Source organism: Pongo abelii, chromosome 16, assembly GCF_028885655.2.
Source record: "Pongo abelii isolate AG06213 chromosome 16, NHGRI_mPonAbe1-v2.0_pri, whole genome shotgun sequence".
Taxonomy (NCBI): Eukaryota; Metazoa; Chordata; class Mammalia; order Primates; family Hominidae; genus Pongo; species Pongo abelii.
Genome location: NC_072001.2, coordinates 100,853,262 through 100,925,350, shown reverse-complemented (window position 1 = coordinate 100,925,350; position 72,089 = coordinate 100,853,262). Strand labels below are relative to the sequence as shown.

General features: G+C 38.3%; 1 long non-coding RNA gene across 1 annotated transcript; it reads left to right on the top strand.

The window, feature by feature from the left end:
• The first annotated feature begins 21,610 nt into the window (after window positions 1-21,610).
• Window positions 21,611-60,942, top strand: LOC129050217 (uncharacterized). The gene is made up of 3 exons (XR_008513815.2): window positions 21,611-22,306; window positions 60,170-60,236; window positions 60,656-60,942. It is a non-coding gene; the product is annotated as an uncharacterized LOC129050217 (long non-coding RNA).
• The last annotated feature ends 11,147 nt before the right edge of the window (window positions 60,943-72,089 follow it).

The following is a 72,089-nucleotide window of genomic DNA, read 5'->3' as shown; positions in this document are numbered from 1 at the left end:
TCAAAGGACTTGAGATGGCTGGGGTATTGGAGAAATTCAAGGCAAGGGTAGCTTATAGAAGCTCAGTGGATGCTAAACTAGTGCTGGTGTTGGAGCAAATGCAGGAGGCCTTTTTTCACTGCTTGGTTGCAACATTGCAGGGCCTGGCACATTCTAGAGACCTATGTCTATTGAATGAGCAAATAAATGAATAATAACAGATATCACTGGCAGCCAGTGGGGCTCCCTGCTGCCTTGGCTACCAAGTTCCTGGTCCTGAAGCTGGCACTGAGGAAAGGGGTGATATTGGTTCATGAATTTATTTCCCGTGGTGCTGTTTCAACCAGGCACCCTGGGCTCCTTCCAACCTTCCAAACTCTCCTCGTGCCAGGAATATCCGATGCTCACTATACTTCCCATCTCTTTTGTGCTCAACCAATTCCTCTTCACCCTTAAGGCTTTGTCATCGTTCTTAAAATGTCTTCAACCACTTAGAGTCCTTCTGTGTGCTCTCTTTTATTCCTAATTATTTTGTGTGAGACTCTTGCGTGCTTATTTAGGCATGAGCTGATAGAAGACAGATGCCTAGTCGTTGGTTTTCTTATATTTTCTCATCACTATTACTACCACCACTCCTTCTCTTCCTCCTCCTCCTCCTTCTATTACTGCTGCTACCACCATCGCCAGTACCGTCAATGGCAAGAATAGCAATGACTCATATTTGTTGCATATTTTCAGGACACCAGACACCAGGCCAGATTATCTTTAACCCTGACAAAACTCTTCATGATTGACAAAAGGACATTAGTGAAATGGAAGTATTTACATATAACTCCCAAGTAAGAATTGAGCTCAAATCTGTCTGATTCCAAAGTCCATGTGGTTAACCTTCATACATGCTCTCTGGCCGCTAGTGACATCAATTGGTACAGCTGTTCTTATAATTCTTACTATTACTTTTACCTCCCTGCAGGTCTCCGAGTTTACTGTGATATATTTCTTGTGACTTATTACTTTAATTTCACAATGATTTCAGGAATAATTATCCCTCATGAGGGAGTGAAAACCAGAGGCCATACCTTTGACGGTTCTCTAGAACAAATTATGGCTAATGATGGGAAGAGTCTAGTCTGTGGACAATTCAGATGTTTCAACTCTAGGATATATGATTTGGGATAAGAAACTGCTGGATAACTGCTGGCATTTTCATTTTGAAAAGTGGCGAAATAAACTTCAATATTTTAGTGTCTATTAGACCCTCAGGAACAAGACCCATCACAAGGCAAGTACAGGACAGTCTCTAATTCAGGTGGGGCCTTAACTTTAGACTTGTGGGGTCATTTCCATATAAGATCATACCTACAGTCACAGATATATTGATAAGGTTCATGAGAAATGTTATCATTTTACTTAATTTTTAAATGTAAACTATTAATATTTGTTATAATTTTTATAAATCTATTTTGGCATTTCTCAATTAAAAAAATTAAAAAGAATTAAAGTGTCCTAGGTCTTACTTGACCACTAAGAAGCCCTGAGGAGGGAGTCTAGGGAAATCTTGCTCTTGGCCTGACCCCTGCAGAAAGGTCACTGGGCAAAGATGTTCGGTTTTGGGTTTTGGGTTATTTCTGCTGGAATGTAAGTTGATCTTTCCAGTTCTCTAGGGAGAGGAAAAGTCATGGGTTTTCTGGCAGAAAGAGACTTTGAGAGCATAGAGTCCGACTACCTCATTCTCAGACATGCCATCTGCGGCTGCACAGCATTTGGGCCTTGTCCGCTCCCACACACCCTTGGTTGTAGGTGAGCCCTAGTCAGTCCTGGGCTGCTGTCCTGCTGTCACTCTGCCTTCTTGAGTTTCAGGGTTCAGAACTCAGACTAACCCTGCACCCAATTTATGGACTTCTTTGTGGGCTGAGGTGGAGTGGGGTGCAGTAAACACATGGACCAAGGGAGCCGGAGAGGAGTTTCAGGCAGTAGCGCTTCTGAGGGCCAGTCCTCCCAGGACAGCTGATGGAGATGTACAGGTGGAGTCTTTCCCGCTGGTCAAAGACAATGGTGCTCAGACTGTGGCCATCTGTTCTTGTGGCAGATAATGGCAACACTGGTGGATAGAGCCCTCAGAGGATCACTCTGACCTCGAATCTAGCCAGGTAAGCTACTCCAGCCTCAGTTTCTGTATCCATCCATTGGGAATAATGGACTCAACCAGTTATTGTGAGGATAAACAGAGATAAAGCATACACTACATGGGGCCAAATAATATTTGGTTCCTTTCTCCTCAACTTCCTGGGTGTACGTTATAGTGGGAACCCTCTCTGAAGTAAAATGAAATCCATTCTAGCAACAAATGCTTACAATAAATAGCAAAGACCTCAGTCTTACCAATTTGAGAAGCACGCGGGCCATTTTTTCTTTTATATGTTATCATGCCACCATTTTTTTCTTTTGCATGTTACCTATGTCGTCCAAATCCAGGAAATGTCAAGAAATCATGGCTACTCTAGTTAAAACCTTAAATTAAAAATAATGACAAAATATAATCCTCAAATAATCATAGTTTTCTTATGATGCACCCGAACCTTAAAAAATAAATGTAGTCTTGACCTTCAACAAGCAGGGCCCATGGGTGCTGTATTTTTGTCTCCCATTTACTTTTAAATCCACTCTGCATAGTTCATCTGTGGTTCATCCATGATTTTGCTTATCACTGTTAGTTTCTGCAACCACTAGAGTCACAAAAGCACTACCTCAATTTAATTATTTAAATGTCCAGTCCTGTTAATCATGAGAAAATATTCTTTCTTCAGAATTCCTCTCCTCTTCTATCTCTGTCTCACTTCATGCTGACCACTGACCAGATGGCCGGGAGGTCGGGCCGACTTCCTTCTCATCCCATGAGATTCTCCACGCTTCCTCCTCCCTCTAGCTCAGAATGGTTATGAGGCTGACAGGATTGGAGTCACAGCAAGGAAAATAATTAAGACCAACAGAAAAACAGGTGGGTTTTTTTAAGAGCTGGGGTCTCATTCTGTCACCCAGGCTAGTGTGCACTGGTGCAGTTGTGAATCACTGCAGCCTCTACCTCCTGGGATCAAGGGATACTCTTCAGCTTCCTGAGTAGTTGGGAATACAGGTGCACACCATCACACCTGGCTAGTTTTACAGGTGACTTCTTACCTGACTGTTACTGACCTGGTCACCCAGCTCTGTACTCTCTGATCTTGGCATATATTTAAAATATTCTATTCTGAGATTATCCTCTATCTATCTATCTATCTATCTATCTATCTATCTATCTATCTCACACACACAGTGACGCACACGCACACACACACACATCTCTGAGCCCCCTCACCAATTGTTCTCTCTTGGTGGGTTTAATAACCCCCTGCTTCAACTGGTCACTTGTGACTTCCTCGCTGCTTCCAACCACTTTCTACTGAAGCTCTCTTCTTTCCTGGTGATCCTCTGTCATGTATCTAAGGCAAGCCTAGACCTTTATCCTGTGTGGATCACATACCTAGAGTCAGAGGATATTTCCTGACAACAGGAAATGTCAAGCATTCATTCTCATAACAAACTCTGGGGTGCAAGTCTGTGCCCACATAGCATCAGCCACTCCCGTGTTCCGCCATCAGAGAAACCAGCCTAGGCACTGTGGCCCCAAACAACAGAGACACATATTTAAGCTATCCAGACTCACATTTCAGCTATATGCGTTGGGCTATTCAAGCCTCTTTCTCCAGGAGGTAGTGATAAAGAGTTGCCAGGATTGGAGTTGGGGAAACATGCCCATTATTTTTCAATTTCAGATAAACAAGAGAAAAATTAGTATAAATGTGTCCCATGCAATATTTGGGACATACTGATACTAAAAACAAAATCATTCTTTATCTGAAATTCGAAGTGAATTGGACGTTCTGTATCTTATCTGCCAAATCTATAGTGGTCAGGTTCAGAAATACTCCAGGTCCTTTTATGTCCACAATCTAGGTGAAGTATTAAATATCTTGCGACCAATTTTTAGCAAACTTTCTGAAAATGTTCCATTCATTCTGAGATATCACGTTGGAAGCTGGTATTTATGGTGTCAGGCTATGGCTGAAATTTCTGTTGAAATATCCCACTGCGTTTTTAAGAAAATGCTCTTTGCTCACCATTCTCAGCACCCAAACCTCCCCAGGCCTCAGGAAACCTGCATATTTAGGACATGTTGGTTCAAGTTTAACTTAGCCGTTATACCAAAGACGTCTTTACCTTCATAATTTGGAGACAGATTTCACAGGCAATGCTTATGCTGAAATAGCAACTCATTTGGAGGTGTCGGGATTCCTAATGTGTTAGAAATCACTGCGCTTGATTCCACTTCTGTAGCACAACTGGCTCCTGCCCAGTATTGGAGAACAGGGCGTCTAATTCACAGGGAACTAAGGCCAAGATTTCTACATACGACTGTCTTATGGGGCCAGATCTTTTGTTTTTTTTCTCCTTTAAGTGGATGATATATGATACCAATATTGTTCTTAATCAAAAGTATATTAGCAATCTACCACAAATGCAGAGTTACAAGGAAACAGTACAGCATGTTTGGAGAGGATTATTTTCACAAGAAACACGTATTCATTTCTCTGTCTGCCTTTATCAACATGTATTTATCAAAATATGGAAGCTTGTCCATGGGCCACATTTTAATTACTCATAGGTTGCCTGAAGACAGCTGCAGTCTAGGAAGGAAGAGAAATTGAAAAGAATAAGGTGCTCTTAAAATTTGGCCATAATTGTAACTAGAGGACTCTGTTGGCTTTATTCCAAAACTCTAAGGAGCAGTCTTCCCCTAGTTGTTTTTCCCATCACTGACGTTTCCCCATGCAGCACTTACACCGGCTCTCATTGACTTCATCAGCTGTTATCATGTATATTTTTATTTTTTCTTTAGTAATATTTTCATAATAAAATTGTATAAATTCGTCAGAGGAGATTTGGAACATATACCTATACAAAGAGAGAAAGAAGAATGTCTTGAATCCTACTATAAAGGCATTACCTTTTGGAAGTTCTAGAAATACTATGCATGTTATTTTTAACAAAACAGAAATCATGTGAAATATGCATTTTGTAAATGACCTTCTTTGCTGAACTATATAACGTAACATTCTTTTTATTAAATAAAATATCCATAATGCCATCTTTGGCTGTGGAGTATGTCATCATAAAGATGCACCACAAATCCAACAATGATTATACATACATATTTTTTCTCATTCTTTTATTAAAAAGAAAAAAATGAAGGGAATTAAGAGTCCTGGGGGAAAAACTGGGGTGCAGTGAGGCATGAAGCTCAGGTCTTTATTATACATTCCTTGTCCTATTTGCATATGTATATAGTTTTTCTTATTTTTGAAATCACTGTGAATAATTCCGTAGCAAACATTTTTGAATACAAATCTTTGTATAGAGCTGATTGGCGTGTTTTAGTATACATTTTGAACAATGGAATTTTATAGATCAAGGAGAAGCACATTTTGGGTGCCTTTGAAGCGTTATCACCAAACTGCTTTTTGGAAAAGCCGTAGCATTGCCCTTCCACTGATGTTCTATGAGACTGAATAATTTTCTAGAAAATTTCCTGAGCCCTCATGAACATTGAGTGTTACTGCTTTGGAAATAAAAAATAAAATCAAATTTTTATTTAGCACATAAAATTTTTCCAACGTTCAACAGATAAGCAAAATGGATGGATTTTTTTTAGCTTTGTTTCATTTATTTGTTGTTGAGAGTTAGGAGGTTCTCAACTTTAGCTTGTTACGCTAAAATTTTGGGCGGCCTCTTATAGACAACCTCTTATTCAAAATATGAGGGATTCTTGTTTGCATGAGTTAAAGAAACTAGGCTTCTTAGAAAGAGTGATATGGAGAGAAACTGTACGTAGGATGCCAATCATTTGTCAAACACTCTGCTAGGCATCTTCCCAAGGAAAATAACCCCATTCCAATTCAACTGCTTCCTTTTTTTTCAAATATGTCTCACAGATTGTGGTTTCCTCCATTAAAGCTACAATTGCTGCTGAGTCACAGTGTATACATAGATGTGTGTGTGTGCATGTTTGCTTGCATTTGTGCATATGTGTGAGCCCATTTGTGTGTGTGTGTGCTTGTTTATCGGCTTTTTGGTTCTCTTCATTCTCACTAAAACAAAACAAGACAAATTTGATTTTCTAATGGAAGCCGTGTGGTGTACTTGTACACATTTTGGGCGCCCTGTGTATCTGGGAATGTGTGTGGGGTGTGGAAGAGTGGTTTTCTTTTTCTTTTTCTTTCTTTCTTTTTTTTTTTTTTTTGAGACGGAGTCTCGCTCTGTCCCCCAGGCTGGAGTGCAGTTGGCGCGATCTCGGCTCACTGCAAGCTCCGCCTCCCGGGTTCACGCCATTCTCCTGCCTCAGCCTCCTGAGTAGCTGGGACTACAGACGCCCGCCACCAGGCCCGGCTAATTTTTTGTATTTTTTAGTAGAGACGGGGTTTCACCGCGTTAGCCAGGATGGTCTGGATCTCCTGACCTCCTGATCCGCCCGCCTTGGCCTCCCAAAGTGCTGGGATTACAGGCTTGAGCCACTGCGCCTGGCCGGAAGAGTGGTTTTCATGCCATGTGGTGCCTGTCTTGGAGGAAGGAAGATTTGGGAGACGTGAAAGAACGAGTAGCCCTTTGTCTGCTTTTCTGAGTGTTTTGTCTCTGGGCTGTGTCCCCACAAGTCAGGCATAAACAGCAGGCCCCAAAGTGAGTGGTGACTCCTCAGTAACAAAATTCCACAATGATGCACAGTTAATCAGGATCCCCTTTTGATTTCAAGCACTATTGTTAAAAATTGTTCTCTGTGCTACTTGAATTCCTATTAATCTAAGTTAATTCTTTTGAAACCTTAAATATTGTGGCATCTTAGTGTCATGGTAATCTATTTTTTTCTCTTACAGATGAGGACATAGAAAGATGAACTTAAAGCTGAAAAATGAACTTAAAGCTGGAAAAAATGAAGTAATCTCAGCTATGATAGCTGTAATAGAAAAATGGAATTTTCCTCAGTTTTTCCTCCTCAGAATAAATGGGATGATCCTGATGGCTGTTTAAGTGGAGAGGATTAGTTTGGTAAGCACTTCGGGAAGAAGATGCATACTTTAATAGATTCCCAGATGAGGAAGCACCTATATCGATGCTTTCCATCTGCTACTTCTTTGGGAAAAAATGGAAGACAGAAACAACAAAACTTATAGTCGCTCCGAATACATCCTCAGATAGAGCACAAAATATAATCGACAAAAGCCCTACTAAACCAAGTTTATGTTTAATGAAAGCAAGGGCATAAAAGAAATACATAATGTCTAAAGTAGATATATCAAGAAATAGCAGTACCTGTGCAAACAACATTTTTAGAGATTATAGAAGTAACTGCTGAAAAGGAAAAAAAATGGAGTTAAGAGTTAGTTCTAGGGAAAAAACTGGGGTGTGGTGAGGCAGGAAGCTCAGGTCTTGCTTTCTTAAAATGTATTTTCATTTATAATTCTATAATATGGAACATTGATTTCAAAACAAAACTTCAATGAAAGAGAATGAGAGATAGAGCAAGAGTGAGAGAGAGAAATAGAGAGGCTCGAAAAGGTGAATGAATGACCCTAGGAGTTTGGAGGAACTTGGATAAAGGGGGAAGAAGTAGTGCGGTATAAGGAGAACAATGACCTATTGCTTTGTTTAATTAGTGCAGGCTCATGATAGGAGACTGAAGCAGGAGAGAGGGGCATACAGCAGAAAACATGGAACCTTCCACCTGCTGTTTCCATTGCATTTTTGCAAGTCTTCCTGTGTGTCAGGTATGGCTGCTGGCGCTGGCCTTGGAGGATCTGCATTGGCTGCAGTCTGCAGTTAGGTCCAGACTCCCAGTCCCAGTGCCTTAGAGACCTCTGGAAATCAGGCGAGGAGACCAGCTGTCTGAGAGAGCTCCACTCTCTGGCTGCCCCTGCCAGAGTGCCCAAAGAAGGTATTTTTTGAAATCAGCCTTTATTAGTGCCTGTTTCTCTTATTTCTGGTTCCCATATATTTTATAACTTTGTTATAAAAATGTGCTATTCCAGGCCCTAACATTTAGCCAGATGTTGAAAGTCTTAGCCGGTTCTTATGACATTTATCAGAAGAGGATTGTTTTACTTGTTAGGTGATTTTTTGGGTTTTCCTACATCAATGGACTTTTTAAACCATTTAATTTTGTTTTTAGTATTTAAAAACTAATTTATTTTAATGAAATATTGAAATTTTGGTGAATGTTCAATTTGTCTTTTTTTCCTAGTGGGAGAGATATTGACCCCTTTCTCAATGAGCTGTTCTGGATTAAGCAAAAGCTGTCAATATTGGTCCAATTTTCAGGAGTTAAAAATGAGTTATTAGATCCCAGTACATACAGGGTTTTATTAAAACTAAATAACTCCGACCTAAACATCTTCATTCTGGGTTGTGTCAAGGAACAGAAAACGTGGACTGTATACCGGAGCTGTGTCAGTCTGTGCCAGTCCCAGGATGCGCTGAGACAGGCTCAGGGACATGGTGTCACCTGCTGATGCCTTCACAGCAAGGGGTGGAGCCAGCAGCAGACAGAGGTCCTGGCTCAGCTCAGTGGCTCCAAAAGTTGCTGCAGAGCAACGGCGGAAGGTGCAGGCTCTTTCTCTTCTCTCCTGCTTCCACCTTCTCTTTGATTCAGAATGTGGCTTCCTCCTCGATAGGAAGAATGTCTCTTAGAAGATCTGAAGCCAAGGTGGGGGCAGTGGGAAAGGGCATTTTGCAAGAGGATTCCTAATTGTCCAAAAGCACCAAGACTCCTAAGATGATGTCCTCTGGGAGCTGAGGGTCCTGCTGGAGGAGAGGATCTCCTTTGCCTGCGTGAAGAGCAGAAAGGGCAGAAGATGAGCTTCAGTTGCGAATGACGATTGAATGATTGTATCATTAGAACTGATACTTGTTTCATGGTTATGTCATAGATTTAATTTGTATCATATATTTGTACTAATTATTTTTATTGATGATAATCATAGGAAGAGCTGTCACATCAAGGTTTTGTCATGTGCTAGGCACTGCACAAAGCACTTGAATGACATCCTTGAAACTTTTCCCGTACTGAGCATACTGGAGGATGTCCAGAGAAATACAGAAAAGTGTTTTGGAGGGGAGTAGCTGATGGTAAGTTAAATAAATAATAATAAAATTAGCCAGACATGGTGGTGCATGCCTGTGGTCTCAGCCACTTCGGAGGCTGAGGTGGGAAGATTGCTTGGACCTGAGAGGTCAAGGCTTCAGTGAGCTGTGATCCTGCCACTGCACTCTGCCCTGAGCAACAGAGTGAGACTCTGTCTGAAAAATAAGTAACTACACAAATAATATTGATCAATAACAAATACAAGACCACTATGAAATTGGAAAAGATAGCAGAATTAGGATACAAATGTATTGACGGGCTGGAACCATGGACCATCACCAATAAGAATATATCTTAGATCACTGAATGAATGTATGGATATTTTCTTAGTTTCAAAAATACAACTGCTTATGTCTATTAGGGGAGCATAGCTTAGCAGCCAGTAGCACAGATAGAAAGATCTAGGAGATTTCCTGAGTGCAAGTTGTTACATGGTGTGTATAGCTGCCAAAATATTGACTGTAACCTTTGGTTGCATTGACAAAGGTAGAGCATGCAAAGGGAGGTGCTCTATCTATTCTGCGAAGTGTTTTCTTTCAGATGCAGCATTTAACGAGAAAAGTACGTGAAAGAGTTTGTTCAGAGGACAGCTATCTGGCTTTTGACAGGACTTCAAACCATGTCAGATGTGGAGCTAATAAAGAAAGGTAGGCTGCTTAGCTTGGAGAAGGGACTGAGCGAATGAGAGGGAGAGAGAAACAGAAACAGAGAGAGAGAGAGAGAGAGAGTGTGTGTGTGTTGGGTGGGTGGGTGGGAAGAGATAGGAAGGGCTTGAGCATTGCTCTCCGAATTCTGAAGAGTTTAAGAGAAAATCAGCATCCTCTTTATACCAGTGGAGGGCAAGGCAAAGCCCAGGAGGTGGTATTTACAGGTAGATCGAGTTCTGTTCAGATTAGGGAAGTATTTTCAAACATTTGGAACAACTGTCAGAGTAATGAGTTGTTCCAGTAGAGCTTTCAAAGTGTTTTCTTTCGAAAATTCCTTAATTTTATAAATTTAAACCTGTACCTTTAAATCATAATATTTGAACAATGGTCAGCAGATGGCGGTAGGATACCACAGATTTTACCAGTAGCAGCTGGAATTTCACCCTTCAATATGCTGGAAGTAGATGATTTCTTTCTAATTATTATTGGAAGGTGTATCCTAATCTATTGTTCAGAGAGAAATTGCTGATTTGAAAAACAGGAAATAATACTTCCTAATTAAATAGACGATAATGAGTAACAAATACTTTTATGTTGCCTGAATGCTACCATGCTGTTTCTTTATTGGCCTCTAAAAATTTGTGGTAGGAAGTGTCTGTGTGTGTGTGTGTATGTGTGTGTGTGTGTAAATGAAAGGTCTGGTTTGTTTTAAATAATTCCAAAATGTAATATACTAATTTTGTGTAAAATTTTAAAAATACATGACTGAATTGAATAGAAAATATTTCTATGAAGCATTGCATTGAAAAATCTTATTTTCTTCTTTATACTAGCACCTTTTTGTACTTAGACATTATGAATTTTAAAATAAAAGTGTGTATTTTTCATAAATGCGCTGAATTAATTATTTTTTCCTAGTATTTTGTAAAATAAAGTTTGTTCAGGAATGGTCAGCTTGGGAGATTTTTATCTATATGAGATTTTTCTCTCCCTTTGAATTTTTTGGGGAGTTTTGTAATACAGGAAGGGCCTGTATTTTTAGACACACAAGCCTTAATAAATATTCTTTAAAAGTGGATGTATGTCCAAAATATGTGGAAAATAAAACATGTTGATGTTTAATTTGGAAAGAGGAAGATAATGCTGATGCCACCCCTTCCCTACTTTTTTTTTGTTTTTCAGAAAGTGTAGCATGATATTCTTGTCTGTTAGGTTCTTAAGGTTATCTAGCATAGCAACACCTTTTTCCCATCTAACTCTGAGCAGTGTATTTAGGCTGGCTGCCTGTCTAAAAGGTTGTTTGTGGAGAGCTGTTAGTCACAAAAGCACATGTGGGTCCCTTATTCCTCTGCAATTCTAAGCAGTGAATATACCCCGGGCTTCCAGGGAGACAAATTGTTTTAATTTGCTAACATTTTGGGACTCTCCAGGACTGTGAGAAGCTAATTTCCAAGTTTTGGGAGACCCCTGATAGAATCTTAGGCAGACATTTTCTAAGATTATCTCTGAGACAAAAAAACAGGCAAAATATCAATTTCTGCACATGAGTCTCATGCAAACCATACAGTCCATTCAAGCACGTTCTTTTTCCGATTCATTTTCTCTCCCTCTTTCTCTCTCTCTTTCTTGCTCTTGTTTTTATTTCAATTGATGGAACACATGAACAGAGTTGTACTCCCCTATGGAGTGAATGGAAGCTGGGAGATCAACACCCTATCACAGAAAGGCCGTGTGACTTTTGCCAGGTCCCTGGGCTTTCTGAATCTCTTCTTAGTCATCAACAAATTTGCTCTTCTGCTGATGGAAATTTGGCCAAGAATTATGAAACGAATGTCTGAAAATTTTTCTTGTTACTCCCGTAACAAAAAGCTCTATGTAACAAGAAAGTAACGTGCTTGTATCTAGAACTATCAAAGAATTTCTTCTTTGGCTAGTAAAATAATCATAATTAATGGTCATCTATGCATTTTCCCTACAAAATCTTTATATCACCCTTTAAAGGAAAAACTCAGACAGGACTAAATGTTCTTTTTTATTTCAGCAAATAATGCTAATGTTCTTTTTCTATTTTATATACATATGTACACACACACACACAGGCCACACGCACATGCAGACACATATATTATTCTTCCTGTATGTGTAGAAACAACGTATAAAAATACGTTGTACATTTTTTTCTTGCTTCACTGTTTCTGCATGGGTTAAAAATGTAACAAAGTAAAATTTAAGCTCTTTCATGCAAGCATTAGTTCTTTAATATATAAATTTTTATCAGTTAAGTACTGCTTTAAGGTAATACTTTTCCTTGCTTTCTTTTTTTTAAATTGAATATTATTTAATGAGAGGCTGGGATCGTATGTACTTCTTTTATGAACATGTAATGTAAAACTTTTAGAGACTTGCTTTAAATAAGAAACTTGCTAAGATATCTGAACAGTTGTATACTGATTTCTAGATTATCAAGTTGAAACTCAAAGGTACGTCGCGTTTTTTTTTTTTTTAAATCTCTTGATGTAACAGAATTTGTCAGTAAGCAAATATTATGCTCATAAAACAATTTTTTGGAGAGTATCATTATAGAAGTATTTCACAGCACACAAGTTGTTCAACTTGAACTCATAAAACATCATATTATTTACTTGTCTTTTCCTTTGAAAAATAGTTAATTATTGAAGCACTGAGAACATTTTATATTCCTGGCTTGTGGTTGTGTCTTGCAAACGTGAGACTAATGAGAGCAAGTTCTCACCCCAACTCTGAACTTGCTGACTTATCTGATTTAAAATCCAAGCATTTGAACACTGGTGAGTTATTTTAAATAATGATTCTATTTTGTTGTTGCTGCTGTTTCATGAAGAGTGATTTTTTTTTTAATTCAACAAAGACAATGCCTTGGATCTGATGTAGGAGAAAAAGGAGTGATGGGTCTGGCAGACATCTATGGCATGTATATTTATTTAACGGTTTGCTATAATGCATATTATTAATGATGACAATCATGAACTTGCATGCATTGTTTATTTTGTAAATACACATGATGGAGCTTTCAAAAAAGGAGATCAGCTGCCCCTTGCAACGATGGCCGTCTGCTGTGGAAGTAACTACTCAGAGACCCTTTGTGACTTGGGTTCCTGACCCAGTCCATTTCACTATTTATGCGCTTGGAACATTTTGTGAAGTCCATTTATAATTTCCCTGCTCCGAGCATCTAAAATGAACTGCAGGTCTACGTTACATCTACATGGTAGATTAGATTTGGGAATCTATAAATGGATTTGAACACCAACAGTACCTGCAAAACTAAATATGCATTAAATGCCATTAAGTTGCAGTCATAAAATGCAAAAAGGATTTCTGAGTTCTTGGGGGATTGGGGACACTCTTCAGATGGGACATAGGTAATTTGATTAACATGCACCTTGAATCTACTTTGTTTTGATTCTGAAGAGCAGAAATAAAATGGGCAAAAACTCTACATGAAACCGGAGGCATCTCAGTTTATTTCAGTACTTTTAATTTTTATTTTATATCTTTATGCCAACTTATAAAACTTCTGCTGGACATTTGGGCTTCATTTTGACCTTTCCATGCTCTTTACCTAGATCTGAATTATTTGGTTTTAGTGAAAATGGAAGGAGTACAATAAAAAGAAGCTCAATCCAAGGGGCACGTCTATTCCTGCATTAATTCCGAATTTAATCTTGTGCTACCTGAACTCTGGGACAGCCAGCTTGGTGTTTATATCTCCCTCTCATTGAAAGTCCAAAAATCCCAGGGAAACATTTGAAGGAAAGGAGAAAATGTTTGTTTTCATAAATTTTACAAACCCTGGCTCTAACAGATCTTAAAAGGGCGTCTTACATAGTGCAGAGACGCTAAATACTACATCTGCTTTAAATATTGTTGGGTGTCTCAGGCCTTTGTGGAGAGGGTTTGATGCCGTCTTTTGTTGTAGGACAACTAGTGTACTCTGTGATGCAGGGGAGTTGCTAGTTCAAAGGATACAGCCTTACTTCGGGTTTCTTTTCTCTCTTTCTTCCTTTCTTTCTCTTCTTCTCCCCTCCCCATCCTCTACATTGTGGTTTTTGCTTGGGGGGGCTTTAGTTTTAAACATTCACATGGAACTCCCAGTCTTTCTTCTTTCAAGAAAAGACAAGCCCTTTATAATAATAATTACAAAATCTGTAGTAAGGTTTGTAAATTGAACATACATGAAGCTATATTGGCTACTTTCACAACCTTTTGTCTTAAATTGGGTAAATAACTCTCAACTTTGTGCTTGTGGAATGGAAGGTATTTATAGATATTAATTACAGTCAAGCTAATTTAAAGTATCCTTTCTTAACTTTCTTTCGGTTTTACGATTTTCAGGAATAATTGCCGCCACCTACATGCACAGTCTTCACATAATATTCTTAATTGTATTAAATATCTACCCCACTCAGTTTACATAGCATTTTAATATACATCTTTTATTCAGCAGAAGTCTAGAGGCTTCTCTTTATTCAAACTGAACATTAGATCAGAAAGTGAAGAAGTCAGAGACCCAGGAATGAAAGCAGGCCTTCCCTGTTTCTCCGACAATGATTTCGGGTAGGTGACTGTGTGTTTGTTGAGAAATGGACTGGATGGGATATTGACAGTTTCCTATCAATAGCTAGACCCTAGAGGCCTGGCTGTTTGGGCCCACACTGATTGACTACTCTTTAATAGACATATAATTGTTGACAAATACCTTCCAATAGACTGTGGCAGCACCCAGGCAGACAAAGGAGATTTCAGAATGATAGAGACCAGAGCTGAGCCATTTGGTAGAGGCAGTGCCTTACAGAGGAAAGGACTTTGCACATAGTGAACCTACTAAGAGAAACCAGGTCAGGGCATCTCTGTGGCCCGTCCTGGGCAATCCTGCCAAAATCGAGAAATTTTAAAAGACTCATTGTTTCCATGTATCATAGAGTTTGCTGGAGAGGGATGAACACAGACTGGTTTGTGCAGTTTTGTATCCAATCTATTACTTTGTCCATGTTTAAAAAATTATTGATAGGGAGAGAGGTGTGTGTGTGTGTGTGTGTGTGTGTGTGTGAGATTTGATACCTAGAATATTGTTTAGCTTGTTTATGGATTGTAAAACCTATCAATCTGATCCTTGCAGTAACACAATAGGCTATTCAGATAATTTCAAAGAGTCTTGGACAGTAATAAGAATTATGGAAAAAATTGATTTTAGACATCAGCCCCATTTACAACTGAAGTATCAGAGGAGTCTGGAGATGTCCCTATAAGGCTGATGCATCCAAGAGTATTCGGGAACCTCCATCTCAGCCTCCGTGGCTTGTCTGGCCAAGCCTGCCTTCGCAGATCAATGCCTGGCTGAGAAATATCTCTTGAAAGTTTGCCTCACAGGATGCATTCTCTCGGCCCGTTCAGTTTCAGTAAATCTCCCTCCTTGGGGGCTTACTCTCAACCACAGGAGGCCACAATTGCTTTCAGTATGTGACAGGAGCCTGCTGACAGTGGGACTAGGTGATCTCATTTAGATCTGCAAGCTGGTATAAGCTTAATAAGAAAATAAAATATAAACAGTTAAAATGCAACGTCAGCCTCATTGTCAGCATCATCCACCAGACAGAATAGCAGATCGAGCCAGGCCTAATGTCATCTGCGAGGCAGATTCCCTCGCAGGGACAATACTGTCTCAATACAGGCCTAATGTCATCTGCGAGGCAGATTCCCTCACAGGACAATACTTTCCTGTGAGCGTATTGGGTTGACACGGCAGGCCGCCTCCTGACATCGTGCATGAAACTGAACCAGCTCGTGCCCAAAAGACCTTGAGTCCTGCCTTTGATTCTTATTGATCAAATACACAGATTAAATCCCACATCACAAAGCAAGGCAAAACCCAAGCTTTCTCTGTCAACTTCTAGGAATCCCGGTGAAGCCCTTTCTGAATTATCTTCTTATGCATGAAGGAGAGCTGGAGCGCACATGTATTTCAGGAAGATATACATGGTGGGCAAGCAGATACGTAGGTCTGATAGCTCCCAGGCTTTGTGGCAGGAGGATGAGACAGATAAGAATGTTGTGCTTGTTACCTGTTGTCAAATTCAAACCCATAGTTAGGATTCATTTGGAGAGAAGAAAAGATTATTTTTGAAGTTGCTTCTTTGCAATCTGTAAGCATTCCTAAACACGCAGGCTTCTGCAAACAGCTGCCTCAAAATGTTGTGTGTGTGTGTGTGTGTATGTGTGTGTGTCCATTAATTCAGAATTACTCCAATTACAAGCTTTTGATGCTCTGAAACCCTCTCTCTAACCCAAAAGAGATGGAGAGCCCTCGGACCATCCAATCAGATCATTTTCCCTGCCGCCTGCAGCAGATGTAAGCAATTTACTTTTTTATTTCTGCATATTCAGTGTGAGCGGAGCTGTTGGAGACCTTTCACCCCAGAGCCTGCAGGATTCTAACCCTATCAAATTAAAGCATTTTGCTCACTTATTCCCAAACGCTTTGCTGGTGCTAAGCAGACATCCCGCTGCATAGCAATGGCGGGTGTTCGTGTCCACTCATAGCCCCAGCCTAATCAGAGGTTATTAAGGAAAATATACAGTGCTTTAATTTGATGAGATTGGTTATAGGTAGTGCAATTAAAGGTCACACTCCTGCGTGTATCTCCCTCCGTTTCTGTAATATTTTCTTCTCGCTTGACAATCCTGAGCTGCAAACAATAGGCCAAGGCGACACATTTATTTTTGACATGCTGTGATGGGCTCAATAGGGATAAAGATGAATTATTTAAGGATTGCATAAACAAACATCCTGGGCCAGGTTTTGGTTACATCTTCCACTTTGTGCTCTGTGTATGCTGTTGCCTTAAAAGAACATGTTCAAGAAATGAGCCTCCTTTGGGCAGGAATGCATTTAGATGGAGGGCCCAGATAGGCAGCTGCTAGATGGCTGGGTCGCCTGCCTAACTCCTGTTGCTGGCTGTGCAGGGAGGGGTGGTGGCTCCCAGCTCCCAGGGAAAGGTGCCTCTGAAGGACTGATTTGCTCTTCTGACCCTGGAAACTTCTCCACCTGCTGTGAGCTAATTGAGCTGGCCTGTCTGCATCCATAGGAGTGGTGGGGCCACTGGGGGCCCATAGTGGCTGTTTATTTGTGTCTATCGCCTCATCGAGAAGAAGCCAGGTAATGGAAGGTGGCCCAGTCTTTCCCGGGCAGAGAGAGAGAATTACCCAGCTCTCCCTGCTCTTCTGAGGGCTGATTTTCATACCAAGTTTTCTCTCTTTCCCGGAGAAGCCCTTTCTGATTTCAGCACATCCCAGCCTTGGGGAGGCACAGTCCCAAGATAAGAGTCCTGCTTCTTTGGGGTGCTTAGGCATTCTCATTTTCCCATTTCAGACACATCGTTGAAGGCACAGAGAAAGGCGTAGGAAGAAACAAGGGCAACTTCTAATCTTCTGTCAAACTTAATGGTTTTTGTGTATGTGTCCCTGTAATGGACCAACTACAGGCTGATTTACCTAGAAATTTACATGAAAATTGCTTTATGCAGCTGTATGTAAAAATTCAAGCCGCACAGTGTCACTGTACCAGCAGGTCAAGGCACAGCCCGGGGTATTTTAGCCCAAAACAATTTGTTTTCAGTCATGGGAGGAGGGGCAGAGATGCAGCAGGATGGGGGCCGAAGAAGGACACCGTGGGGGCTCTTCAGGACAGCACTGTGTTTAAGGGAGCAGCGAAGGCAGAGGGACATCCTGCCTCCTCCCTCTCGTCCCTGAATGTGCTCCCTGACTGGCATCTGTCTTTAATGTCTTTTTTTTTCCTTGAACCTTTAATACTTTAAAGGAATATTATACCCGATTTATCATCTTAGTCCTCAAATGTATTACCTAATGCAATACTAAATTATTTGAAAGTCTTCCCACTTGAACTGAGAAATACCAGGGATAAGAGTGCTTAAGAAATGGTTGCTGTGTGCTCCTGGAGACCGGTTGACAATTCCACAAAAATCTTCTCTCCATATGTTGTTTTGTTTTCAATTTTCATATGCTTGAAATGTGGTAAGTTGGAGATATTAGAGAGCCAATAATAAAATAATAATAATAATATTAAAGTAGAGGACTTTGGAGCAATTTCTCATTGGGAGCTTGGGGGAAGGCGGGGTCAGCTGTGGGCAGTCTCCTGGGTCTGGCTCAGGTCTAGAGGATGTTCCTTTCCTGCCTTCCCATTGCAACAGCCACGGGACGCCAGGAAGTTGTGTGTGATTCTTCAGGAGCCCTCGTTGCATCTGCAGCTCGGCATGCAATGTGTTTCCCACTGTATGCAGGTGACCCCGAAAAGGTGGCTCTGCAGCCTGCAGATCAGAGACCCTGTCAAAAATCTCTGCAAAGATGCAGGGATGCCTCCATGCGCAAGAAAATCCAGCCTTTTCTCGGATCGCAGCGCCTATGGGCCTGGCAGTGAACTTCCCAGATTTCTAAGGAAAAATGCCATAAGCTAAAAATGCCAGCAGCAACTTTTGAGTTCCACTTAATGCTTTATAAATTTGGGTATGTGTGCATATATCTGCATTCATCAAAATTCTTTATCATTGCTTTATGTTATTAAATGTTTTCATGAAGACAGTTAATATGATGACTGCCGTTCTTTATGGTTACATGGCTGAGTGAATATCTTTATTTGGAACAATTCGTCACAACTGGGATCTGGGTGGTTCTGAGAATGCCTTAGAACTGGGTGGGATGGGGTGGCTGAGTGAGAGTGAGGGCAGCCTCTTCAATGGACGGATTTTGTCTCTTCATCTTTCTGATGACCCTGTCTCAGGACTTTCCCCCCCTTATTTCTGTTGATTCTCATTTAAAACTGTTCCCTCTGGTATGTGTCACAATTTTGCTTTGCTTAGCTCCAGATTACATTTCCCCTGATACAAAGCACACCTAAAATAATCAAAGGACAAATGAAAGGCCCACTACCCATTCGTACATAACATGCAAACCAATTTTTAAAATTATTTGAGTTTCAGCCTTTTAATTTTAGGACCATAACTTTGCCATGAGCGGTACTCTAAATTCTTGCCCTTATTTAGGAATTTATGGAACAATTAAGATAGGTTATTACCCTTCCTTGAAGGACAGAAGGCAAGCTATAGGTCTGCTGAGAATATGCTTTTTTGGCAAATATCTAAAGTGTTATTTTGACAGAATATTTTCTAATGTTGTAGGACCTTAAAATACAAACCTGGTTATTTGGGAATCTGTAGAGTTTAAAGTATGAAAATATTTGATGATTTTCTTCTTATAAGTATTATAGTACAAGGAAAAATGGTTTTAGTATATGCTAAATAATGCTGTTATTGGTAGACAGATCTTACAGGGCTAGGTAAAGAATTAAACTGACTTTGCAAGTTGTCAAGCTGATTACACAAATTAACTAGGGACAAATACTTAAAGTACTTCTTCTATTGGCTTATCTCTTCAGTTGTATTCCGGAATATTTTTTGAAAATGGAATATTCCTTTAAATTGTCCTCAGATTGATGTCATTATAGTATCATCACCAGTCTCATAAAGTGGCTTGATTATTGTGCTTTAGTAGACAGTCAGTGCAGGGTTATAAAAGCTGCATCTCCCGTCATGATTTCTCACATGAGTTTCACATCACTGAGCCCCTTCAGCTGTCACATGCATCAGTGACTGCGTCATGTTATTGAACATAACCTGGTAATCAGGAGAAACTGATTAGAGAAGTTTATCGAAATTTAGATGAATAACAATAATAAATTCCAAAAAGGTTATTTCTAAATATTTCTAATAAAATATTTGAGTTACTCTTGGATATTTTATTGTCTATGTAGAAAACATGCTACATCTAGTTTCAAATAGATAATTTTACCTCCCTCAACCCTGCAAAGAAAAAAAATCCAAACAAACTGTGTTGGAATTTAAATGTCAGAAGGTGCTTCAGTTTGATAAATATTTCCTAATGTGTTAATTGTGATTCTTTCCTTGTGTGAACAGGTTACTTTTGAAGATGATGACTTTCAGCATCATGAGCGTCATGCTGAGACGCTCTCTATGTAATTCTGAAAAGAGCCGCTAGGTGGGAGTGGTGCCAACAAGGGTAGTTCAGATCTCTTAAATGAACTAGGTGGGATCCAGAGATTGTGTGATGTCCATTTATGAATATGGCTTCCCACAAAATAGAGCTATTTGTTAAAGCAATAAATAAAATATTCCATTAATTAAAATTTTCCAGTGTTTTATCTGAATCTAAAAAGAAGTACAATCTGAGAAGGAGAAAAAAAGCCATCTAGGTATGTACAAACAAAGTGCCCATCCAAGACAAACTTTGGTTGTCTTAGTTGCTAATTATTTAGTCCTGCTAGGCTTATGTTACCATCAGGGATAACAATGAAAAGTTACTAAAGCACACATTTTTTACTCTTCTAATAAAAAATAATTCCTTTTGTAGGCATCTATTGAGAAATTAAAAGAAAAAAATCAGAAAAAATGATATTCTAAGCCATGAAAAAGACCTCCCCCATATTCCAGAATTTAACATGGGCTAAAAAATTTTTAAATTAACCTATTCAGCAATTTAAATATACTATTGCAAATATCTGGCAGGTCTAGAAAGAAATTATGAATACAATTATTTTAAAAAGAAAAAAACGGAATACAACACATAAAGACATTGGATGCTTCCAAAACAGTAGTAAAAAGCACATTCATAGCATTATTAAAGAAAAATAAAATGAAATGAGTTAATCATTATACTCAAGAAATTAGGAAAAAAGAACTCTGTAAATATAAAGAAGCAATATTGGTAAGGAATATAATTGACAAGTAAATGGAGAGGTACATCTAAGACACTATTTTTATAAGGAAAACAATTTCAAGACCTATGTCTGGAATTCTCCTTAAGATAATAAAATGGCTAGCTCAAATAAACAAAATTAGAAGTTAGAAATGATGAAACAACAAATACAAAGGAGACAGAAATGATAAATCCTCTAAATCTATGCCAGAATATTGAAGCACTCAGTAAAATAAATGATTTTCTTTTTTGGAAAATATAGAATACTGATACTAATTCCAGGTGAAAAAATATTCTGAGTGCGCTAATACCATTTTTAAAAGCATAAATGAATATTTATAAATTTTAAAAGGCTAGAATACAAATAAATTTAATCAGTATTTAAAATAATGCAACATAGAGCTTATTCCAGGAATGCAAAAGGAATAAATTCAATCTCACATGCAATTATTTTATAAAGCAGGGAATATACATCTTGAGTGACTAATACACTTATCAACAATACATCCCCTGTATTCACATAAGAATCAGAAACAAGACATGAATATTAATGATGTCCTTGTTATTATGGAGAATGTGATAAAAATTAAACAATCAAAAGATAAAATAACTCTGAACATTAATAAGATATTAAGGTGGCTGAATACAACAGAAATAAAGATGAAACTCTCATATGTTTCCTATATACTGTATAAGCAGTAAACATTTAGAAGTATAATAGAAACAACTAATTCAGAGGAGAGAATTAATTGAGGGACACATGAAATCCTATGTTAATTAGGAAATATTTTCAAAAGACAGTATGGCTATTGCAGTTCCATGCTGATTTATTTACAGTTTTAACAAAGTCATCGAAATCCTAGTGTCATTGTTTTGGCAATTTTTTTTTGTTATTAGAAAGTTCAGTGGCTGAATGGAGGGTTGGAATAACCCCAACCCCTGAACAAAGACTAAGTAAGGAAGACTTGCCCTAGTAAATAGAAATTTTGTTAAAAGAAAACGACATAATTTAGGAAGGCACATTGGTATGAGCATTAGTAGAAGAGATCAATGAAAAAGAATAGAGCACCTTGAGATAGACCCTCCAATGCAGATGTATTTCAGCAAATGTTTAATGTGGCATCACAAATTAGTAATTTTTTTCCAAACAAATGGGGTTGAGACAATCGGTATTGACAAAAATGAAGATCACATCAAAATATCATTTCAACAGCCCTGGAGGAGTGAGGAGTCCTCCTGAAGTGGCATCAAGGTAGGAACACAGAACCACTATGCTTGAATTTATGGCAGAACACTTCACATCTGTACTTGCTGCAGATGTTGCAGGGGTCCAGGCTTCCCTGGCTACTGTGCACCCTGAATTCTCATCATCCGCAGTCTGTTTTGTGTGTACCCTAAAAGGACCTAGTCTACCACTCTTATTCTTTCCTTCAACCTTTGCTAATTTTTCTAATCTTGTTTTCTTGATTTCAGCAAGAACTCCTCTACATCTTCAACATTTTGTAGAGCATTCCCTGCGATGTGGAAAATTCTGCTGTGCTATTCCCTGAGGACACCTCTACCTTTTGTGTCCGGAATTGGGTTCTCGGTCTCACTGACTTCAAGAATGAAGCCGCGGACCCTCGCGGTGAGTGTCACAGTTCTTAAAGGCGGTGTGTCCAGAGTTTGTTCCTTCTGATGTTTGGATGTGTTTGGAGTTTCTTCCTTCTGGTGGGTTCGTGGTCTCGCTGGCTCAGGAGTGAAGCTGCAGACCTTCGCGTTGAGTATTACAGCTCTTAAGGTGGCACGTCTGGAGTTGTTCCTTCCTCTCCATGGGTTCGTGGTCTCACTGGCTTCAGGAGTGAAGCTGCAGACCTCCGTGGTGAGTGTTACGGCTCATAAAGGCAGTGTGGACCCAAAGAGTGAGCAGCAGCAAGATCTATTGCAAAGAGCAAAAGAACAAAGCTTCCACAGTGGGGAAGGAGACCCTAGCGGGTTGCCACTGCTGGCTCAGGCAGCCTGCTTTTATTCCCTTATCTGGCCACACCCACATCTTGCTGATTGGTCCATTTTACAGAGAGCCAATTGGTCTGTTTTACAGAGAGCTGATTGGTCCATTTTGACAGGGTGCTGACTACCTCTTGAGAGTTTTCCAGGCTTCGTAAAGCTTTGGAGCTTTCCTGAGTCAGGGCCTTTGCACGTGCTATGCCTTTTGCCAGAGAGGCTGATTGCTCAGCATTATGCATGCCTGGTTCCTTCCCATCATGTAGGTCTCCTGGTCAAGTACCCCCTCTTCGGAGAACGTTTTTTCCCCACCCTTCCCCTCCAGTGCACACTGCCAAACCCCGCTCCCAACCACCCTGTTCTCTGTCCTATGGTCACTCAGTTGACATCACAGTCCGAAATACTATTCATTTCCCTTTCTGGGAATAAACATTACAGGAATAATCAGAGTTGTAAAATGAGATTTGTATACAAGGCTGCCTATGTCTGTGTTTTTATAATGGCAAAATATTAGAATCAGCTTATACATTGACAAATATGTGTAAGGCTCAATAAATTACAGTATATCTTGAGGGCAGAGCATTAGTGCAAAGACATTAAAATTTTGTTGTTCAAGAATGACTGTTGGGTGCAGTGGCTCATGCCTATAATCCCAGTACTTTGGGAGGCCAAGGTGGGTGGATCACTTGAAGCCAGGAGTTCAAGACCAGCCTGGCCAACATGGCGAAACTCCATCTCTAGTGAAAATACAAAAAAAAAAAAAAAAAAAAATTAGCCAGCTGTGGTGGTGCATGCCTGTGTTCCCAGCTACTTGGGAGGCTGAAGTCACAAGAATCGCCTGAACCTGGGAGGTGGAGGTTGCAGTGAGCTGAGATAGCACCACTGCACACCAGCCTGGGAGATGGAGCGAGACTCTGCCTCAAAAAACTAAACAAAACAAGACAAAACAAACTATTGACTTATGAATGATTATTTGGATTTTTATTTTCAGTTTTCTGCACTACAAACAATCCCATATTGAACATCAATAGGTATCTATTTATATCTATTTATCTAGTTACCTATCTATACATATATGGATGTAATGGGATATAATGACTAGTGTTTTCATTTTTGGTAGGATAATTCACAAAAGTGGAATTGTTATATCAAATAATTAGGATCTTTAACATTTTAACACTTCACACTGCCTATTTCACTATAGTGTTGTCAACATTGATTGTTTTCAATCTTTTATTTATTTACCAATCTCTTACAACTTGAAATGGAATTTTACTGTTTAATTTGCAGTTCTATGACTATTAGTAAATGTCAGTAACTTAAAAAATTTCCATCTCCTAAAATTCCTTTCTTCTGTGTTTTTCTTTCTTCTCCATCCAAGGGTAGGACTGAGGAAACAGGAGAGAGAGGCTTCCAAATTGGTCCAATGACAGCCTCACTAACTGAAGTTATTTACTCATCATTGTTTTCATAATAGCTAAAATCTGCATAACAATTTTCTGTTTATAAAATACTTTCATATCCATCATCAAATTTAATATGAGGTACAAACCATGCACAAGACAGTCTGTAAAGCACAAAAGTAGCTCATTATGCATAAATATAAAGTGCTTTTTACTACTCTGAACATTCCCAAGAGAGAATGTGTTCTTATTCCCCATTGCTTCTTCTAATACTGAGTTGGGAGGAGCCATGAGTTGGATATGTTAATTTTTATGTTTGTGGTCCTGCTACATCCTCAATCTTCCATTGTATAGTACCTTAAAGGTGCCCATTCTTGATATCAAGTACTATTTGGGGATGCATTTAAATTTTCTGTGTGTGCCCTAAAGCTTGGAAAAAGCATAACAGCTAAACGTGGCAATTTCCTCCTTACTTTAAAACTCTGCCTTAAAATGTTGCCAGTCTGGGGCTGTGCAGAGAGAGAAGGGGCAGCAGCCTAAACACAAGAGAAAGGCAAGCTCTGTTTAACTCGATCTTTGCTCACTATGGCATGGCTGATGCTGCCTGGAAAAAATACTGTGAGCCCATCATTTCCACCAAGGGACCAGGGCATGGTTTGGCATACCTATGCCACTATGCATCCACAAGGTCAAATTAAGAAAGGATGGCTCTCTGGGTCTAGTTTAACGAGAAAAGAGCCCTCTGCAAACAAAACCTACCTCTGAAAAGGCTCCACGGGACACAACATCTAAAGGTATTTGCCACAGTCTGTATATTGAAAGTCAAATAGCTCTCATTCAGGAGCAAAGCCCATCTTCCCTTTTTATGTCTTCAGCACTTATTGACAAAAGCAAAGTTGAGAATGGCAAAGAGGGATTGTTCTGCTGTGGCTTTCATACAGAGGAGGCACTGGCTGTAAAGACAGGGCGTAATGATCCACCCCTCTTGGGAGGGATTGTGGATGGATCAATAAAATGCAGACATTGATACAGAACAGGCACATGTTATTCCTCACTCCTATATCCTCTTTCCTGTGGGCACTCAAAGGCTATTGACTTTGGGGATGTTGTCATGAGCTGGGGCCAAGGCAACATATGGTGGTTTCTCTTCCTTCTGCCTGCTCTGCCATCTTGGTCATAAATGGAGGATAATAGTACTAGAGAATAGGGAAGACAAGGGGTCTATAGGGCCACCATGTCTATCAAGTCCAGGAGGTGCTGTTTACAGGGGCTGCAATGTGAACGACACCCTCAGGGGCTGGGTAACACCCTATGGCTTGGACTCTTGAGTGACCTTTTCTTGTAGCAGTGTCAGTCAGAATGCTATTGATCATCCTCTTCAACTCCCAAAGCATCCATCTTCTTTGGTGAGGATATAGAGCATTGCCCCATGGCTGCTCTGGTCACACTGTTCTTTCCCATCGATCCACATTGAAGGACACACTCCTCAATTCAAACCATTTCACATTCTCTTCAGGCTTCATCAGCAATGAGAACTTAATTGAGGGAAATTAGATCTCCACAATCCTACATTGGAATAAAGAAAAGTACGAGGACATGCACGGCACTTTGAAGGCTTTTAAAACACGCAATGCCAGACTTCGGTGTGCCACATGGAAATGCTTCACATTTGCATGCCTACACATTTTATCCTGTGAACTTTATCTTATCTGCTAAATAAGTTGTTCAGTGACTTTAAATAACTACTGAATTAAAAAATCTATAAGGTTACCCTGGGTTCAGGTAGTCATTTGCATTGAGGCAGTAGAGAGAGGCCAGGCTGGGATGAGCTGGTTAGGAACTAAACTCACAGGGGCTCCACTCCTAAGAGGATGAGCTAGACCTATGTGACTTCTTCCTTGCAAAGGGGAGGTGACTCTGGCTGGCCTGATCTTTCAAAGGATGCTTTTATAGCCTTCGTTCCGATCATCCAAATGGATTAAAAAATTACAGTCATTTTAACTAGGTGGGTCTTTCTCATTTATTTCATGTTCCGAGATCGATTTCTGATGCTTGAGAATAATGCAACCCTAGTCAGAGGCAGCAGACCTGACACGGGATCCTGGGTCTAACATGACTAGGATGTGGAACCTAGGCAACTTATTTAGTATCTTTGAGCCACATTTCCCACCCCAGTAATGAGGGATTAATTGGATGTAAGGGATTGTTTTGTGATATTAGGGAAAGTATGCCATACAAGAATACCTACATAATTCCTGGTTCACTTTAGGTGCTCAGTGGAGATCAATTAAAGCTGAATCTGGTTGTGACTAAGAATGCAGGAGGAAGTCGGTATCTGGTGAGTGCAAAGGGCCTAGGGTCGTGTACAATTAATTACTCCATTATTCCTCAGTTGTCCCCAATGCTGTCCAACTGATGCTCCCACCCTCACTCTTCCTGCTCAAATGGTATCAACCCACTTTAGATGTTTATTTTATTCTTCAAGATCATCTTTCCACAAATATTAGATGCCTACTAAGTTCTATGTGTTCAAAGTAGTTGAAAGTGATACAGAAGATTTAGAGATGAATTAGAAATTGATTGAAGACATGCCCATGTATGTTCATTGCAGCAATATTCACAATAGCAAAGATGTGGAATCAATGTAAATGCCCACTAATGGTAGACTGGATAAAGAAAATGTGGTACATATACACCATGCAGCCATAAAAAAGAACAAGATCATGTCCTTTGCAGCAACATGGATGGAGTTGGAGGCCATTATTTTAAGTGAACTAACACAGTAACAGAAAGCCAAATATCACATAGTCTCACTTCTAAGGGGGAGCTAAACATTGAGTACATATGGACATGAATAAGGGAAAACAGACACCAGGGCTTACTTGAGGGTGGAGGGTGGGAGGAGGGAGAAGATCAAAATCCACCTATGGAATACTGTACTTATTACCTGGGTGATTAAATAATTTGTACACCAAATCCTCATGACACAAGTTTACTTATATAACAGATCTACACGTGTACCCCAGAACCCAAAATAAAAGTAAAACAAAGGACAACAACAACAAAACAAACAAAGAAATTGACTGAAGAATTTATATTAAATGGGTTACCCGTGAATAAAAATGTGTTATGCTATTGAGGTTGCTCATGCTGCTGATGGTGATGACAGTGAGGGAGAAGGGAATTTTAGTTTCCTTGGGCCACATCTTTCTAGGGATGCAGTCAGTTGTTCTCATTCATCTTTAGATTGCCAGCCTCTATTATAGAGGTCTAGGAATCCAAGTCAAATGACTGAGTGTATAAATGAATAACCTCTGCCCAGCAACTGCTGAGTTTACCACAGTGCCTGCACTCACACACACTTGAACATTTCTCATTTGAAACCTTTTGAAGAACTGCTTGTTTCCATTCTCTTCTTTAAAGAGGTTCTTTTACAAATGAAAGACAGTACAAAGCTAAAATTACAGTACAGCACATGCTGAAACTTTCCTAAAATGGCAAAGATCACAAATCCAACAACTGCAATAGAAAAGCAAAAGAGGAGGTGAAGGCAGCAGCTAATCAGGAGGCAGAGATTGGAGATCTGTTGGAGTTTCTACAAAGCTTTCTGTGCCAGAGACTCCTTCCAAGAGCAACCTCAGGCCTGCCTTCCTACTATGAAGGAAGCATTCAGAGCTACATGCACCTCAGAGCATGAGATGGATGTTTTAACATTGTGATGTGAAATTCTCTTTCTCTCTGTTTCAGTTTTTGATACCATGGGAAAAAGCCCTCTGGTCCTTGCTCTTATCCAGAGATGCTTTCAAGAAACAATAGAAGTTTATTTCCTATCATGGGGGCATTGGCATCACTTTGTCTCGTCTGTTGAGTAAGGCCTGAGCATGCTAACACCTGGGAAGCCTCAGGAAGGCCTCTGTGGGCTTTGTGTCCCTTAACCCTGAGGATTCTTTGCTTCTGAGATATGAGCAAGAAGGAATTGCTGCTTAGTAACTTCAGTGTTATCATTATACCTCGATCACTGAGTTCTCCATCTCCTGATGGGAAACTGTTGTCTTACTTATTAACCTGTCTCCACAGTATCAGGAACCAGAAAGGGATCATTATTCGAGCTCTTCTAATTTAGAAATGCCTCATGTTTTTGATCATCTGAAATTTCTTTTTTTTTAAAAGACAATTGGTGAATGATGTTAGCCCAAGCTCCGTGGCCCAAGTACCAAGTACTCAGTACCCTTTGTGAGTGTTTGCTACTTACAATATGCTTTTATATGCATAATCTTACTTGAGATTTAACACTCTTTCGAGGCAGGTGGAGAGGGACTGTTATCCTTATTTTATTGCCAAAGAGGGAATTGCCTAAAGAAGTCCTTTGATCCACCAACAAGAATCCCCAGTCTCATAGAAATAGAGTTGGGGCATAAATCCAGGTTATCTATGATTTCTAGTCCAATGATCTCTATTACATGTAAGATTAGTTCTTTTCCTCTAGGGATTCTGAGTAGAAAGAACTAACCAATACTGAAAATATGTCTCCACTAGGACATTTTCCAGTCCTCACTTGTACTGTTGAATATTGATTTGTTTCTCTATCTCCTTATAAAAGTCACCCAGATATTTTCTGACTCTTATTTTCCTAAGATACCACCACAGCAAATAGATTAGCCAACCAACAGTTCCATACTGTTAAGTATGTTCTCCTTGGAAATGTTAAGAAACGAAGCTTGAAATGGAATGAAGCATTGGGAAGTGAGAGCTGACCCCCTTCCTCCTCATGGCTGGGAGCAGGTTAACACTGGCCTTTGGCAGAGGAAACAAGGCTCCATGGCCCCCACAAAGCCTTCCAGCTACATTGGCCTTTGCTCTGTGAATTCTGCCCACTTTTTTACAATAGGACATTTCTAAAACAAAGCCAGCATTTGTGAAAGGTCACCTGCCAAGAAGAGCAGAGAGTATCAGTGAAAATGACAGGAAGAAGATAAACAAACTGGAAAACATCTGTCTCCAGTGTTTACCCAGGCTGGCAATTTTGGAATAATGGCCTATAGGGCTGATAGCTAGAGATGCTGGAAGGCGAGGTTCCCTGCCCTCTTCTCCCTACCCCCAGACATTAAGGGGACTTTTTAGAGTCTGGCTTGCTTACTGATGGTTCCTATCAATGGTTCTATTATTTATATATGCTGCTATCTAGTTTTAATACTTAAAAGGGACCATGCTTGGAAAATATATTAGCAACTTGTAAATTATAATAATATTTCAAAGTAGTAAACTTGGTACAGGGGCTAGGAGGGGAAGCATTGCTTTCCCCAACTACTGGTGTATACCACAGTTCATTTATTTGTTGAAGGGCTGGTCATTCCTGTTTAAGGAACAGGGAATCTGGAAGAACAGAGCTCAGCCTGTCCACCTACCAAAGCCCAAGGCACACTTATTTCATGACCCCGTCTGGGTTTTTCCCAATCTCTTTCTAACAGTTCTTGACTGACTAACTTTGTCTCATTGCAAATGTCCTTCTTTTGGATGCATCTGAAACCCTTAACATGGCATGGATGATGTGAATATAGCTTGACTGGATTATAACTCAATCTACCAGTGACAGTCACAAAGAACAAGGAACTAGCAATGTTTTAGTTGGCCATTTATAGGAAATGTGCCCAGAGCACATGAGGGCCCAGAGTCCCCTGGAGAGGATGTATATGCTCAGTGATCCCATCTTCAGCTTATTGGAGATTATGATTTACTCAGATATCATTAGGTGAATCTTATGGCAGCATCTATCATGAGAGACAAACTTCCTCTAGATTTACCATAAGGTTCTGGACTTTGTCTTTGAAATCAATATCATAAGATATTAATGTTTCTATATAGGTCAGTGCCAAAGATTTGCGGTGTGGCACTACTAAAATTTATTCATTTATAATAGCAGTAAGGATAATTCCTGGAAATTTTCACTCTTGCAAGAATAGCTGAAGGCCTTCCCCTTGTTAAAAAATGTGGCTTATTAGAATAGAGATATGCATATCCTGGGGGCTAAATCATTTTCCTTGAAATGAAGCAATTCTAACAATTAGATCTTGATGAAAAGTTGCCTGTAACACTGGTAGCAATTCTGTCTCCTGCACCAAACTTAGGAAATAAATTCTACTTAATAACTGTTAGAACTTTTTAGGATTTTGTGAAAGGGCTTAATAATATGTTATTCCTTTTGGCCTTATAATTTTAGTTTTTAAAATATGTATTTTCTATGTATGTATATGCACTCATGTATAAATGAAAAAATAGTTATATGTATATGTGTATGTATATATATATATATATAAAAATATTTGAGACTCCTATCCCTCAAACACACACACACACACACACACATACAGCTCTTAGAAAGCCATTTGTCATATAAAATTTTCTTTGTTCTTTCAAATTTTTATCCTATACTAGTTGAAACTTGGCTTGGGGTGGTCTTTACACTGATTTCTGTTTATACTTCTGTATTACCAATGCACTGGGATCTTGTCAAACACATGCATTATCTTTCATGAAGGAAGTGTAGACGATGGTTAAAAACACTTGGTTTGGGGTGAAGTTAACCTGGTTCACATCTTGGTTCTGCCATTTACAGGCTACATGATTTTAGAGAAATCAGATAACGCTTCTGACCTCTGTTTGCTTCTCTGTGAATTGGCGTGATAACATCTACCATAGAGATGTTCACGTCTGTGGATGTCCAAGAGGCTGCTCAGGGCGTCATCTGAAGCAAAGTGCTAAATAATCATGGCTATTGTTATCACTTCTGTAATTATAACAACAACTCACCAATAGTATTGCTTTTTTCGATTTATAATAGATTACCAATAATATTTTGTGCTCTCAGGATGTTAGAATAGTATAGTGGAAAGTACAAGGATCTATTGTTCGAAAGCCTGGTGAGTCGTATCTTCCAAACAATGAAATGCGAATGATAATGGTCCAATATCTGATGTTTTTCTTGCCCTGCCCCTTTACAGTGTGGCCGTGAAGACAACTGTAAGTAAAGAAATAATCTAGGTAAATATTCTTCATAAATTGTAAAATGACCTCCAAAAGTTGCTTATTGTTCTTACTGTACCTCCTTTTACTGATGTGTTAGGTGAGGTGAATTTACTTTGCATCCAGCCCCGTAAGTTGTCAAATTTTGACTATACATTCAGATGGAATACTTAAAGTTCCTTACAATAAAATTACTTTTTGGTAATGACCCCTTACAGCAATGTTGTCATAAAGTTTCAGTGAGGACACTTTTGTGGTACACAGCAATTAATAATTTCTGTCAACTCGATGAGTTTTTAGGAAGTTAGACACTTCAATATATGGCACAGATAGCATCTTTAAATAGGTGTTTTTTGGAGGGGGATCTTTTTGTACATTTACCATCAAAATACCTGGATTAGGATTCCAGAGACTCGTGTAGTTCGGGCTCTACCTCTTAACAGCTTATGATCTAAAGCAAAATGCTTTACCTGCCATGCCATGGGTTCTTCCACTTCAGATAGTGGGGGTGTCGGGAGCTAGCTGAATTAGATGTTCTTTTTTCTAAGACCTCCTGCAGATCAAAAACCAAATAGTTCAGTGAAGACTGAGGTGAGTATACTTAGGTACATGTGAATGTATGTGTATATGAACATCTTTGCTTATTCATATATTTGCTCAGTAGCTAGAAGGGAGTCTGTCATTTTGAGAGAGGGAGTCACTGAAAAAAATGTATTTGATATACATTTGAAAAATTAAAATTAAGGCCAGATTATGCCAATGTTTTTTAAAAAAATACAACCCTTTGGCTAACTCTACCATATCCAAATCTGACTCTTAAAATGCAAAGACTTGCTTTAAATCATAACTCTCTTAATTAGGGTCATTGCTACAAATGAAAACCGATTTGGGTGCTCATCTAATAAGAAAATGCCAGTTACGGTATATTATCAACCCCGACTTGCCAGGCATTGAATTTCCTGATATGGTCTGCTGGGAACCTTAAATGAACAAGAGCAATTATAAACCTAAAGTCTGCAGCCATTTGTTGGCATTATCTCAGGATAATTTCCCTGAAACATTCATGATGAAATGCAAAGGTAGATAATTTAAAAATCCATTTAAAATAGCTGTGGTATAATTTAAGCTAAGGTCTTTCTCTGTAGTGGACATTATACTGAGACTGTGCATTTTAAAATGGATCCTTTACAAATGATCTTTTCTTAGATATCATTGCCCTGGGAAGCATTTTAAACAAGTTTAAATAATTTTCTTAACTATGGTGTGAGTAAAACAAAAACATTTATACTATTTGTTTTCTATTTAAATGAAAAAAATCAAAAGAAGTTCGCCTTGAAGGAAGTCTGCCAAAAGCTCATTATTATCCAGAGGAAAAAGGAAAAAAATCAACAAGAACGTCACTACCTTCTTCTCTCCTGGCTTTTACACAGTGTTAATCTTCATGTTCTTTAGGTGACTTGAGTAGCGAAAAGTAAAGATATGGTTATTCCATAGACATATAAGTATGGTGAATATGTAGAGTGAAAAATGGATTTGATTTTATCTTTAATATTTCCTCTGTCAAATACTTTCTCCTCTGTCAAATAAGTCCCATGAAAAATGTAAGCAAAATAAAACAAAAGTGAGTCTTACAAGAGGAAAACTGCTAAGATGGTAGATAGATAGATATATACATACATACATATATACATGTTGAAATTGCCGTGTCAGGTCTGTAACTTTTCTTTTCATCTCTCTATCTCTCCACCCACCTCTCTTTTATTTCTTTTCTTAAGTTCTTGAGCAGGGACTAAATATCAAAATTAAGGCTCGATACTAGCCCAATTTTGTTGTTGATTTCTCGACTCAGAAAATATGGGTTTGTAATGGAAGTTCTGACACAAGCTTTGCTCTAATAACCTATAAGATGGACCAATAAACTACAGCAATAGTCTGTTACCAAGAGACTGCTCAGAGAACAGAGCAAAATTTATTTTGTTCTTTATCTTGCTTGAGATCTCTAGCATAACCCAGGTAATTTGGGACTTTTCTTCATAATGCAGGGAAATCTCGTGCTTAGCCCAGAGAGAAGCCCTAGATTCCAAGAGAAGGTTTCTTCCCCTAACATCCCATTCGTATAACCTCAAAGTGAGATTTAACTCATCTCTGAAGAAATTTAAATTGGGATAATATAGAAAAGGCCTATAGATTGTTATTTATGAATGATTTTGAAGAGAACCTCTTGAGAGATTATTAACAATGCTTTTCATTTCTTGGTATTCTTTTTCTTCACCGTGGTGCTATGTCTTTTTCTTCACTGTGGTGCTACTTGGATGGATTATTTTAAAAGTCGTGCAATAGTCATCTTTCAGAAATTTGTTTTTAGCAGCCTCTAATTTCTTCAAGTTCCAAGTCATATCTCAGCCATAATATTTCAATCACTTAATAATGACAACTTGTTGGGAATGGTCATTTCACGTTGCCCACAGTAGAACAATGAATAGTGGCTGGACCTACTGCCTCCCAGGCCCACGTTCTGACCCTTAAATTCATTCTTCTTCCATATATCACATGTCACTTGAGTGCAGAGTCACTGCTATTCACATAATAAGGCTCATAGTTTCTGGCGCTGAACTCAGAGTCTTACATTTTTAAGATGGGCTTTCAGAAAGATGGATGCAAACAATTTCAGATTTGAGAAAATGATCCCTGGGTGACTGCCCCAGACACTGTGAATCTCCTATCTTCTTCAGATTGTAGTGGCTTTGATCATGATTCAGCCTAGAGATTTTTGTGTCTTGTGTTTGCCCCGCTAAGGATTTAATTTCTCGTTTGCCTTACCAGAATCTGGCATTGATGATTTTCCCTGAACTATTCTCTGCCTTACAGTTCCATCGTGACATCCAAGCTCCTGCTCTCTCTGGGTTGTCACATTTACGTTTCTGAACACCTTCCTTTTTTCTAGTCCCCAGGAAACACCTGGGCCACATCACTCCATCTCAGCAAAGGGTGAATTTAGGGTTGGAATTAAACTGTTTTTTACCAAAAGCTGGGCAAACTGCGCATCTACGTGAAAAGCAAACTCACAGACCAAAAGTATAACTCTATCAGAAAATGAAACTCAGGGGAGTCGTGTATGCATATTTACGAATTATATACTAGAAAAGAAGAATAAAATATCCAGGAGTAAGAAGGAGACAGTGGTGAGTCAATACATCCTGTACAAAGATCTTTCTCTACTACTTTGTCATCTTTCTCTCGGCTTGTTGGTTGTTACAGTAAATAATTAGAGGCAGAGCAATTCTGATCCATTTTATGTGAACATTGTTAAAGGAAATAAAGGTGAAGGCAGACAAACATAAAAACTACTAAGAAACCAAGAACAGAAATGGCTAATTATAGAGCTGCTATTAAAATGCATTTTTTCCTTTCTTGAAACAGAATTTTTGTTTGATAATTAACAGACCTACAGGGCCCATTACATTCTCAGACTCTGAAGGTATTGATCCTTCTGTCTCTTGCTGCCACATTTGTTCTTTCTGGGTCTTCTTCCCCTGAGAATTTTGCTGATTTCATAATTGGAGGGTGGAGTGAAGGCTGGGGAAGTTACCAGAGATGACCCGCTGTGTGTGTGGTTGGTGGGGGTGCTGGGGATTGCTGCTCAGTCCTCCATGCAATTTCCCTGCTTTATTTTATTTTACTTTTATTCTTTGGTGATTTTCACACTTGAAAGGTTTTATGTCAGGATATTGTTTTTAAAAAGCAAAAACATTCAGATGTACAAAATACATACACTTAAATTCAAACACATATTCTATCACTGGGGATATATTCCTCCCGTACAGCAAATGGTTCCATTTAAGCCAGATGCCTCTGTGTTTGGTCATTTAAAAGAAATGGAGAGCAAACAATTTTTACTATGCTGAACTCAATTCACAGCCAGAAGCTCTTGGCTGCTGGTGAATTTAATAATGAGATAGCTCACGCCATTCCATAAAGAGATTTTGCTTTGAGCAGAGACTTCCCTGCAAAGACCTTCTTCTTGCTTTTCCTTCAGGACCCAGGATAGAGCCAAGTGGACTTCTGGGAGTATTTTTCTGGGCTGTGAATTGGGGAGCAAGGGAGAGGCAGGCTTAGTTTTGAAGGCTTCCTGGAAGCAAGCTAGGTGCCAATTCATCTTAGGGCAGTCTTGTCAAAGGAGAATGGGGTCTTCTATGAATATTGTTTTTACTGGCAACAAGCAGTGTATGTGGCTCCTGACTCCATCCAGAGTTTTCCATTAGCAAATAGTTCCCACGAATGCTCTGACCAGTATAAAAACACACACCAAGCCATCTGATCATAGGTAAGGTGCAGTCATGCAGGCCAAAGTTCAAGGAGCAGACATGGAGAAAATGTAGGACTTCTTTTCTTTTTATAACCTCCTAAAATCAGATTTTTAAAGAAGAGAGAGACCTAATTTTAATAGTAGAAGACTCATTTTAGTACTAAAGAGTAGTTCCAGATTGAATATACGGAGTGAAAGGATTTTTCTTTAAACTTCTGAATTTTCTTGAATGTGGATCTTACACACAGTAGGACCTCAGTAAGTTTTTGCTGGGTGATCATAAATTACATTCTCTGGGAGTCAGTGAAATAAGGAAGGAAAAAGAGAAGGGGATTTAGTGTTTAATTTCTCTGCTGTATTCTACTTTTGCGTATCTTCTGCAAAGAGTTGAGACTGTGGTATTGGGAAATTGGTGATGTGGACAGGCCCTCATCCTTTATATGGTCGGATTAACAAAACAGATAGATGAGGGAGGAGGAAGCAGGTGTCGGTTACGGGAGAATAAGGTTAGATCTATTCTGACAACCTGGCAATGGAAAACCTTTTAATTCAGAGGGAGCCATGAAATCCCACGATCTAACTGAAGGTAGTCCTTGAATGCTAAGAATTCATGCAGGGTGTAAGTTCCCTTGTGGGTTCACCCTTTCGGGATGTCCCTGGCCATGCTGGTTCGCAGCAGATCAGAGTAGACTGCTGATCTGACATTCTCATGTGTTGCCTGCCTGTGTCACAGCTGTAACCTTAACACCAGGGCCTGAGATTTATTCCTGACATCTGGCACAAGTCATCAAGACAATACAGCCCAAAGGTGAAAGGCAGCAAGTGTGCCTTTGGCTGTCAGTCAAACCCTGTCTATGTGCTGGGCTCCCCACACCCTTGACTAACCAGCCTCGTTAGAATGTAATCTGAATGTCCTTATCTCTTTGGCCCTGTCTGTGGCTTGTTTCATTTTCTTTTTTCTTTTTGAGGCCAAAAGCCTGAACAATAATTTGATTCTTTATGTTCGGCAGTACTTTTAATGGTCATTTCTGAAGTTTAGCTGGTTCATAACCTCTGTAATCACAAGGCTTGGCATTTTTCTTCCTGAAGAATCTAAGGGAACAGGCAGGAATCTGTCCACATTCTGAGCCCCGGCCGTGCCTCCTTTCATCCTTCTCTCTCCCACACATGCCCTCGTGGCTCTGCCACTCACCCCCCCAATGCAGGTCTGTCAGTGGCAGCGAGAGGTCGACATCAAAGCTCGTTCCCAGCCAGCGGCTCGCCTCTAATGCTGGCATCACAGAGAGACACGGAGAGTGAGTGAGAGAGAGAGAGAGGGGCCAAGGGAAAGAGTGAGGGAGAAGTACTGGATCGCTTGAATGGCCTCTCACACAGAAGGAGCCTGAAGAATAGAACAAAACCCTCCATTCTCCCGCTCTTTGTGAGACTCTGGGGCAGAATGGGCATGTGTGGTGCACAGCCGGTTTTGAACTGCATTAGCACTCTTTCAGTTTACAAACAAGAGGCCTAATTTAGAAGAAAAATCTCCTATCTGATTATTTCTTTGTGCTCATCCATGTGGAAAAAATGTCTGTTCAGGGTGGGGGTGGTATTGAGGTGGCTTATTAATTCTTGAGGCTGAATGATGATTGTGAAGGGAAATTGGGAGATCATTATTCATCCTTAATTTCCAGACTTAAAAAAATAAATTAAGGATTGCTAGTTTCGAGCACTATATAAAAATATTAAGCGGATCTTATTGTCACTCTAACTAGCTTTTTCATAAGCAATGCAGCAAATACTTGTAGTATGTGATCAAATGCCTCCTTTCTCTTAATTATGTCTCATGGCAATATGAGAGGATGCAATTAGGGTCACTGATAGAGAGAAAGCTTCAGATAACAGAGAATTTTTTGAAAACTTCTCAGTTTCCAGCACCATGACAGGTACCGATCCTCTGAGTCCAGGCCGCTCACAATACGCACCGGAGGTACTGCCATCAGGTTTTTCAAAAGTGATAAGCTCAGATAGGTGGGGAGGAAATGGATGGCAGCTTCAAGGCTAGATGATTGTTAAGTCTTTTTTGTTTGTTTTGTTTTGTTTTTGAGTCGGAGTCTTGCTCTGTTGCTCAGGCTGGAGTGCAGTGGCACGATCTCGGTTCACTGCAGCCTCTGCCTCCTTCAGGTGATTCTTAAGCCTCAGCCTCCAGAGTAGCTGGGATTACAGGCAAGCACCACCACACTTGACTAATTTTTATATTTTTAGTAGAGACAGGGTTTCGCTATGTTGGCCAGGCTGGTCTTAAACTCCTGACCTTAAGTGATCTACCTGCCTCGGCCTCCCAAAGTGCTGGGATTACAGGTGTGAGCCACCACACCCAGGCTGGTTAAGTCTTATTGTCAGATGATTCCAAAACTCTCTGCTGAGAAGGCTTATTAATTTCTCAATAATGAAGAAGAGGAAGAAACGTAAGGTGGAAAATTCTGCATGGTAGGGGGAGAGTAATGTTTTCTTAAAACAATATTCCAGTTTTTTATAAGGTAGGTGAGGTAGAATTATGCCATGGAAGAAAATCTTTTCTGGCATTTTGGATATGAAATATGTTTTAGGGAGAAAGAAGATGAATCCAGACATTGGTTTTGGAATATTTCTGGTCTTCCATTTTAGACAGTCCTTTTGTTCACTTTCATATTGGCATATTTTCCTAAATTTTCAAAATTTGGATACTTGGTGGTCTTATGACTGTTACTGAGATCCTACACAATGTCACAGCCTTGGGAAAACAACAGAGAAATCCAGCCACTCGTGGCTGGGGGCAGCCTCTTGTCTACAGGTGAGAATGAGAGCTGAGTTGGAATTCTGAACTTGGAGAATGTCTTCACTGGAAATCTGAATTTAGAGACAGTATCGTTAGCTCTCAACAGTTCAGATGTGTTCTTTCCTTGAAGGCAAGAAGAATGAAAAAATATTTTTTATCACATGTGACCACTGATTGATCAATGGGGGTTACCTAGAGTACAAGGTTAAAAGGAATGCTAAGATTGCACCTGGACTCAATGGCAAAGACGTGATGTTAGATTATTGACATCTGCTCTGTGTGCCTATGTTTGCATATTGACAGGGATAGTGGCATGCACACTGCATTTTTTTTATTCCTGGATTGGGTTATATAAAGAATTCTTTCATTCCCTGAGATCTCAGATACTACAGGGCTATTATTGACTTCTATTTTATCTTGTAATTAATAATAAGGTGGCTCTTGTGATTCAGCCTCGGTATAGCAAACACTGCTGGTCCTATCTTCGTTGACTTTATCTGCTTAGGGGAAAGCTACGTTCTGCCCAGTTTTTGTGGAGAGGGAGTTCATTTTGCTTAATGTCTTGGTGGTAGATCTATTATCCTGGCAGTGTTTAGAAAAAGGGCATGCGAGGCAATTCAGATCAAGAAAGTCTCTTTCCTAAGTCACAATTTGCTCAATTTTATTAGCTTTAATGAGCGATTCTAAAGAAGAGAGCATTATCTTCTGGTCTTTGTTTTGTGAGAAGGTAATGATTAGAGTTGTTCTATCCATGATAGGACAAGGCTGAGGGGAAAATAATAGCATGCTGAGTGCAGCATTGCAAAAAGATAGAGAAAATCTGCTTCTCTGATGAGGTTGTTGAGCTCTGAAAAAGCCAAGTTGGAACTGCACTATCTGCAGACTTCTTGATCTGTGAGCTAAAATCTACTTATCACCCAACTCGAGACAGGTATAAAACATCAGTGGAAATCTGTTGGGTATGTGCCCATAAGAAAGGGAGGAGGTTCTGAGAGGAACTTGTAAAGAAAGGCACACTGGAAGAAATTGCACTTGTTTGCCTTTCGCCGCTGTTCTGTTAGAATGTGATGCTTGGAGCTTCTCCAGCTGTCTTGTAACCACAAGATAAGAAGCCCAGGTATAGATGCCTGGGCTCTTACCAGCACTCTGAAGTGCTGGTAAGCTGACTTTATTGAACAGTAAGATCAACTGTCTTTAAAACTAATGTACCCTTTTTTATTTTTTATTTTTATTTTTTTGAAATTGTATGTTCCTTTAATTTTCACGGGGCAATGAAACAAATAACAGGGAAGGTTTTCATATAGAAATAAGCACATGTCTGTAACCTATGAAGACTAAATGATATGATGAAATACTATACAAAAGATGGTTTCACCATAACTTTGTAAAAGTTCATTGAAGTCTATATAATGTTCATTAAGCTGAACATATTAACAGTGTATAACTTGATCAATTTTGACATAGCTATACACCTGTCAATACTGTTTTCAGTGTAAGATCTTTTGCAGGTAGTTGTAATGGTATTATTTGGTAAGCTTCAGTTTCTAATTAGTCATTGCTAGTATATTTTTCTGTATATAATTTATAATAATATCCTTTTTATATTAGTATTATATCTGCAACCTTTTTAAACTCACTTATTTATTCTGTATCTTTTTTGCAGAAAATGACAGATTTCTAACTAAACAATATATGATCTATAAATAAACTCAGTTTTATTCCTTTATTTCCAATATGGATGGCTTTTGTTTGTTCTTCTTGCCTATTCCGTTGGTTAGAACTCCCATATAATATTGAATAGAGATTGTGAGAACAGACATTCCTATCTTACTCCTAATCTGATAGGAGGGGACATTCAGTTCTTTATCATTAAATATGATGTTAGCTGTAAATTTTTCATAAATGTCCATTATCGGGTTAAAAAATTTCCCTCTATGCCTGGTTTGCTGAAAATTTTTTATCAGAAATATTAAATAGGTGGATTTTACCAATGTTTATGTTTGCATATATTGAAATAACTATAGAGTTGATCAATTTTGGTTTGTTAATGTGGTGGATTACCCTGCTTAATCTTTTAATGTAAACCAACCTTGCTTTCTTATGATAAACTCCACTTTTTTATAATATATTATAATATCATTTGGATAAATTGTTGGATTCAACCTACTAAAACATTGTCTAGCATTTAGGCTTCTATGTTCAAGATGGATATTTTCTTTCTTTTTTTTTTTTTTTTGAGACGAAGTCTTGCTCTGTTGCCCAGGCTGGAGTGCAGTGGCTCCATCTTGGCTCACTGCAACCCCAGCCTCCCCGGTTCAAGTGATTCTCCTGCCTCAGCCTCCTGAGTAACTGGGATTACAGGCATGCGCCACCACGCCCAGCTAATTTTTTGTATTTTTAGTAGAGACGGGGTTTCACCATGTTGACCAGTCTGGTTCTCAAACTCCTGACCTTGTGATCTGCCTGCCTCAGCCTCCCAAAGTGCTGGGATTACAGGTGTGAGCCACCGTGCCCAGCCTAGAAGAATATTTTCTTTATTTGTTATTATAATTTATGTGCCTGAATATGGTATGCATGTAGTATTAGCCTCGTATATTACATTGGGAAGTATTTTCTCACCCTTAATTTTCTGAAAGAGCTTATGTAGAATTAGTATTTTATCTTCTTTAAATGTTCGTTAGTATTCACTCATGGAGCCATCTCAGCCTGGGGTTTTATTATTTAACAAATATTTAGCCATATATTTAATTTCTTCAGCAAATATAGGGCCATTCGGATTATCTGTTTTTTTTTGAATGAGCACTGGTAGTTTGTATCTTTCAAGTAATTGATCCATTTTACCTAAGTTGTGGAATGTATTGACATCATGTCCTTAATATTTCTGTATTAGATCCATAACATCTGCAGAATTTAAAATGATGCTACCGTCTCACATTCATGGTATTTATAATTTATGAATTATCTCTTTTTCTTTACCGGTAAGGCTAGTTAGAGGTTTGTCAATTTTGCAGATCTCCTCAAAGAAGCAGATTTTGCTTCATTGATTTTTCTATTATTTTTATGTTATCTATTTTATTTCTACTTTGATCTTTCTAATTTTTTCTTCTTTTTACTTTTGTTTTAATTTGCTCTTGTTTTCCTTCTTTTTCTTAAGGTGGAAGCTGATATTAATTTGATAACTTTCTGCTTTTCTAATTTAAGAAGTTTCTTGCTATCCATTTTTTGGTAACTCTTGCTTTAGAAGCATCCCACATATTTTGGCATGTTGCATTTTTGTTTCCATCCAGGTCAAAATGCTTCCTACTTTTTCTTTTAAACTCAGTTATTGGGTTATGGGTTATTTTTATGTGTGTTATTTTGTTTGCAAATCTTTGGAGATTGTCTGGATATCTTTGTGTTAATAAATTCTAATTTGTTTCCCTTCTAGTTAGAGAATATACTTTGTACCATTTGATTTTTAAATGTTATCCACATTTTTAAGGCCCATAATACAGTCTGGCTTAGTAAATGTTCTCTGTGCACTTTCATGTGCATTCTTCCATTGTTGAGTAGAGGTTTTATAAGTTTCAATCAGGTCGAATATTTTGACAGTATTGGACATATTCTATATCCTTACTGATTTTTTGTCTAATTGTTTTATTACCTGTTAAGGAAGGTTGATTCAATCTCCAAGTATAATTGGGAGTTTTGAATATTTCTCCTTAAAGTTCTGTCAGTTTTTATTTTTGTATTTTGAAGCTCTGTTATTAGGTACATAAACATTTAGGATTGTTATCCTAAATATCCTAGGATTGAAATATATCCATTTATCATCAGGAAATGTCCATCTATATCCATAGTGATATATTTTCTATGAAACATACTCTACCTGATATAAAATAGCCACTCCAACTTTATTTGACTATTATTAGCAGTGTGTAACTTTCCCTGTTTTTTCTTTTAACCTATTTGTGTCTTTATATTTGAAATTCATTTCCTATAGGCAGCATAAAATTGGATCTTGCTACTTTATTCAAATAATAATTTCTAGCTTCTTAATCAACTTTTTAGACTATTTAAGTTTAATGATAATCAATATGATTGGATTTACATATACCATGCTTCTATATGTTTTGATAAGCTACATCTCTTCTTGGTTCCCTTTTCCCTCTTTTTTCTGCATTCTTTGGGATTAAAATTTTTGTATGGTTCCCTTTACCTCCATCATTAGTTTATTAGCTGTTGCAGTACTCTTTGTTAGTGGTTGCTTTAGGGTTCATAGCATGCGTTTTTGAATTATCAGTGTTGACCTTCAAACAGTAGCAGATAAATTGATACATATTACAGAAACCTTACTATGTTACTCTTCCATGTCCGTATTACCTTTTCTTTATTATTGTTTATTACTCCTACATATGTTACAAACCCTTTTAAAACATTGTTATGTTTTAAATAATCATGTTTCTGTGCAGAAGATTAGAAATTACAATCCAGCTTATTTAAATGAAAGAGAAAAATTATGTATTTACCCATGTAGTTGCTATTTCTGGGCTCTTCATTAGTTTATGTCCATATTTCTCTCTGGTATAATTTTCCTTCTACCTGAACAACTTTTAACATTTATTGTAGCATTACTCTGCTGCTGCTGAATTCTCTCAGCTTTTGTGTTTCTGAGAAAGCCCTTATGTTTTGCTGGGTATATAATTCTAGGTTGAGAGACTTTTTCCATGTTTAGTACTTTAAAGAAATTTCTTCACTGTGGTCTAGCTTCAATTATTTCTGAGAAATCTGCTGTCATTTAGATGTTTGTTCTGCAAATAATCTCTTTCTCCCCGCCTCTGGCTGCTTTTAAGATTTTTTTTTCATTACTTTAACAATTTCATCATGATATATTTTGGTAAAGTTTTCATCACTTTTCTTTATGCCTGGAGTTCTTTGAGATTCTTGGATCTGTGGGTTTATAGTTTTTATCAAACTTGGAAAAATTTCAGTCACTATTTCTTTAAATAATTTTTCTCTTTCCCTTTCCTTTATTCTCTCAGGGACTGCAGTTACATGTATGCTAAGTCTAAATTGCTTCAAGTTGTCCTATGCCTCACTGATGCTATATTTGCTATATTCAGTCTCTGTGTGTGTGTTCTTTTTATCTTGGATTATTTTGTGTATTTAAGTTCAATAATCTTTTCCTTTTCCATATGTAATCTACTGTTGGTTCAATCCATTGTATTTATCACCTTGTATATTATACTTTTTATTGCTGTAAGTTCAATGATCTATTAAAACATTTATTTGTATGTTCCTTCTTAGTATGGACAATCTTTACTTTCTTGAGTGTATAGAGTATAGTATAATAACTTTTAATGTATTCTATTATCTTTGTCATTTCTGGGTCTATTTCTATTGATTTATGTTTCTCTTAATTATGGGTCACATATACCTAATTATTTGTATACCTGTTAATTTTTTATTGAATTTCAAATTTTGTGGAATTTTCCTTATTCATCCCTGGATGTTTTTATATTTTGGTAACTATCCTTTTGCTTTGTAGTGTGATTATCTCATTCAATTTACCTGGAAGTGTCTTTTTTAAAAAACTAAACATCCTGCATCCCAGGAAACTTTCTATCCAGGGAATAGTTTGATGATTATTCATCCTAGTTGTTTGGAAAAATTTGGATCCAGTACATCTTGCTTTTAAACTTTATTAACTGGATTCAGGGCATCATTATTCTAAGGCTAAATTTGTGCCACTAGTGAGGCAATATGCTTCTCAGTTGTCTGCCTGATTATTTTTGAATTATGATATTTTTCTGTCTGGCAGTGACAGCAATAACTGTGTAAGCTTCAGGGATTATTCCTATTGCTCCTTTTAGGTGGTTCCTTCTCTGATCTTTGTCTCTTTTTTTTCACAAACATGTACCCAGGAGTACTTAGCTGAAGTATCAAGTGTGACCCTTTGCTAATGTCTGGAGCTATCTATGCAGCTCTTTCTTGTCTGGTCTGCTGCCCAGTATACTTTAGCTGATTTTGTCTCTCTAGAATTCCAGTATTGTCTCCTCAACTCCTGGAGACCAGTAGACTGACAGGTTCTCTTTCTCTGCATTGTGGCATGGCAGATTTTTATAGACTACCTGTCTACACAAGTAAAATGTAGTGTATCTACATTTACTGATTCTTTGTGTGATCACACCTTTCAAGTTGCCATTTAAATAGACACTGTGGATTGCTTATTTGGTAGCCCTTCACATCCGTTCTTACTGGCAGAGATCTGATTTTGTTTAGATGTTCACCTGACTTCCTTCCTCCAACTTAGGTAGATTCTGATTAGAGTAAATTAACACAGACATTATATTTGTAAAATTAATCCCCACTGAGGCATGCAACTCTAAATCAGTTCTTTCCCCACTGCTGTGAACATTTCATTGTGTAAATACAAAGGAACTTCAACAAGTTCACAGAAAAAGTGTATTATGAAGACACTATGCATGGATTTCATTTTTTGCGCCAAAATAAACTTGTACTAACTTGTTATAACATGTCTGAAGGGGATCTAGTTTGAGGTACTAAGAAGGATAAGACATCAGTTTGAAAAGAGCCTCTATCAGAGCAACATAAGTTCTGAAACAAGAACAAACAACAAATTTATGGTGAAGCTTGGGTGGAGAAGGGTGAAATCATTGATACTTTATGAAAAGTTCATGGAATACTATGCTCAAAGTAAATCAGTATTTACAAATGAATAACTCATTTTAAGAAGGCATAAGACAATGTTGAAGATGAAGCCTGTAGCAAAAGATCATCTACATCAATTTGTGAGAAAAAATTTCATCTTGTTCATGCTATAATTGAAGATGAACCTATGATTAATAGCAGAAACAATAGCCAACACTATAGACATCTCAATTGATTCAGCTTACACATCTCAGTTGATTCAGCTTGCACAATGCTAACTGAAAAATTAGAGTTGAGCAAGCTTTCTACTGCATGGATACTGATACTGTTATGACCAGATCAGCTGCAGACAAGAGCAGAACTTTCAATGGAAATTTTAAACAAGTGGAATCAAGATCCTGAAGCATTTCTTTGAAAGATTGAAACAGGTGATGCAATATAGTTTTAACAGTATGATCTTGAAGCCAAAGCACAGCCAAAACAATGGCTATGAAGAGGTGGAAGTGGTCCAGCCGAAACAAAAACAGACCAGTCAACAGCAAAGATCACGGCAACAGTTTTTTAGATCCTGAATATATTTTACCTGTTGTCTTTCTGAAGGGCCAAAGAATGATAACATCTGCTTATTTTGAAAGTGTTTTGAAAAAGCTAACAAAAGCTTTAACAGAAAAACAACCCAGGAAAACCTCATCAATTGTTCTTTACCATGACAACACTCTAGTTCATTCCTCTCATTAAACAAGGGCAATTTTGTGAGAGTGTTAGTAGGAAATCATTAGGCACTCACCTGATGGTTCTGATTTGGCTCCTTCTGACTTCTTTTTGCTTCCTAATCTTAAAATGTCTTTAAAGGGCACCCATTTTTTTTCTGCAAATAACAATGTAAAAATGATTGCCTTGACATGGTTGAATTCCTTGGATGCTCAGTTCATTAGAGATGAACTAAATGACTGTATAATCTCTTATGAATATGTTTTAACCTTCATAAGGCTTACATTGAGAAATAAAGGGTTTCTTAAAAAATCTTTTAATTCCATTTTTCCCCAAACTTTTAAAAGTCCCCTCTTAAAATGGATCAATCTATTTTCTTTTCAACAGTTATATTGATACTTTCTTGCTTTTTTTTTCATCTATGATACTAATACCATGAGCATCCTTGTACATGCCCTTTGAAGTGGCGAATTTTATTGTTTATTTCTTTCTCCAAAGAAACAACTTTCACTTGTTTTCCTATATGCTATGTTTCTGTTTCTTACTGTTTTCTTTTCTTTCTTTAATTCGATTGAACAATGTGCTAAAGAGGCAATTCAGAGCATTAAGAAAAACATAAAAACAGAAAAAATCAGTCATTATCATTACTTGGGGTTGTATTGACCATTTTAATTTTATTCTTATGTATTTATGTTATTTTACAAATAATTAATAGAATAATAGAATTAAGAGAGAAAGGATAGTGAAAAACAAGTTTATTAGAAATTTTAGTATGAGTATAAACATAATAAATTCCAAGTTTTATTCCAGATTTTCTTTGTTTTTTAAGTATAGGTAAACACATATTAACATATTTATAAATATAAATATTATGCCCCAAACAAGCAATGTTTTTAATGCAAATAACTGCTCGTCAACTGTGAAGATTTATCCGGCTTGTACATACTGATTCCGGGTATCAAAACATCTCTAAAACTCCAGCTTAATGTTATCAGTTTCTTCTTGTATTTGCATTGTCAAAATAAATACTTTTGAAAAATCTGATGGCTCATCATTTTGTTGAAGGGTTGACTACCTTCTTTGCTCTATTATGGAAAATGTTTTGTTATTTTGACTAATAAACATAAATTATTATAATCAATTCAATAAGCTTTAATATAGTTCATATAATCTATTCCTTTCTAATCATCTAAATACCTGCCTTCAGCATATCTCTATATAAAAACTGTATTTTGGAGATAAAAGCTATAGATACCTGCTACAAGTATCACTGACAAATATAGGGATGTCAGGCAAACACAGCATATGTTTGAGAAGGGAGCAAAGGAAGGGTGATAAGGTGTTATTTTGAAAGCATCTTGGCTGGGCTTGGTGACTCATGCCTATAATTCCAGCACTTTGAAAGGCCAAGGTAGGAGGATCACTTGAGGCCAGGAGTTGAGACCAGCCTAGGTAGTGCAGAAAGATCCCTATCTACAAAATATAAAAAATAATTATCCGGGCATGGTGACGTGCACCTGTAGTCCTAACTACTTCAGAGGTTGAAGTGGGAAGACTGCTTGAGCCCAGGAGTTCAAGATTACAGTGAGCTGTGATTGTGCCATTGCACTCCAGCCTGATTGGCAGGAGTGCAGTAATAATTAATTAAATAATAAATAAAAATAAAAATTATCTCACAGATATTACTCTTAATTTTCATTCTAAATGTTGTTTTATGACATCTTCCATATTCCCTAAGAGATAAAATTGTTCTAAATTTAAAACTTATTTTTCTGTCAAGAAAGGGCTAATTAGTATTATGAGAGTTGAGATTTAATATTATTTTATTGTATTAATAATGATCTCAATTATTTCTTTTGATTTTACTCCTTCTAGGTCAGTAAACTTTGTAAAGAAGAAGTATGATTTCATCTGTGTTTAATTTAAGATAATTTTCTTGCAAAGAAGAGAAACGCACTAAAACTTTCTTAGGTGGAGGGGTTTATGACAAGGGATGATGAATGGAATCTTGTGAAAATCCAAGAAATGGAGTTATACTAGAATTACAGCACTGAGCCTCTATCTTTTGTAGCTATTGCTGCAGAGTGCTGTGTAACAAACTGCCCTAGGCTCAGTGGCTTAAAATAGCAAACAATTATTTCTCACTCCCAGGTCTATTGTTCTAGCTGTAACTCTACAGGGACAGTACAGACTCTCCAGGCTATCAGATGATTCAAGTATGCTCTACCAGCTCTCATTCTGGGGATAGACTGAAGGAGCAGTAACTACCAATGGCATGCTTTTCTCAAGGTGACCTTTGCAGCGTAAGAGACCAAGGAGATAACATAAGCACATCAATGGCTTTGCTACCATCTTGACTGCCGACATTCTACCAAAATGATTCACATGGCCAAGCCCAATAGCAGTGGGATGGAGAATTAGATTCCACTCAAAGTGGGAGGGTATCGCAACGTTCCATGACAATGCGTGTGAATATATCCTTATTATTCACTGGATTCAAGTATCGGGACCCATAATTCAATCTCCCACAGCTTTCTTGGAGGCTGACATGGGACTTAAGCCTATTTTGAGGTTCTTAGCAAAGAATTTCGTTCCTTTAATTTGAGATAACTATCTAAGGAGTTTAACATGTCATGCTCCCCTCTTTGTAGTGTCCTTGACAGACAAGGTCATTAAGACTGTAGTCAGTGACATGATCCCATGCCTCTTCTGCTGCACTAAAACTTGAAGGAATCCACCGTGGCCACGTGGCAGTAACAGCTTTCAGTTTAGAGGAACTATTATTTGATACCATGATGGAAGCATCTCACTCTTACATTTAAAAGCATTACATATACAGAGCTAGAGTCTTTATTAGAATAGCTGACATTTTGCTTGCAAATCATGTGTTGTAATTCTGCATGGTGGCACATTTGTTTTTATATCTTTTTATGCTTTTAACTGTGGGAGAAACATCTCTATATGTTAGTAACTGATTTGTTTCATATGCCATATACTACAAGACAATATTGTGACAATGCTATTCAATAATTAAATCTACAGCTGAATATTCAACAGGGCATTTGTATTAGTTTCTTCTCACACTACTGTGAAGAAATACCTGAGACTGGGTAATTTATAAAGAAAAGAGGTTTAATTGCCCTACCATTCCACATGGCTGGGGAGGCCTCAGAACACTTACAATCATGGTGGAAGGCACCTCTTCACTGGGCAGCAGGAGACAGCATGAGTGCTGAGCAAGATGGGAACCCCTTATAAAATCATCAGATCTCATGAGAACTCACTCACTATCAAGAGGACAGCATGGGAGGAAACTGCCCCTGTGATTCAATTACCTCCCACTGGGTCTCTCCCATGACATGTGGGGATTATAGGATTACAGTTCAAAATGAGATGTGGTTGGGGACACAAAGCCAAACCATATCAGCATTCCAATATTCTATTACGTCCACTGCTTATAGATGATAAGTACATGGTGTGACCAGGAAATACCATTTCAACCTCCCTAGGCAACTGTAATAAGAGTGGGACTATTTTCAACACACTTAAAAATTGCTTTGTTTCCTACAAATGATGCCCTTAACGTTTCACCAAAATTAGGTGATGCGTTAGAACTTAACGTTTGAGGCCCAGTCTATGTGTTGGATATATCACTTTGTGTCCTTTAATTTCTCAGCGGTATTCTTTATTACTTACAAAATAGAAACAAATAATCCCAGTTGCCTCTGCAGATTGAATACCTGCAATGCGTGTTTCTTGTTAGGTTGGGCTACACAGAATGGTTGGAGGATAGAGCAAAGCAGCAGCCATATAGTAGCACTACACACCCTCTCTCAGTTATTCTGTCAAACATGAATCTAGATGCTACTGCGAATGTATTCTGAAGATGTGAATGAACTATTTAATACATTGACTTTAAGTTAATCAAAAAATAGATCATTCTGAGTAGCCCTGCCCAATAAGGCAAGCTCTTTAAGAAAGGGCATAGGTCTTTCTTGGGTCCAGAGACTTCAAACAGCTGTTGGCTATGCAATTGCTCTCCCTACCCTCTGGGTTTTCCTTCTTGACTGAGGCATGTGGACAAAAAATTCAGCTTGTATGCCTAGGGTTCCAGTCTGCTTGTGATCTGCCCTTCCCAATTACCTCATCTATGGACTTTGAATTTCTCTAGCTAGCCCCAACAATTGCATGAACCAATGCCTTGAAATAAATCTATTTATTTATGTACATATAGACATATATAGATAAAGATATAGACCTATATCAATCTATATATTTATTTCCATCTAGACACCTATATCTCCTACTAGTTCTAATTCTCTGGTTGAACCCTGACTTATAGAGACCATCGGGATCCTTCTAATTTAGCTTCCAGAATGCCAACTGGCATTACCAATTGGATGAAGAAGGATGTTCCACAATATAATTTTTGAATCCTCAATTTTTTCATGAGTAAGTCTTACCAGTCAACAATGTCTTTAACCCCAGATAGATCTTTGATATTGTAATCAGACTGTATTCCATATTAAATAGGACTGGAAAGCCAAAAATCACAGGGCATTTAAGGAACACATCCAGAATGAAGGCAAACTGAAATAAATATAGAAAAGGAATCCAGAGAAAAAAGAAAGTAGAAGAAAACTCCTCTTCATTCTGCAAAAAAAAGTAAACAAAGAATTCATATCCGAAGACAGTTAAGAATAGATATCTCACTCATGAAAGAACAATTTGAGATGAAAATAATTGAGTTGAGAATAAGAAGGGCCTCATGGAAACTAAAAAATATTTCAGCCAAAATAAAATCTCAGTAATCAGGTTAGATGTTAAACAAAAAATATTAATAGAGTACATATTACACAATTCAATTATATAAAATTCAAGAATAGGCAAAACCAATCTATGGTGATAGAAATCAGAGCAGTGATTATTCTACAGAGTATGGGTGGAACTGTCCAGATGGGGCAATGGAAATGCTCTATATTGTAACTGTGTGGTCACATGGGCCTACAGTCTTCCCTTGCTTCTTCTCAGGAAGTAAGTTCCAAGGCTCCTAGTGGATGACTGAAACCATGGACAGAAACAAATTCTATATGTAATATATTTTATCCTACATGTAGATGCCTATGATAAATTTATGAGTGAGGCACAATAAGAGATTGATAATAATAACTAATAATAAAGTAGAACAATTATATCAATATACTATAATAAAGGTTATATGACTATGGCCTCTGTCTCTCAAAATATCTTATTGTACTGTACCTTGGGTAACTAAGACTATGGAATGTGAAACTACAAATAAGTGGTAACTATGGTATACACCCATCAAAACTCATTCAACTGTACATGTAAAATCTTTGCATTTCACTCCATATACCTTTTACTTTGGTTTAAAAAATCCTGAAAAAATGGAAACAAAAAGTGAGAGATAATTATTTTAAAAAATAAGAAATTCAATATAAAATCCAGGAGATTCAATATTGAACTGATAGGATTTTCAGAGTAAACCAACAGAATGAAATTATAAATTAAACAGGTTACTTTCTAAGAATCCAAGGCTATGGATTCCCAGATTCAAATGGCCCCACTAAGAATTCAAAGTAACGAATGAGAAAAGACCAGCATCCAGGTAACACATCGTGCCATTTCAGGAATTCAGGAATAAAAGTTTTTAAAGCTCTCAAAAGGAAGAACAGATCACATATACATACAGAGTAGGAAGAATCAGAGTGCCTTTGGCCACTTCAAAAACAATACAGAAGAGAAGAAAGTGAAAGAATGTTTTTACAATTCTGAATGTTTGTTTTTTTTTTTCAACCTAAGGCAGGCCTAAACTATGGATCAGTTGTGAGGAAAAATGAAGACGTTTTCTTCTAAAAGTTCTCAAAGTGTTATTTTTTCATGCTTCTTTCTCAGAAAGCTACCAGAGGATATGCTCCGTCTAAATAAGGAAATTAAGTCAAGGGAGCGAAAGAGAAAGCAGGGATGTGTGCCACTAGACTCAGGCAGGACAAGCCCAGATGACAGCTGTGCAGTGGGCCTGGAGACAAAACTGTCCAATTTGGGACAAGAGGCGGCCTGAGTATTTAGAAGAATGTATGTTTGTGTGTGTTTTTTTAAATACCGTTACCTAAAACATAAGCTCAAATTGAGAGGAGTTTGGGATAAGATTCTTGATAGGTACCTAGGAAACTAAGAAAAAATATTACATTTATTAACTTCAGGGGAGAAGTAAAAACAAGAAGTTGAACAAAACCGTGAAATACAGACAGGAAATTTAGTACTTTCTGCTGTAACTGTAAACAATATTTAAGTGAACATGGTAATGTAAACACTGAACATTGACTATTGTTTTATAACTCTAGTGAGAAATTGACTAAGAAAGTATGTATCTGTGTGTGTGAGGGGTGGGGTTAAGAGCCCTTGATTCTTATCTTCTGCAATAGAAGTCAACAGGTAATATCTAAAACTGAACAATTGAGAAATAGCAATGCAAAGTTATTATTTATAAACATGGGGATAAATACCAGAAGCAATAAATAAAAGAGTTGAAAATGGTTTGTTTTGAGGGATGAGGATCTCGAGGGTGAAAGGTCAAGGAATGGCTGTTTTTCATTTTATTGTACATTACAAAATGTGTCCATTTTGCTTTTATACAAATATTAGGAAAAAATAGGACAATATAGAGAAGACTTATGAGGCTGCTCTGAAAATCAAATGTGATAACGTGACATACCCCTGTTAAACTGTAATTTGCTATATAAATATCGGTCGTTATTATCACCATCATAGAAGACAACTGGATAGATCACTGTAATAGGTATCAAGAAAATGGAGACCTTGTCACAGTCCTGTCACTCACTACCTGTGTGAAACAGGACAAGTCATTCATCCGCTCAAAACATCAACTTGTTCATTTATAAAATAACCTAATTTCTGCCTGCTCACTCTGTAGAGTGGTATGAAGCTCAAGTACACGTGAAAGTATTTCACTACCTATAATTGCTGTTCCTTAATGGATAATGATTATTATTTCAAAGATCTGACTCAATAGGCTAAATATGTGGGAAATTTTAGACTGACTTAAAATCACATTTGCCAAAGTGATTTACTTCTGCTTCCGGAGACAGGCCATGTAAGAGTTTTCATTCATTCATTCATTCATTCATTTATTCATTCATTCATTCATTCATTTCCCCAATAAATAAGAGTATAAGAGCGTGTGGGATGATCTGAATATTGTGCCCACTGGCTTTTCTTGTTCTAAGCCAGCCTGTCACCACGGCTTTTTGACTAACGTGAGTTTACTCTTGCTTTCTGTATCAGGCAGGAAAATAAGAGCATAAATATTTAACCTTCAAAAAGGGACTCATTTACTGGAACTCTGACTGTATGAATCAGGGTTATAAATCTTTCTGAGCTATTTCAATATGCATAAGAGAATGAAACCACATGAATGACAGAGTGAACCTTAACCTTTGACTGTTTAAAAGCATAGTTTTTTTTTTCCTCTCTCTTAAAAAAAGGGGGCCTGTGAATGTATATATGTTTGTCAGACATACACGATGAAATTTATCTCTTAAAGTGGCCCCTCCTTTTTTTCCTGTGCTCTGAAATTTATAACAAGTCTGTCAAGAAGCTGAAAGGAAATTATATTTTATAGCTGCCTATAGGTTTTGTTATGCTGGGAGAAAATCATTTCACTTTGCTCACAATAGACTGAAAGGCAAATTCTCATTCTTTGGCTGCCTGTCAATAAGAAGAGAGCAGAGGGTTGATCTTCAGTGCAAAGATAGGCGACAGATTCCTGTAGACTGAGGTCCATTGTGGTACTTATATGTGCTTTCTGAGGGTTTACATTTAATTAAAATAAGTTGTTAACCAGCAAAAAGAAACTGAGTTCTTTCTCTGTGCATGATACTGTCTTAGATGCTAATACAAGATGTAATCTAAGTAGATGCAGAGGTTGTGCAAAAACGCTTACACACTCAAACTTGGGAGCAAACTATAGCTGAAGGAAGGAAGGGGAACAGAAGTTTGCTGGTCCCATGTGCAGATGGTTGTACATTTGCATGTAATATTTTATTTAACCATTATGGTCTGCTTTACAATCCACATTCCACACATAAGAATATTGAAATTCCAGGAGTTTAACTTTCCCTCAAGTCACTCAGGTGAGATATGGTGGAGCCTAGAAAAACCCTATTATGTCTTGTCTGGGTCCTTTTCACCTCTTTACCTTCATTTTGATTTATTTTAACAAACAAAGATTTACTAAACACCTAGTATGAATCTATCATTATCCCTGACCTCAGGGCATTTTGAGATTTTTTTTTATTAAAATAGATATTTTATTATCATCTTGTCAAACATCTAATTTACTGTATTATAGCCATTATAGATGGCTAGAATTAATCTCATATTAAACTTAGCACAAAGCCTTGATTCTGAAGACAGTTTTTCCATCAGGTGAAATACCTTATGTATTTGTTGTTAAAGTTCTAGGTTGTGACTTATTCTCCCATACTTCCTCTCTCTTTAGTATTCCCCATCTTAAACCATAGCACCATTTTACACCCTGTAGCTCAAAACAAAATTCTACAAATCACCTCTGACTCGTTCCTTTCCCTATTCCTCCACTATGATGCATTGCCAAACCTTTTCTGTATTTATAGTATCCGTCAACTTCTTGCTGCTGCTGCTTCATCTCCTCTGGCTCTACCCAATTCCCAGACATTATCTTTCCTCCATAGGCTTTGTATTAGCGTTCCCCAGAGAAGCAGATCTAATAGGATAGATGTAGATACAGATGCATAGGAGATATGGCATCTTCAAGTTGGAGAACAAGGGAAAGTCCGTATTGCAATTCAGTCTGAGGCCAAAGGCTTAACCATGTGGGGTCCACCAGTGTTAAACCATGCAGTCCAAAGACCCGAGTACCAGGAGCTCTGATGTCCTAGGGCAGGAGAAGATGGAAGTCACAGCTCGAGAAGAGACAGAACTCACCCTTCCTCTGCCATTTTTTTTCCATTTGGGCCTTCCGTGGGTTAAATGATGACCACACACATTAGTGAGGCTGGATCTTCTTTACCAGTCTCCTGATTCAAATACTAATCTCTTCAGGAAACATCCTCACAGATATGCCCAGAAAGATTGTTATTCCAGTTCTCTGGGCATCTCTCAGCCCAGGCAAGTTGACACATATAAATAAGCATCACAGACCCTGTGGCAACACTTTTCTTGCTTCTACTGTTACCCTAATCAATTTATCTTCCACATGCAATTTGTGCCAACCTTTTTCAAACATAGATGATCCACTGCTTTGAATTCTCCCAGGATTTCTCATTTCTCTTATCATAATCTCCAGAATCTTTGCCATGGGCACTAGGTCCTGCACCATCTGGCCTCATCTCTCTCCACCTCATCCCACATCGCTTGCACCTTGCCCAGGAGGCTCTTCCTCTGCTGCCCCCACTGGTTGGTGAGTACGCCAGAGCCTTCCCACATCTGGGCCTTGACGCTGGAGGTTGCGTCTGCTGGAAATTCTCTTCCCTCCCTAGCTCCGCTGCATAGATGGATGCTTCTTAATCCTCAGGTCCTTGCTCAACTAACAACTCCTTAAGGAGACCCGAGTTTCCTAGTGAAATTGGCCACCCGCCCAGTACCCTACGCCCCAACGAGTCTTAATAGTGCTATTGACAATCTGCAATTAACTTGATTATATCATCTTGTTCTTATTAAAATACTCTGTCTGCTAGTTTTCTGCTGTCGTTCTAGCACTGAGAACAGTGCGTGGCACCAAGGAGTTGCAGTAGAAATATTTGTTTAATGGATGCATAAGCCTGAGTGAGTTGCTCTAAACATTGTAACTGAGGAGAATAATGAACCTGTGAGCTCACTTGGAACCTGTCCCTATTCTTGCCAATTGTTCTTTGTTGAATCCACCTGCAGGCTTTGCCTTGCTAGGGCCTGAGATTGACTCCTGCTCTAACAGAAAACAGAACCATCTGTGCAATGCTCCCTCTCTAGGGCGGAATGCCTCCCTTAAACCCCCGGAGTTGATGCTTACTTGTGTTATCATGCAGCTTTCATACAACAGACATGTGGTTTAGTGCCTGTTCTGTACCAGCCATTAGTTGAAGTACTAGACACAGACATGAAAGTATAGTTTTCCCCCAGTGTGGTGCAGTGGATAAGTAGATGAATGCAGCAACTGGGATGCCTGGGTTTAAATCCCAGCTCCACCTCTTACTAGCTGTGTAATGTTGAGAAGATATTTAATCTCTGCTTGCCTTAGTTTCTTCATATGCTGAGTGGAAGAAAATAATAGTACCTACCTCATAGGGTTGTTTTGTAGATTTAATGAATGTATATTTGTAATTTCTTAGTGTTTCATGTAAAGTAACTGCTATGTAAATACCAGCAAATAAATATACATGTGAATAAAATATTTCCCTTTTCCTAGAAGGTGATAGGCTTTTGGCAGCTTATCACTGCCATGGTGTTAAGCTTCATCAAAAATCCTCTTCCCTAACTCTTCTTGCTCACCCTTCTTGCTTAGTACCGGAGTATTGGTGGTTCCCTGGCCTCACTGGCTTCGCTTTAGGTCTGCTGGTGGTCCTTGCACGTAGCACGGTGTTTCACTCATGATAGATGTGTAGTGCAGAAAAAAAACGAATTAATGAAATGAACTGTTGCATCTTTTAAGGTCAACCTGACATCCGGGACTCTGCAGCCCCTGTCTTCTCTGACCTTCACTTCCTCACCAATCCTTTAAAACTTCCCTTAGCATTTGTGACCTGTGAATTTCATGCCATCTCTTTACTGTTTTAACTGGACAATTGCTTCCTGACACCATTGCACTCCTTCCTTAGAGCTTATTTAGCTCACTTTTTGAGTTGATTTTTCTTTGTTACAAGAAAGTTCTAGCAGCTGACATGGTAGCATACAAGCCCAGCTTTCTTCTGGTGTGTTTGTGGTCTCTCTGTAAACTTAATTTTTTTTCCGTTTTTGAAAGCAGAAACAATATTTGGGAAGTCTCACTTTTAATCAGTGAAGTTAACATGAAAGTGTGACCTCTAAGCCAAACCTTTAAACACTTGACTTGACAATTTATTACTTTGGCAGTTATTGTTATTAGACCAACCCTAGGAACAAGTAACTCATCTAAAACACATTTTTTGCCTGCTGTTGTTATTAAGACAGGTGCAAACCTACATGGCATCAGGCAACTGGTCATTTACAGACAGCAAAACATTACAACCTGGAGTTACCATCCACACTCCAGACACTTGGCATTGTGACCTCCTTGTGCGCCAATAAACTGGCCATAAAAATTGGCCTTTTCGTGAAACACAGATCTTTTCTTAGAGATAGGAATGGTTATATACGTTAATTATATCTCTGATCTCTCAAAGGCACATATAGCTGTCATTCAATGTGAATCATCAAATGTGGCCCAAACACTTCAATAGAAAATCAAATAGAAAAAAATTAAAGTGTTTTTCTTGCATTTGCGTATGTCTCAGTACAATTGGATTTCTGACTAAACAGACAAACTGTTTGCTTTTTATAAATGTACTTAAATAAGTCGTAATACTGATATAGCTATTCCAGTTCTAAGTGGGATCTCAAATTTAACTTAAACATTGTAAAAGCCTCCACACTCTAAGTCTGGGTTAAGTTGAAATGGGCTAAGCAGCTGGCTGTTTCATTTTCATTGTTTTTCTGAGTACATGGTGTGTCAGACTTTTCTCAAGAGTGAATGAGGGGGCCACATTTCTCTTACTATAAGCTAAACATGTCCTCCCAGTATAAAATGTCTTTAAAAGAGAAATTGTACTGATAGGAATTTGGGGAAAGTTGGAATAAAAGCTATATAAAATACATGGCACAAAACACAGAGACTTTATTCATTGTGAAGGTTATCCTTGAAATCTTTACTATTCCTTTAATAAATGACAGGCTTATCTCCCGCTTTTCTAATTCACAACAATTTAACAATAAAAATAGAAGTTTTGAGAAGTTCCTAGAGGCAGGTAACCTCACAGCCACATGAACTGCCAACTAAGCTCCTCAAAATAGAGGATCAAAAAATAGTAACAACAGCATTATTGAAAAGTAACAATTATAGAAAAAGAATTCTTTGGGGCCACTTAGGATAGGGATAAGTTGTCTTCCTGAAGACACTCCTATTGCACCCTAAGGCTAAATTTAATATTCAGTATAATGATTCCTAGAGGCAATTCCAATTCTTCCAGTATGTAAATATGTGTTAATAACAGATCTCACTGTTAGCAAGAGTTCCATCCAAAAATATCAAAAAACGGGTATGTGTGACTGCTCAAAGTATTAAGCCTTAATCACTGGAAAATTCACTTATGAGACATATATTATCCTCAATGCTTCATAAGAATGGCAAAGGAATAATCATAAGTAATAAAGTCAGTAATAATTAACCACCTCCCTGCCAGGCTTTGTTTGAAAGACGTTGCATGGTGGTCTCACATAATTCTTACAATAACTCGTGAAGTAGCAACTACTGTCATCTTCATGAGGGCATTGAGGCACAGAGAGGGTATGCATCTTGCCCAGCATCACACAGTGAAAACAACGTTCAAACCTGTGTGCCTGAGGTAGAAGCCCTACACCATGTCACCTGTCAGGTCTCAGGGCAGTCAAGTTCCATGGTTCCATGATCTCAGGGACTCCCATTGAGTTCCAATGGGGAAAAATATAAGTGACATAATATTAGTAATCTATAATTGTACTAAAAACCTGAAAATAAAAATAAATATGTGCTATGAAATTTTAATGTAAACACTCAATTTGTTATATTGTACACTGTCTAATCCTATACAGCTTTGGCGATGGAATCAGCTTTCACAAATGAATACATGATTTAATAAAATAACATTTTAGACACTGTAAGTGAAGCAAACATCCTATGTAAGGAATATAAAGAGAAGCCAAATACTAAGAATCCTATGGGTGCACACTTTACATCTTAAAAGAAGAGTTAATTTCAAGAAACCACAGTTCAGTGCTTTTGGGGACCTACTACAGATTCAGATACTCATGGAATTGGGTTTTGAGTCTCCTACCTAGACAATAGGAAATCCATTTGTGAATTCTAGGGACTAAAATAGTTAAGAAATATAAACTCACAAGAGACACATACATTCTTGATATTTTATTCAGTATAGAGCAAGGACTGGAGATCGGTATAATACACAAGTTCTCCTGCCAGAAAGCTTATGTTGAGTAAAATGCAACAGACTTTATTTGTATTCTTGCGCTTTTCTTTTCTTTTTTTTTTTTTTTATGGAGATGGAGTCTGTCACTCTGTTGCCAGGCTGGAGTGCAGTGGTGCCATCTCGGCTCACTGCAACCTCTGCCTCCCGGGTTCAAGTGATTCTCCTGCCTCAGCCTCCTGAGTAGCTGGGACTACAGGTGTGCACCACCATGCCCGGCTAATTTTTGTATTTTTAGTAGAGATGGGGTTTCACCATGTTGGCCAGGATGGTCTCGATCTCTTGACCTCATGATCTGCCTGCTTCGGCCTCCCAAAGCGCTGGGATTAGCTCTTTTCAAGTCCAAATTTCCCAACCGTGACTCTTCAGTGCTCACCTAATCTGGCCCTGCTCACCCTCCATCATGCTTTCTTGCTATGCCCATGCATGCTTGCTGGGCTCCTCAAAGTTCCTACAATTTTTCTGAGCACTTACTCCCCTCAGGCCTTTGGACTCACCCTTCCCTCTGCAGATGATGCTGCTCAACAGAGTAATCTCAGTTCCAAGTGTCATATGTTACGTCCCTTGGAAAACCTCCCCTGGCCTAGGTGCCACCATGTGATCCTTTGGGACCTGCCTCCTGTCCTTAGCACTTACCCTTTTGACCTGTGACTGTTCCTTTGGGTGTACCTCTGGTCCCTCCCTTCCTAGGCTGTGAGCTCCACCTGTGCAGGGACAGGGTTAGTCCTGTTTGTCTGTCCCAGTGCATATCACATGAGAGGCACTGAATATATTTCTTGACTGAATAAACAGATATATGATTGTATTATAATCTTGTTTTTCTACAGAGGGTTCCACTGACAAAGTTTGCTCACCTGTGTCATCTTATTTACCATCTCCACCACACTGAGCCCCTCTGAGACATCAGCATGGGGCCTGGGACTGCTAGCCCACTTTTAGCACATGTGAACTGACAAAGTAGGGCTCCCCCACCCCTATTTTTTAAGCTTATTCATGTGAGAGGTTTTCTAAGAAATTTTAAGGAAAATTACATTTAATCGGATATTTGATGAAGATCCATTTGTAAAGATAAGAACATCATACGAGCTGCCTGGGAGACGCTGGGAGCTGGGGCCCCATATGGACAAAGCTCTCATTTGCCAACAAAAGCAGTTCTTCCCCATCCCCAGGCAGCAGCTCTAGAAAACGATCCACTGTCATTTGAATCCTTTTTATTGACAATCTCCCTTTACCACCTGGTTTTCAGTGCGCTTGACAGAATTTTTTGTTAAATCATATTTCTAAGCTTAGAGTGTGCGTTTTCCCTATTTATCATTCTGTCCTTGGTCTAAGTTTCTCCTCAAGGCCACTTTCACTTTTCCGACAGGCTCAAGTATATCTGAATCGAGAAAAGCAGGCGTGACTGAAGTGCATTTATCTCCACTAATTAAGAGGTGAGTATCAGTTCTAACAGCTGGGCCCTGAGAGTGTCACTACAGCAGTTAAAGCAATGGGCTTTCCACAGTTTGACATATTTCTTTTGCATCGTTCCCAGGAAAGCTTACCAATAAGGCCCCAGCTCCTTGTCTTGGCATTGAAGGTCTTCCCTCTCTGCCCCAAGCTACCTTTTGGACATTTGTCTCTTTTTAGTTCTGTGCACACATTAGATGCCTGTGGGTCATGCAGCACTCCTTGTCTGGAACTTTGCTCCTAATGTCCTCTCTGCCTAATGGCTTTTATCTACCTGTGGGAATTACATTCACTCTTCATTCAGCAAATGTAATAACACCATGGCTTACCAACCTATCCTAGGCATTAGGAAATTCTGTGACTTTGTTTTGTTTTTTGTTTTTTGTTTTTTTTTCCTCTGAAGGGAATGGATGTCCCCAGTAAAACTCACCTGAGGAAGAAATTGCTCCTGGGAAAAGAGCAAGAGACGAGGAGAGGAACAAATACGTACCTCTCTCAGAATGGGGGCAAATTGGTCTAAAGTTCAAGTTGTGAAGATTCCCGGAGCCTTTCTGGAAGTATCTACCCTTGGAAAATTTGAAGGAGGTTAGGAGCAAGCAAAGCAAGTAGTCTTCCCAGGAAGGTCCTATCAATAGATTGGCTTGGGCAAATAGTTCAAGTGGTCTGGGGCCAGGGTAATACAGAAGAATTGCATCTGGGTAAATGGCAGTGTTTTTGCTTGCCACCTTGGAGAGGAACACAAAGTTTCTCTTTGCTCAGGTTTAAAAGAGCTGTTGGAGATCCGAGTTGGTGTTGGAACTTCCATGTGTTCTTCAGCTAGGAGCCTGGTAGCTGTTCTGGGCACTTCCATGTTATAGATACTTTGAGGAAAAACAAAACAAAACAAAACAAAAAACAAACCCTTGGTTGTCTGGGGGCTTCTATTTCTAAGATAAACCATGCTGCCACTCCCACAGGTGGTTTCAATGACAGAGTATGTCATTGTCTTAACAATACTGTGTATCCCACCTCTTGAAGACAACTGGGGAGGAGAGGCAAGTGTGTACAGGGACCAAGTAATCTTCTGGAAGAGAAAAATAAATATTCAGGCACCCTGCCCTTTTGAAAATAACATGATAGAACATCTCCAATGATAGTGAAACCCTGTGGGAAATGTGACTGGGCCCAGCCACCTCCCAGGAGGAAGTTTAAGATAGATAACCAAAGCTCAATCCCAAGACTGAACTGTTTTTGGAGATGTAGCTTTTAGAAACAGAATGGAGCTGAGACCAGGGTCCTTTCCTATCCAAGCCAATGGGGTGGGCTTTGAAATCATGACTGTGCATTAAGCATATAATGCAGAAGTGTGCCATTTTGTGTCCAGGCTTATGCCACGCTGAGCTGAGATTTTAACACCAGATGAGTCTCCATTTCATCCCCCTACACCTGGAGAAGCTCCTGTGGGAGGAAGACTCATGGAGACACTTTAAACTGGAAGCAAGAGACCCCAGGGAAGAGTGTTCTTAGGCAGAGGGAACATAACATGCTAATGTGCTTTGAGGGGGTAAGTTTGGCTCACAGGCGCAAAACAGGTAAGTGACAGTTCCAGGTATCTTCTGTCTGTTCATGAAGCACATACTGGTACACACTCAGCTACTGTTCATTTCTTTATGCATTTTTAATGTTATATTTTGAGACAATTGCAGATTCACATGCAGTTGTAAGAAATGATGCAGAGGGATTCCATGTACTCTTCACCAAGCCTCCCACAATGGTAATGTTTGCATAACTACAGGATGGTATCTTAACCAGAAAATCAACATTGTTATAATCCACCTAAAACATTTCTCCAGTTTTATATGCACTCATTTGTGTGTGTGGTGGGGGGAGGTGTATTTAGTTCAATATAATGTTATTGCCTGTGTAGACTTTCATGACTACTAACACAGTCAGCATGCAAAACAGTTTGAGAACAATAATGCCTTGTTCTTGTTTTGCATTCCATCAAAACGTATTTAAGCAAGCCTGTGTAAAATGTAACCCTGAAAAATATGGCTTTATTATACTGGTGTCATTAGAGGTCTTCTGAGTAGTTTAAAGTGTACAACAATCTGTTTAGTTGGGCTTTTTGATCTTAATAATAAGATCACTAAGTGGCAGTTCTACGTGGTGTAAGGCTAGAAGACTATCTAGTTATAATTCCCGAGACTGAGTTGATCTAGAAAAGGTGTTGCATCAATTGCTTTGAACACCTAACACATAGAACTGATGCACGAATACCTAGCTCCCTGGACACCTGATCGGTGGCCAGTGAGCTGGAATAACTAGATGAACATTTAGAAAGAATAAATTCATTTGGAACAGGATAGTCTTAGAAATACTGTACATTTTGTTCAGTTGAAAAATATATAATATCAATTGTTTCTTCTTCCCATATCAACATGGAAACTAGATGTGGTTAATGACTCAGCCGGTAGTGATTACAAATAAGGAGAAAATGACCATGTTAATACTATGGAGTACTAAGGTACCATGCTGGAATACTAGTATTGACAGTGATATATTATTGAAAGTGTGGTGAGGTCATCATTGTCTTGTATACTCCCACCTGATAGAGAGTCAAAGTCCAGGGCCAAGGTTCCCCTGTGCTTCCTGTTGGAATTCTCCTCCCAAGAAGGATAAATGAAGAAGTTTGGAGGTAAAATTAAAGTTTTCCTAGGAATGACTGCATAAGGATAGATATGGTGCTGGAGGAGAGTGTTGAGAAAGAAGACAGGATTAGGCTCTACTGGAAGAGCTGAAAATGGTGTCAGGGAGCCTCTCTGATCACTTTGTTGGTTTCTGACTCTAGATACCACCACATCCACACTCTGCTCCTCTTTCATTTAATGCCTCTATTGCTTACCCCACAAAAAGTAGATAGAGTAATATTAGTGTTTCTCTGGGAAACACTTCTCATTAATAAACATTGCAAAAGATACTTAATCTTATTAATGACCTGGGAAATGGGAATTTAAACCAAAAGTATGATGCTTTGGAATGATAAATAATCTTGGTCAGGGAAGGATACTGAATAATTGTTTCTGAATGATAGACCTTTGTTTCTTTTGAAACAGTGAGGTAGAATATAACTCTCTGGACACAACTGATATATAAATTAAAATAATATTTTTGATACTTAAAACAGCATCGTGTAATGGAGTTGCAGTTATTAGCCTTCCCCTGGCCAGCTGCATGTGGACCAGGATACAAGTGGCTGTGCCACATCACCTGGATTTTGAGGCTGCAGTCCTGGCTTTTGGTCTGGAATGCCCTTCAGTCTCTGCTGATGGAAACCCAGACTCCCAGAGGGGGAAGGCAGTGATGATGCCTTCTAAGCTGACTTCCAAATCACTCATGACTTTTTCACATCACACCCAGGAAGGAGAAAGCCAAGATTTGCTTGAAACTTCTTGGAGAAAATTTACTCAGTCCTCCCTGGTCCATTTATGCTTTCAATCCATTATTTTTCTTTTATTGAAGTAAAACTCACTGCCTCATAACTTCTTGACAGCAGCTCTACGCTCCAGAGTACACAGAAACAGTTGAAACCTGTGTGCATATGACAGGCTTTTAAAAATGCGAAGACAGTCCTCATGTCTCCCTCCCAGTGCTTTTTCTTTCCCAGATGAAGTAACTGCTTCTATTTAGTGGATGTGAGCTGTGCAAGGCACATCCTTGATGTGTTACTCACATCGTCTCGTGAATCTTGTCAAGAGCATCACCAGAGAGATATCATTATTGACACTTTCAGATGAGAGAATTGAGGTTCAGAAAGGAAATGGCCTCAAGGTCCCCCAGCTGTGTTAAAGCTGAGGCTGGAGCCCCAAACGACTCACTGCAGAGCGGATGTTTCTTTCACACAGATTAACTCCCATGGCTAAATGCCCACCATGCCTTTAATCTTCCCTTCATATCCCAGACCCTATATTATCCTGTTCTCAGTGAAACCTCCTGCAGTGTATAACTCTTGGTTTTTTCTGCCCTGCCCCTGGCTTCCTTGTGAATGGCTGGTCCCCACATTCTAATCAGAAAGTTACTGTAGGAGCATGTGAGACTCCATGAACTTTGCTATATGGGATTTAGACAGGGGTGAAATCTTTACATAGGCCACATATAGGGTTCCCTGGGAGTTGTTTTTTTTTAAACTGGTACTTTGAGAGAGAGGTCATCCTTCTCTGGTGGAGGAATGGTAATATGTAAAAAGTGAGAACTGCTTGCAGCTGGTAATCGAAATTTTTACAGTTTTTAAATTCATCAGTTTTCTACAAACTAACATCAATCTTTAAGTTTGTAAAGTGTTTGGGCCCTAAGCAATAGGAAGTAGTCCAGTGATCCTTAGGAAAACTTGTAGAATGTCATAACTTAATAATGAAGATTACTCCATCCTTTCTGTTTGCCTTACTTGCAAGTATTTGACTTTTTAAAAAAATCATACATAAGATGTGTATGAAGTGAAGCACTTTCTCTGTGTAATTCATGGTCTTTATAGAGCAACACATTTTTGCCTTACCCTAATATTAAAGCACTAATTTGGAAACCTGAAACCTTTAATTTTGAATGGGGATATCCCAGAAGAACCATCAGAATCACAGACAATCATGTCCCATAGAAATGCCTATTCCTGCTAAACTCTCTGACAAAGAGTCCAGAGGACTGGCATCAGCTCTCTTCTGGCTAACCTAAAATATAGTTTCTCATTTATACTCCAAAGCAGAGTCCTTAAGTCTTGGACTAAGAAACTGAAATGTAAATGCAAAGTCCAGATTCAAAGGCCATGGCTAGGGTATATATACAAATATATATGTATATGAGTATATTTATTTTTAAATATGTTTGTAATTATATATAAATATAATAAACCTATACAAACATGTATATATATTTATAAGAATATTTTTATTTTAAATAAATTTTTATATAAAGTGTTGATTATTGGCAACCTTAGAAAGATCACCATATTCAGATTGATACACAGATGACTAAGGTTTAATCAGAAGAAGGGCTTTGATTGAATAACCCTCTAGTAGTAGTACTCAAATGTTACTGTGTATAAGAATTAACCAGGAATTGTGTTAAAAGATCAGTTGCTAAGCTCCATACTTAGAGATTTAGTAGGTCAGTGTTAAAGCCCAGTAATCTAATTTTTTAATAATTTTTAAATGTCATGGATTCAAATGCTGGTTGTCTGGGAATACCACTCTGAAAGGGTCCTTAAAATCTTCAAGGAGACTACAAACCACTGCTAAATGAAATAAAAGAGGATACAAACAAATGGAAGAACATTCCATGCTCATGGGTAGGAAGAATCAATATCATGAAAATGGCCATACTGCCCAAGGTAATTTGTAGATTCAATCCCATCCCCATCAATCTACCAATGACTTTCTTCACAGAATTGGAAAAAACTACTTTAAAGTTCATATGGCACCAAAAAAGAGCCCGCATTGCCAAGTCAATCCTAAGCCAAAAGAACAAAGCTGGAGGCATCAGGCTACCTGACTTCAAACTATACTACAAGGCTACAGTAACCAAAACAGCATGGTACTGGTACCAAAACAGAGATATAGATCAATGGAACAGAACAGAGCCCTCAGAAATAACACCGTATATCTACAACTATCTGATCTTTGACAAACCTGAGAAAAACAAGCAATGGGGAAAGGATTCCCTATTTAATAAATGGTGCTGGGAAAACTGGCTAGCCATATGGAGAAAGTTGAAACTGGATCCCTTCCTTACACCTTATACAAAAATTAATTCAAGATGGATTAAAGACTTAAACGTTAGACCTAAAACCATAAAAACCCTAGAAGAAAACCTAGGCATTACCATTCAGGACATAGGCATGAGCAAGGACTTCATGTCTAAAAGACCAAAAGCAATGGCAACAAAAGCCAAAAGTGACAAATGGGATCTAATTAAACTAAAGAGCTTCTGTACAGCAAAAGAAACCACCATCAGAGTGAACAGGCAACTACAAAATGGGAGAAAATTTTTGCAACCTACTCATCTGACAGAGGGCTAATATCCAGACTCTACAATGAACTCAAACAAATTTACAAGAAAAAAACAAACAACCCCATCAAAAAGTGGGCGAAGAACATGAACAGACACTTCTCAAAAGAGGACATTTATGCAGCCAAAAAACACATGAAAAAATGTTCATCATCACTGGCCATCAGAGAAATGCAAATCAAAACCACAACGAGATACCATCTCACACCAGTTAGAATGGCAATCATTAAAAAGTCAGGAAACAACAGGTGCTGGAGAGGATGTGGAGAAATAGGAACACTTTTACACTGTTGGTGGGACTGTAAACTAGTTCAGCCATTGTGGAAGTCAGTATGGTGATTCCTCAGGGATCTAGAACTAGAAATACCATTTGACCCAGCCATCCCATTACTTGGTATATACCCAAAGGACTATAAATCATGTTGCTATAAAGACACATGCACATGTATGTTTATTGCGGCACTATTCACAATAGCAAAGACTTGGAACCAACCCAAATGTCCAACAATGATAGACTGGATTAAGAAAATGTGGCACATATACACCATGGAATACTATGCAGCCATAAAAAATGATGAGTTCATGTGCTTTGTACGGACATGGATGAAATTGGAAATCATCATTCTCAGTAAACTATCGCAAGAACAAAAAACCAAACACCGCATATTCTCACTCATAGGTGGGAATTGAACAATGAGAACACATGGACACAGGAAGGGGAACATCACACTCTACGGACTGTTGTGGGGTGAGGGGAGGGGAAGGGATAGCTTTAGGAGATATACCTAATGCTAAATGACGAGTTAATGGGTGCAGCACACCAGCATGGCACATGTATACATATGTAACTAACCTGCACATTGTGCACATGTACCCTAAAACTTAAAGTATAATAACAATAAAATAAAAAAATAATAATAATAAAAATAAAAAAAAGCTAAGGTCCCAATAATTCCATTTCTGAAAATGTAATCTAAGGAAGTAATCATATATATGGAAAAAACTATATGCACCATGATGCCTTCTAAATTATTTGTAATTGGAAAAAGCTGGAAGTAACATAAATGTCCAAGCATAGAATGTCTGTGCAAAATGGCCCACGATCCAGATGGACTGTTATGCAATCATTAAATAGTATTGATAATGCAAAAAAAAACTATACTAGAGACATGTACTCACATTAACTGTAAATGCAAAGTTAAAAGTGTATACTTATTGTTAGAGGATTTTTTTCATTTTCTTTTTGTTGCCTGTCTATGAAAGGTATTGAATCAGATATAAAAATATCACATGGGGCAAAGTATGGGTAATCCAGAGTGGCTGAGGAGTGAATTCACTTCAAAATAAAAAAAAAAATGAATAAACTAATGGATACCTGAATGCTTTTCTGAGGCTATCATTTCTCTTTACATTCCTGATTAGAAGAAAATGACACACAATGGAACACTGAACACTATTTGATCTTTCTACTTTTGTCTTTTTCAAATGGGGATTTTACTGAGGCTTTTTCTGCCTTTCACCTACCATTATTCAAATGTTTTAGGCTTACTGAATTTAAAATTTAGATAATGTATTTCAGATGTATAAGGGGCTACATGTAGTTCTCAACTCTACAAGGAACACAAATACCTTGAAGAGGAAAAAGTGGGCCTATGACATTATCTCTGGATAAACTAATTAGCTTATTCCTATTTGGAAGGGCTAGAAAGAAATACATTCATGGTAATAGATGATAATTTTTAAAAATGCAATACTTGAAAAGAAGGAAAAATACACGAATATAATGTTGAAGTCATACTAAAGAAATCTATAACATTTTAATAAAATCATATATATGAGAAGAAGGACACTTGTCTACTGGGAAGTCAAGGGGTGGAGTGTAATAGAAATATTTAAGTTAATTTAACAAATCAGTTAATTAGTTAATTTATGTCCTCATCTTCTTCAGGTACATTATTTGTTCCCTTCTGGTGGCTGCATATCCCCCAATTCCAACAATGTGGTTCTCATTGTAGACTCACAGTATGTGTATTGTAGATATACTTCAAGGCACAGTAATTTGATACATGGGAAAATATTCAAATGAAGCCACACAAATTAGTCAGGTAAATAGAATATTTCCTTGAGATTAAAAAAATATATATTAAAAAATAAATCCGGCAGTCTCTCCCAGAGTTGAAAGATGTCAGTTGTTAAACACAGGGTGTGATAATATCATAGTATTTATTGGTGATGGAGGAAAAGAGTCAGAGAGACTGATTATATTCCATTACTTATCCTTTGGAATTGAGACTATTCTTTACTGAGAATATGACTCGGTTAAAATGTGGTTAATTATTCAATTCAAAAGCAAGTTAAAACATAGAATGTGTGTAACAATAATAATGCCAGCTTTGAGTCAGAGGAACTGGGTGTGTGCCATGCATCCATGACCTACTATTTGAGTGAACATGGACAAATCATTTTAGCTCCCTGTGTGTTGAGGGTCTCATCTATATAAAATAAAAATTTACTTAAAAGTTGTTCTGAAGCTCTACTAAATTAATAAAAGAGCTTCATAAATTGAAAATCATGCTACAAATAGAATGAATAAAAATATAAAATGAATAGGGTGAGGAAAATATTTTTTTGGCAGTTCTGTCTCAGAAAAACAGCTCTCATTTACTCCGCATTTAATATGCCAAGCACCATACCATACACTTTATGTATATTATTTATTTCATTTAACCTCACTTTTACCCTGTAGCCTACCTCATATTACCCAAACTCCAAGGATAAAATACATGAGGTCTAGAGAATTTGAGTAGTCTGAACAAAATCACACCTTAAGTTTTGTGCCTAGGATTAACACCAAAAAATGTTCCATAAAAAGAAATGCTGATAAGTTTGACTCATGAAAACAAAAAGTTTTTCCTCTGTGAAAAAAATTCTGATTTGTTGATAAATTTGACTCATCAAAACTAAAAATTTCTGCTCTTTGAAAAGGATAAAAAGACAAGCTACAGACTGGGAGAAAATATTTTCAAATAACATATAGTCTCAAACTCAACTATAAAAAAACCTCCAATTAGAAATGCACAAAAGATAAGAACAGACAATTCACTGAAGGGGATATACAGATGGCAAATAAACTCATGAAAATACATTTAACAACATTAGCCATTAGAGAATGCAAATTCAAACCACAGTAAGTTAATACTACACACTTGTCAGAATGGCTAAAACAGCAAAATAATGATAACATCAAATGCTGGACTGAATGCAGAGAAACTTAATCACTCACACATTGCTGGTGGAAATGTAAAATGGTACAGTCATTCTGGAAAAAGTGTGGTAGTTTCTTACAAAACTAAACATGTGATTACCATACAACTCGGCAGATGCGTTTTGGGTGTTAATCCCAGGTAGTTAAAAGTTATGCCATACAAAAGCCTGTATGTGAATGTTCATAGCAACTTTATTTATAATAGCCCAAACCTAGAAGCAATGCAATGCTTTTTGATGGTGAATGAACAAACTCTGGCACATCCATATCATGGAATACTACTGAGGAATAAAAAGGAGCAAACCACTTGTTTTTGTTCACGCTGTGACACTGTAACAGAATGCCACAGACTCGGTAACTTATAATCAACAGAAATTTATTTCTCAGGGTTCTGGAGTCTGGGAAGTCCAAGATCACGCTGCTGGGATCTTGCAAGGGCCTTCTTGTGAAGTTGTAACATGGAAGAGGGCATGATGTGGCAGAAAGGGAAAGAGAGGCTAAGAGAGAGAGAAAGAGGGGATAAACCCACTCCTGAGATAATGACATTAATCTGGTTATGAGAGTGGAGCACTCTTGACCTAAACACCTCTTAAAGACCCCACCTCTTAATACTGCTACAGTGGTAATTTGATGTCAACATGAGTTTGAGAGAAATCAAACATTGAAAATGTAACACCATTTGTGAGGTCCAAGGCAACTCCATCTTGGATTGTAATCTGCCATGTTGACTTTGGATTAATCCTTGTTTCAGGAAGTCCTCTAAGTTTCCAGTTTATCTAGTAAGTAACAGCGGGTACTTACTATAAATCCTATAAATCCTACCCTTATATCAAATAATCTTGATGTTACCCTACCTCAATTGTCCTGCACATGCCTTCTGAATCATGTAAAATGCTTCCTCATGTACATGATTCCTGGTTCTGGGGTGTTTGATGCAAGGGTTATGATGCACCATCTTGTCTTGCCACTGCCAGAGTCATAGACATGGCTTCTGTTCCCGAGTCCCTCTTAAATATTTCTTTTTAAGAAACTGGATGTGTCAGCCTCTTTCTTTGGCCTTTCAGCTTCCTCAGGTTTTTGGGCAGGGTTTCACAGACCTGCCCAATGTGAAACGTCACTGATATGTGCAAAGAATTGGACGTATCACAACGGAAATGCATGGAGTGAAAACAGCCAGTCCCAAGATATTACATACCACATGATTCTGTTTGTGTGACACTTTTAAAATGAAAAATTAGAGAGATGGAGATGAGATTAGTGCTTGTGGTTGTCAGGGTGTAAGGCACAGGGAAAAAGAGAAGGTGATTATTGCTACAGAGGGTAGCATAAAGGATTCATGTGATGCACCTGCTCTGTATCTGTATTGTGGTCACATGTATGTGACTATACATGGATAATATTGCAGCAAACTCACAGACAACCTCTGCTGAAATATCAGCATGGTTTGCTGGTTTCATTGGTGTCAACTTGTATAAATTTTCTGGTTATGATTTTTTTTACTATAATTATGCAAGATGTTATCAGTGAGAGAAACTAGATAAAGGGCACATGAAATCTCTCTGTATTATTTCTTACAGCTGCAAGTGAATCTGCAATTTCCTCAAAAATTTACAAATCCGTGTGTTTGGGTGTGGTGGCTCATGCCTGTAATCCCAGCACTTTGGGAGTCTGAGGCAGGCAGATTACTTGAGGTCAGGAGTTCGAGACCAGCGTGGCCAACATGGTGAAACCTTGCTTCTGTGAAAAAGAGTTACAAAAATTAGCTGGGCATGGTGGTGTGTGCCTGTAATCCCAGCTACTCAGGAGGCTGAGACAGAGAATCACTTGAACCTAGGAGGTGGAGGCTGCAGTGAGCCGAGATGGCACCACTGCCCTTCAGCCTAGGTGACAGAGCGAGACTCTGTCTCAACAAACAAACAAAAAAACAAACAAAAAACAAAACAGGCACTGTGGAGTAAATTCTCTGTGTTCCCATCTGAGAATCTCTGTGTACTTTTTAGATGACATTGGGCATTTTGCCTAACCTTTCATGGCAGCAGTGTGCTCATTTGGAAAATGGGACTACCCTAACATTTAACTCAGACTTATTGATTAAATAGTTATAAGTATATATATAACATATACATATATGAAGTCAGCATAGTGCCTAGCGCAGAGTCAGCAATCAATCATTGTTATCTATTATTGTTAATTGTAAGAGAATGCTGAGAGTTAAACACTGACCTGTCTAGTATAAATTTTATTATTTAATTCAAAATTAAAATGATAGGCCAGCTGAGTATTATTTTCTCTAAATTCTTTTGGAAGTACTAAAATCACCCAAAGAGCCTTTAAACAGTATCAATACTGAGCACTCATTCCCCTAGAGATTCCAATTTCATAGCCTGGGGTGGGGTCCAGCAATTATTTTTAACGCTTTTCAAGAAATTCTAATGTGCGGCCTTGGTTGGGCATCGCTACAGTGTATGTGTTATTTTCTTATTCTGTCTGTTTAAAAGTACCAAGCTGATTTAGTTCAAAACTTGGTGACATTGCC